The 72,089-nt window shown below is 47.8% G+C and overlaps 1 protein-coding gene across 1 annotated transcript; it reads right to left on the bottom strand.

Annotated features, from left to right (window-relative positions):
* Positions 1-40,876: 40,876 nt before the first annotated feature.
* Positions 40,877-58,806, bottom strand: LOC125943561 (uncharacterized). Its single transcript, XM_049662966.1, has 3 exons — positions 58,801-58,806; positions 58,048-58,306; positions 40,877-41,127 (listed from the first exon to the last, which is right to left on the bottom strand). The coding sequence occupies exons 1-3, from the start codon at positions 58,804-58,806 to the stop codon at positions 40,886-40,888; spliced, it is 507 nt and encodes a 168-aa protein (XP_049518923.1). The 3' UTR covers positions 40,877-40,885.
* Positions 58,807-72,089: the final 13,283 nt, after the last annotated feature.

The raw sequence follows: 72,089 nt of genomic DNA, 5'->3' as shown, positions 1-72,089 counted from the left end.
CAGTCAGTGTCCACCATTTCGAATTGCTGTGCTTTAGAAATTCACATAAAGCAGTGCTCTTAAATTACAGTTTTTAGCTTGCACCATTTCCAATGCTATTAATGGCAGTTCGCCTTTAAAAATTTTTAGCCCCGTTGTAGAATAATGGGAACTGCTTTTTGCAAAGCACTTTTTAAACAGTATTTAACATGCACACCACTTACGTCCTAAAACTGACATTGTGCATCTGGAACAACTCCGAAGTACCTTACATTGAGGATATTGCGACATGGAGAAAACCCGAAAAACAAAATAAAACCCGAGAGAGTTCTTTTCAAAGTGAAGAAATTGGCACATACCTGCAACATTTATTGAGAGAACTTCGTAACATCGAAACAAAATAGGCTCTTTCTAGGACTGTTTATTACGTTTTGTGCAAAAGCACCTAGAGGTTAAAACAATATCCAGTGCTTTGATGCCGTGTCGATGTCGAATTTCATTGATAGGACGTAAGCTGCAGAATAATCGCAAAGGTGCTTTGCTTCACTTTGAGGGCGTCGCGCTACTTGTCATTAGTAGTAGTGGTGGAATACGACATCTCATTCTCACAGGTTCCGATCTTGTCGGGATGGATTTCACGCATCGATCCTCGCCGCGTAAGCTCCTGCACCGGCGTAAATAGGTGTCAATTATATCGGTCGGTAGGGCACGAGGGCACTTTGGTGGTTGGGACGGAAAGTCTCGCTCTAGAAAACGTGAGGGCGTCGAAGCGCGAAGCCCAGCCACGACGCGCAACAAGAGACGCGAAGGGCGCTGGTGATGAGAGCGCTTGCTAGGCTTGACACCGCGGCGGCGTCCCCACAGCCGGCAGCCAATAGCATAAACAGCCCGAATATCGCATGCGAACACAGCCGGAGAAAAAAAAAAGTCAGGCCTAGCACTAGCCGCAGAACACGTGCGTACAGCCGTTGAAAACAAAACACTTGGAGCGAGCGAGAAAAAAGAAAAAAAAAACAGTCCGAACATCCACGTGCGCACGCTGGAGGAAAAAAAAAAAAGACAGGCGTGACACTTGTGCGCGCTTTGTCTCCGTAGCTTTCCCTTCATTGCCACAAAAAGTTGTCCGCGAGTATAGCAGCAGAACACGTCCGTACAGCGGTTAAAAACAACACACTTGGAGAAAACAGTCCAATCAGTCCGAACGCAACACGTTGGAACAGCCATGGCCTCTCGATCGAGCGGCCGCGGCACAGCCGTGGCTAGAGTGACCACAGATGGAGTGACCGCCGTGGCGCTGGGGAAGAAGAGCCAGGCGATAAAGCACTGAGAACGAGAGTCGTCGCTTGACGCCGTTGCTAGGAGTGACATCACAGCGTCCCGCAGGCGTGTAAGCCAATAGCGTGGCTCTGCGGTTGCCATGCGTTGTACCTACTGGATATTCTAAATATGCATCCCGGGCCATTGCCTCCGTGAGTTCACTACGAAAGTCAGCAACGTCTTTCTTGAATTTCTGAAAGCCTTCATTATTGAGGGTGAGAGAACCTCGGAGTCCAAAACGTTCGGCACGAATACCAGCATTGGAACCCTCGCTTTTTGCCATCCCCATTGTCATGGCATTCACAAAAGCACCCAGTTTCCCTTCCAGATCCGACAGAACTTTCCCAACTTCCTCAACGCTGCCCGGTTGTTTCTCCCCGTGGGCCTTCGCCACGTCACCAAAGCCATCTGCCATAATTCACAGTTATCCGCCCAGTTAACCTGATCTGTTTACACAAAACCACGATCCTTCAAGAGAACATACCACACGTACATTGCATGTTCAACACTTGGCAGCAACAGCGACGACAATGCATGCGTGAACTCAGTACAAAAGTGATACAACACCATCCTGCAAAATACCATGAAGCTTCTGTAAAGGCGAAAGCCTTTTCGAAGGAAAGAGCAGGCTTCGTCGTCGGGGACGGACAAGCCTTGATACAAAGAGACAATACGTCAGCTCGTCTTCAGGGTTTCATTTCTTCTTTTCCTTTTCGTGTCCATGCACGCAATTTCGCGTGCCACGCGCCTTCCTCCAAACCTCGTTCTCGTCGGCTTCTATGCGCCGCACACTGTAGCAGACGACGCTGCCACTATACTTGAAACAGGCGTTTCAACACTCCCGGCGCGAGATTTGCTAGGGGTGCATTTCTAAAGGGTACAAACGCTGCACTGGTCGCGAGATTACCTGGCCGTTCGACAATTTCAAGCGACAGGCACGAACTACCCCATCAGCACCAGGAAAAGTATCCACTACTTTTCCCAGCTTCCAGCGAACTCTTGGCACATTTTCATCTTTTATAATAACCACGTCATTTGTCCTGATTTGTGTTGGAGCCGTCGCGGGTCTATTATGGGCGTTTCTGAGTAAAATCAAATACTCTTTATACCACCGCTTCCAGAAGCGTTCTTGAATTTCTTGCCGTTGAATCCACGTTTCAAGCAGCTCAGTATGTGTCGTGGGTTCAGCCACGAGTGCTTTTAAATTTGGAAGGACAGTGAGCATCCGACCATGCAAAAAATGAGCGGGAGTTAACACTTCTGGTTCATCCGGTGTACCATACAGATAAGTTAACGGGCGACTGTTTATGGTGGCTTCGACTTCCGTTAAGACAGTGGCTAATTGCTCGTAATTGATGAACGATGTGCCAAGAGCCTTTCGAAGACTGTCCTTAACAGATCGAACCATGCGCTCCCAGAACCCACCCCACCAAGGAGCACGTTCTGGCGAAAACTTCCATGAGATGCTATGTAAGCAAAAATAGTCTCCAACTGCACTGCCTCGTAAGAGTTCATATAACGCACGAAGCTCTCGCGAAGCACGCTTAAGGCATAACGCATTGTCAGAAGAAACAACACGGGGGTAGCCACGGCGAGAGGTGAATCGGCGAAAAGCTTCTAGAAAGCATTCAGTGTTAGTACGTGTAACAAGCTCTAGATGAATGGCTCGTACTACAGCACACGTAAAGATCACAACATGGGCTTTCACAACAGGGTCAGCTCTCACATATATCGGCCCCGCAAAATCCACTCCTACTTTGTCAAAAGGCTGAGCCATTTGCACGCGCTCTACAGGCAATGGTGCCATTGGGACACAGGCGGGTTTCGCGCGGAAACGAGCACACCATGAGCACTTCGCGATCACTTTCTTCACGCACTGCCTGGCGGCCACAATCCTGAATCTCTCCCGTAGCTCTGCCACTGTAACTGCTATTCCAGCGTGGAAGAGACGCTTGTGGGCACTGTGAGCGATCAGCTGCGTCACTCGGTGATCGCCAGGAAGCAGAAGAGGGTTCTTGACGCTAGGCTGAGTAACTGCGTTCTGTAGTCGTGTTCTTATGCGTACAAGTCCGTCGTCCTCCCCAAGAAATGAATGGAGATCTTTTATCCGCGATGATGTTTCGATGGCGCGCCCAGCTTTCAGTGATGCTATTTCCGTTGAGAAAGCTTGGGTTTGGGTGTATGAGAGCCAGTAAACTTCCGCTTTGGCAATTTCTTCAGTCAGTAACACATGTTCGTTTTGACGTGTTCGTCGTCTGCAACCATCGGCAAACCTTAGCATCCAGGCGGTCACTCTAAGGACGCGAGTCCAGGAGCTATATCTGCTCACGTCGAAGAATGCAGGGTGGGGCTCTGTTGACGCATGTAACATGACGGTATCGGGTGCACATTCTTCTATCACAAGTTGTGGGTAGGTCTCTACAGTTGTTGTCGGATGAAATGCGGTCTGCGTCGCTAGCCAAGTTGGGGCCCTCTCCACCAGAGGTCGTTGGTACAGAGCGAACGCGCTGACGTTCCCCTGGAAATCAAGTCGGCAGGGTAGACCCTTCCAGAGCAGTGGTTCCACAGTGGAGGAACTGTTAGGTCTTGCATTTCAGAGGCTCGATTACGGATGAACGGCTTCCACGTCGTGAACGATCCAATCTTATGTATGCGAAGCGATAACATCTTCAACAGGTCTTTGTTGACGTTGGGGCCTTTCTCTGGATGATCATTCAAGGATGTCGCTCCGGCCGCACGTGGTGACGCATCAAAAACGACCCGTACTTTGTAGTCGTGGAAGACTCCTTGATGACTTCGTTATGAGGCATGTAATATGTCTTGTCATCGACTGTGTCGTGCAAAGGTACGGGTTCTGCATGACTATCTTTGGAATACTGCGTGAACGCCGTATCGTACTGAAGTAGAAGGTCTTCGTTGTTGAACAGTCGGCGCAGAAGGCATTGTAACGTTTTCATCCCTACCATCCGGTTGTCTTTAGGTTCGACATCAAGCGCCTTCCAAGGAAGGCTTACTTCGTAGCGATCGTCGCGCTGCTTGACATTGTTAAATCCTTTCCAAATAGTATTATCATGTTCAGACGAATCTGGCTGATCAGTTATACCCAAACTCTCAAGCTGCCAGAATTTTTGCAGTGATGTTGATAGATCGTCGAACATGCAACACGAAGTACGGAGCACACACACATTCGTCTGCGTCCGTCGATTGAGACATCTGTCGTTGCTAATTGGGCCTTGCAATACCCATCCAAGTGCCGATCTCCTAGCAACCAGTTCATTGTGGGCCTCATCCCATGTCACTTCTTCTCTTAATATTTTCCAACTCTGGTCTGCCCCGATTAGCAAACTAATTCCTGGTTCCTGTAGTGTTCCAGGATAATAAACCGCGTCAGCGAGGGGCCTACAACGACTGTTTATTATCTTCACAAAGTCGTTGTCATGCAGAATCTCCACAATATCCTCGCAAATGTGCGGGATTTCAATAGCCTCAATTTCCACAAGGGTCCCGTCAAACTGACTCTTCAGTGCAAGCTTAGCTATCTTCGTCGAGCAGTGCGGCTGGGATTTTGATGGCCAAAGACGCGTATGCTTAAGTCGACTTCATCTATGACTTCGAGCTTCAGTTTGCGTGATAATTCTTGGCTAACAAAAGTACGTTGGCTGCCGCTGTCAAGAATGCCTCGTACATAGCAGCAAAGATGGCGGCCCCGCATCCATGCTCTAAACGTCTGAAGTAGAATAGCAGTGTCGAATCTGCAATGGTTCTTGCTGCCTACTTGTGTAGCATGCATCGACGCGCTGCTGAGAGATTGCTTTGGTTCAGGTGTAACCGCCTGTGATCTGTTCTTATAACACATAGATGAGGCATGTCTGCCAGCGCAGTGTGTGCAACTAACCTTGCGGCGGCAATCCTGGGCCAGATGCCCCTTGGTAGTGCACCGGAAACAGCTGCCGCTTGCCGTGAGCAGACGCCTTTTCTCGTTGTGGTCCAAGGAGGAGTCACACTCTGATGTTGCATGACGTTTCTCGCAAAAGACGCACGTTTCAGTGGCACTGTTCTTAAGCACTGCTGCCGATGACGCTCGTGTCTGTCGGCGACCGGATCCGGGCAGCAGGTACTGTCTGCTGGATCCCTCTAATGGACCGTGAGCTGTTCTCTCCCTGCAGTCAACCTCGACGCGAAAATACTGCAGGAGATCTTCAAGGTCTTCCTCCGCTGTTGGCCTTAAGTTCCGATCGTCATTTGCCTTAAGGCTTCTGTGTCTATGGTAATTTACCATGACGTCTTGAGGGATGGCTTTCGTTAAAACTTCGCCGAGCATTGCTGCATACGAGGACGCAGGAACTCCGAGACCTCTCAGTCCTCTTATATTCACCTGTACTAAATCGTACAGGTTCCGCAATCCCGTGACATGGGTCGAAGAGCTCACCGGAGAGAGGGTACGCAGGTTCTCAAGGTACTTTGCCTCGATGATCTTGGCGTTCCCGAAACGTTCCTTGCGAATCTCAATGGCATCGGCGTAACTGTTCTCGGTGGTAAGGATCTCTGTGATAGCCTTGGCTGCCGGGCCGTCCAGAAGAGAGCGGAGGTACTGGAACTTCACGATGTCACTGAGACGGGAGTTCTCATGCACGTTGTGGCGGAACACGTCCCAAAACGACTGCCACTTCATCGTTGATCCATCAAATCTCAGGAGGTCCAATTTGGGCAGTCTTGGTCCAAGTGCGGCAGGGGCACTCACTTGGGGACCGTTCTCGCCAGAAGGCAGCGCGCTGGTATGTTGTATGGGTGGCGGCTCTACACGAACACCTGTACCAGTGGTCGGAGGATTAGACAGCTCCAAAATATGGTGTCGCAGCAGTCCCAGGGCGCCAGCGGCCTGGTCTTCATATTCCAGTACGGAATCGTAGTCGGCTGCGACCTCATCGTCAGACATCTCGGCATGAAGCTCACCGTTGATCTTCGTGAGCTCATTCGTGCTCTTCTCGAGACGCTGATTGATAGTCCGGAGCGTTGCCAGGTTGAACTCGTTGGTTTCAATGAGGTCACTAATCTCTTTCACAAGTCGCGTCTGCTGAGCTCTTCGAGCTGCACGCATCTTCTTCAAGCGCTCCATGGCCCATCCAAGTCGAAGTCCTGCTCCCGGGTTTTCGGCACCAAATGTAAAGGCGAAAGCTTTTTCGAAGGAAAGAGCAGGCTTCGTCGTCGGGGACGGACAAGCCTTGATACAAAGAGACAATACGTCAGCTCGTCTTCAGGGTTTCATTTCTTCTTTTCCTTTTCGTGTCCATGCACGCAATTTCGCGTGCCACGCGCCTTCCTCCAAACCTCGTTCTCGTCGGCTTCTATGCGCCGCACACTGTAGCAGACGACGCTGCCACTATACTTGAAACAGGCGTTTCAACAGCTTCGTCAGTCAGCGTGCATTCGCTTTCGCTGCTACTGCGAGAATGCTGGGCGTGATAGCCGCACACTCACTTCAAGCGATAACACTTCCTGTTGCTGTTGCTTTGGGTAGATGGCGATACTGACGAGTTTCGATATCGGCAACACACTTGAAGGCAATGCCATTCACGACGATTGAGTCGACGGAGAACAGCCTTGGCGCAGCGGAAGCCTCCCTTGGGAAAATCAAAACGAGTCACCAGCAACCGCCAACTGCAAAATACGATGAAGCCTCGTCAGTCAGCGTGCATTCGCCGTCGCTGCTACTGCCACAATGCGATCGTTTTTGACCTGAATAAGCCTCTCCGGCGATATCTCTGGGCCTACTCCAAGCAGTTTAATATGGTGGCCCGATAGAAATGCGGCCGCCATGGCCGGGATTTGATCCCGCGCCCTCTGGGTTAGTAACGCGACGCGACTACGGCGACTACGAACGAACTTGTTTCGGCGTGATCTCAGATGGGCTATTGTGATTGGGTCGTGTTTCTGCAAAATGTTGGATGATGTTTAAAGGGGCCCTGAACCACTTTTTATCGAAGTGAGCAAAGGCATTTGAAGTTACAATAGGCTATTTCAGAAATACTTTGCCGCGAAAAGTACCTGAATGCGGTCAGTAGAAGCGGAGTTATTGGCAATCAAACACGGCCTTCGCGGTGCTTCCGCTCCTTCTTCAATACCTTGCGCTGTGAAGGCTATGGCGGAGCGGGTCGTGCCCACAACGCTCCGCCTTCTAAACATCATCATGGCACGCAGTTAAAATTTGATTTTTGATGGCAACGTAGACGCCACTACTTCCGGTTTTGGCGCCTACAATGCGCGAAACGTTGCGAAACGTTATCCAAACACGGTTGTCCTCAGCGAGCCGCAGTGCACAGAGCCAGTTATTGTGCCTGAATTGTCTTTCCCTCTCAGCCGCTCCGTACAGGGTGGGGGCATTCTTTGAAGGGGTAATCGCCGCCTCGACCGGTTTTTCCCGACGGCCGCCGCCATTGCGTATCTCACTTCGGATGGGTGCGAGGAAGGAGCTGCGGCCGCTTGGTGGCTGCCTCTTTCAGTGAAATGAATGGCTGCTGCGTGCCCGTGTGCACGAACAATTCCAGAAATGGCTGGAAGCTTTACCATTTTCCGACAGAGCCCAAGAGAAAGCTGCAGTGGATCGTGAAGAATAGGCGGGACAAGAGGCACCCTAAGGAGTCGTGCGTATGCAGTGTGAGTATCATGACATACGTTCTTTTCCCGTGGAATTCGGTACCACATCAAAGGAAAAAAATCTATAGAGCCGGAAGCTGAAACAACAGCATCGTTCCTGGAGCTCGTATTCAGCTGGTACACCCTGATGTCTTCCCGCTACCCGTCAGTTGCTCTCAGCCTTCGAGACATGAAGAAGTATTACGGAGCAATCGAGTTGATGAACTCAGCACTGCAAGGAATGAAAATGGGAAGCACGGTACAGTGGAAGCCTTCACAGGCAGGTTTTCTGAAAACAACAGTTGTTCTTCGTCTGCAGGACATTCTCTTGCGCAGTGAAGGATATGACTTTTTCCTCACAAGCAGAATCTTACAAGACGGCCTTGAAAATTTATTTTCATTGGTGCGCATCAGGAAGGCCTGTTCCGAAAGCTTATGATTTGAAGTGCGCCCTGAAGCACGTTTGTGTGAGCCAATTTCTTCACACGCCAGGAACAACAAGCTACGAACTCGATAACATGCAGTACCTCGCCCACATGCTGTCAAAAGGTAAACAAGAGTGCGTAGAAGTGGAGGCCGATGTCATCGATGACTGAAATTTAATTCATCAAAGAACTTGAAACAAACGAATGCAGCATGATATGCTACCTGTGTGATTTCCTTTTAAAAGGGATGCTGCTAGCTGTTGCAGGATGCGAGCAGTGCAATACTGCCTTTTTAGGCTCAGGTGACAGCAAGCACGCCCATCTGACTCCTAAAGAATACAGATGTGAAGGCGGCAACCTAACATATCACAGTGAGAATGTTTTGCTGACGCATAAATCATGCGAAGCACCATAAGTTGGACTGAGAGCTTGCTTCACTTGAGGTCCCCTTTGAAGGCTGTGACTGATTATTTGAGGAAAATGGTGCGCCCTTGCGTAAAGACCTGTCACGAACACAGCAAGTCGGTAGAGAAGCTCTTGATCTCGATTTATGCAAGGCCGAGGCTTCACATACATTTTCGCCACGTTAGTGCGAACGGCGTCAACAAACATGGAAGCAAAACATCTGCCGGGGTGAGCCTCGGGTGATCGAAAAAATTGCACTGTTTTTTTTTTACTGTGTGCATTAGTTTTTTTTTTTCTTTCAAAACATTTTTTTTATTTTATTATATTCTTTTGTGTTCATAGAGATTGCCCTTATTCATGATAAAATACCACATCCGCAAATAAAAGAAGCATTGTAATCGTTGATATGATTAAGACTGATTTTTGCAAGTGGGTTATTCTCAGTGAAAATGATTGTCGGAGCAACACAAGACAGCGTCAGTGATACTTTAGTGCTGATTGGATCGGGCACTTTTATATAATAAAGGAAGTTCCAAAATGCAGGTGGTCAACGACAGTAGCAGCACGTTTATAACTATATTTCGCTTTCTGGCCTCGTAGAGATCTGTAAGAAGTTTTTTTTTATACAGCGAAGCTGGTTAAGCCATCCGTATTTTGCGGTTGGCATCAAGAAACTGCCGCGCCGTAGCCATGGCAACCAGGCTTCGCTGAGGTCCCGCCAGCTGCGCGCTACTGCGCATGCACCGTGACGTCATCCCGGCGTGTCTGCGCTCGCTGCCCGATGGAAATAAATAAAACAAAGTGAATGTTCTTGGGCAAGGCAGGAGTCGAACCTGGGCACCCACGGTCCGTAGGCGAGCGTCATAACAAATGCGCTATACACTTTTTTTTTCTTTATTGCTGGGCTTCGACACAGTACAACAAATGAACCCACAATAGGCAGTGCGCCAAATCGCTCAAGTGGCCAAATTGCCACCGCGGTCAGGCGTTGTGATTTTAAAATTCCCTGAGCACCACGAAAGGCTCCACCAGCCTTGACAGCCACTCAGGAACATCTGTTTGCGCTTTCAATATCTCCAGACACCTGTGCACACTTTTGCGGAAATACATGCGTGCTGGGCGCTATAACGTAAAATGATTCCAAACTGCTTTGATTCCAAATTCCTGACGTCAAATTTACGTAACCACCGACGCAAGCATCGGGCGGTGACCCACAGCGTTGTCTGAACAACCCAATCAAACACTCTCCTCGTTTATAGGAGGTCACCTTTGTTCGATTTCAAAACCAATAACATTTTCTACACTCAGCGGTTTTTCTTATCTAATTGGCTTACAAGAGACGAGGAGCACGCTCTAGTGGAGAGGGTTTCGATGGGGCCGAGCCAGCACATTGAAAATAGATAACTGCATGAAGAGGGTGGTGCTGGCTTCTCCAATTGGTTCGCTTCGCCTTACTTAGCTTGCGGTGGCTGGGCGAACATCGCGGCGGCGTGCAACGGAAGGATAATAATAGACAGTTTTAGTTACACGCACGTAGAGGTTTTGCGTACGTAGAGCTTCTACGTGTAAGCAGTGCGCATGCGCAGAACGTAGCGGCCGTGCGCTGGTCTCACGGACGTACATGAGATTCGAATTTTTGCGTGCGTTTCTTGCGCACGTAGACAGATTCGCGCGGGGGTTTCACGAGATCCACGAACAAGCGATAGCGTGCTGAGCACGCGCAGATGGCTTGCATGGAAACACGGCGACAGGATGACTGGTCATCTATTTCATTCCATGTCAACGATGACAGCAGATAACGCTTGCATAACACACTTCCGGGCATTGCGGAGACGATGACCGGCACGCATCAATGCACATCACTGGCTTGGCTGAAATACTCATCTTGAATTGAATTGGCTACCGCAGTGTTCATATTTCCCGATAGAAGTAGCTACGTGGTGCGTCGCGTACGTGTAGCTAAAAGCGTTTCAGATGGTGTGCACGTAAGGTACGTAGACTGTTCATGTTTGCGTACGTGAAGTCTCCACGTACGTGTAACTAAAACTGTCTAATGCCGCTAAAACGGATCCTTAGCAAGGAAGAGTTGGCAGAGCGATGTCGTATGCATGCCGAAAAGGCTCGATAACGTTTTACTGCCACGCAAAATAGTTTATCATGCGCAAATAAATACATGCTCACCGGCAGGTGCGAGCAGTGAGGGCCTCAGCGATCGGCGCACAGCCATCTTCTATTCCTGTCAGAACGGTGCAGTCTGTGGCTATTCAGAAAATTTTTCAGTTTTGTTCGGCATATTAATGCATTTTTTTCGCGTACACGTCACCTTGACGTGGTGAGTTCTCGCGGTATTATGAGGTCGCGTTACAGACAGGCGAAGTGTGCGTAGCCTGAAAACATTGGACTAATGGCAGAGGGCTAATGGTGAAAAGGCGTCGAATCAGGAATGATTATTTTTCTTTTGTGCGGTTTAATCAAGCATAATCAGTGTGTACAAGTTATATCAGATGGGGCGCTATCGCGGTTTTTGTGACGTCGCGTGACAGCCAGGCGAAGTTGGGAGTGGCCCGAAAATGTTTTGACAAATCGTGGAGGCTTATTGCAGAAATTGGAATCAAAACAGTTTGGAAACATTTTACGTTATAGTGCTCCTGTTCTTGCGTCTGGGTCACAAAAATAGCCAGCCATTCGAGAACGCCATATACTGTGGAGGCCCATCAGCATAATCTGGTCAAACTGAAAACCATCCTCATTATCTGTTGGCAGGTACCTGATGCCGTAAGAGTCTAGCGGTAATTCTTTTTAATGGTTATCTGTAGCACATCCCAAAAATATTCCCCTTCCCAGCAATGAAGAAAAACATGGTCTATTTTCTCAAGCTGCTTGCATATGATGCAGAGGGAACCCCAAGGTAGAAATAAATCCCTTTCATCCAGAAAGGACTTAACAGTTAAAGTTCCAGTGCGTAACATGAAAAAAAGGTTTTTGTTCCCGGCGACACCTACATTTTCTTAACTCTTTTTAAAACATTCCCACCTGGACCTCCAGAGTATACGGCCCTGTACAAGGGTACGAAAACACCGCGTCACAAACATCCTTGTACAATTTCTTTTCTTTTAACGCTACTCAATTTCTCCATCGAAAAACGTGTGCTTAGAATTTTAGACCTAAAACAATTTCTCTGAAGAAACCACGAACGCCACCAGAAATATATTGCGTCGTCACCACAAAATCAGGCAATGCTCCCCCGAGTCTTTGTTGACTCTCCGTACGCAGGAATCGGTCTCTAACATCTCGGAAAAATAAAAACCTGTTTACAATCTGTCACGCAAACAAATGTCCCAGTCCTAACCTACCAGCCTTCACCTGCTGAAAAAAGTTGGTGCGGATGCATCTCTCCCAACTGGACGCCCACACAAAGACAGCAAAAACACGGTGCAGCTTCTGCACGTTTACTCGGGAACAATAAAGCACTTGCATTACATACCACAACTTGCTGATCAAAAAAAGATTGCACACCGTAGCTCTTGCGAAGACTGATAGACGAGAACTTTTCCATCTGTCCGCTTTTTCTCGCGTCTCTTGTGCCTGCGCTCGCCAGTACGGATCAGTGTCTTTATAAAATTGCAGCGGCACCCCCAAGTACCTTGGTGGCGTCGTAACCCAAGCCACGTTGGCAAATGTGTCTGGGGTCGAAGGCCATTCTACGTGCCAAAATCCCATGCACTTACCCCAGTTCACCCCACTTCCGGTTACCTCACTGAAGCGCTTCACTCCTTCGGCTGATCTGTTAATACTTTCCCTGTCCCTGCAAAGAACCGCGACATCTGCTTAGGCGAAAAATTTAACCTCGGTCGCCTGTAGATTCAATCCATGGATTGCATCGTTCTGTATCATATTCAGACATAGCGCTTCTATATACATGTCAAACAATAGAGGGCTGAGGGGGCAACCCTGGCGCACCGAACGTCGTACATTTATGGCAGCCCCCAGCAATTTGTTAACAATTAGCCTCGTAGTGCAGTTGCGGTACGCCAAAGCCAATCCCTCTCAGATGAGCGAAACGATATTGATGTTGTCCAATATGCAAAACAAAATACAATGTGGCACACAATCAAAAGCCTTCTTTAAGTCCAACTGTAGTAACCCCACATGTGCATATGTGGCGTCACCGCATTCGAGTACACATCGCGCGTTGTGAATGTTGTAAACGATGGAACGGCCTTTGATCCCACACGTTTGGTGAGGGCCGACTATTTTGCCTATAACACTCTGTAGTCTCCCAGCAAGAACCTTCATATGAATTTTATAGTCCACGTTTGTCATGGCGATAGGTCTGTTTTAGGTCTGTTTATAGGTCTGTTTATCTGCTTTATCAGTTTTCGGAATAAGTACAGTATGTGACGTCCCAAAGGACATGGGCAATGCATTTACTTTATATGCCTCATTAAATACTGCAGTCAGTAATAGAGCTATTTCTTCCTTGAATGCTTTATAGAAGGCTGCACTCAAGCCATCAGGCCCAGGCGATTTCCCAGGGTTTAAATTATCTATTGCACGCTGTACTTCTTTCTCGCTAATGGCAGTTTCCAGTCTTAGTTTTCATTCCTCGTCTAGTCGTGGCATCGCCCTCAGAAAAAATTCCTTAAACCGGTCCTGGGGTGCTATGCAGGATGCGCCGAGTTCGGCGAAACTTGGGATCTTCACGAGCTCTGGCGACGCCCCAAGATTAAAGAACTAATGGTAACAATACAAAGCTCTTACGTCGGCACGCCTACAGTTTCATTGGTTTATCTAGATTCACTCTGAGTGGCTATCATTTCTTGGGCGTTGCCATATGGGTGGTCGACAAACTGGGGCTCATGTGATGATACGGTCGGTGCATGGTCGTGCCTTCTTTCACTTGTTTGTCGTTCCACCGAGTGCATTACAGGCACAAACAAGTTATAAAATAAATGCATTTATTACAGTAATATTAGTCACATTAACGTGGTTTATAAGCATCTGAGAGTTTAGAAAATGTACACTGAATGTGTATCATACTAATTTGTAGTTTAATACATTTCGCATTATACCACGAGGGGACGCTCGCCCTCCTTTTTTTTCCTCTGGCTTGGATTGGCGTGGCTCGCTACGTGCTTGCGCGAGCATTTCCGAGCACAGATTGGTGTGCGCTTGGTTTTCGCCACTAAGCTTTCAACAGATCGCTCATTGCTACTTCTCTTTCGTCTGGATTGAATTGGTGCGGCTCGCTGCGTGCATGCGCTCCCATTTACGAGCACAGATTGGTGTGCGCCTGGTTTTCACACTGGTCTTTCAACAGATCGCTCGTTGCTCGCGCAAAAGTAAGGCTGCGAGACAAAGTGAGCGTCGGCAAGCACAGAAGTGGTTTGCCGCACGCTTAGCGTGTAAGCACGCAGTAATGACGGAAATTAATGGGTCAGAAAGCTAAGCTTTATTTTATATTATTTTGTGACACACCTTCATACTGGCTAGCGCCATGCGATAGCTTCTAACAAACGCAAGAAGGAGTCTTCATAGTGGGTAGCCCGAGTGATCCGTGGCTCCTAAAAAACACAAGAAAGTGTCTTTGCAGCGCACGTGCACATTGACTGCCATCACATCCATCCCAGGTGGGACTCCAGCATCGCTGCAGTTACCCTGTACCCACCGCTGAGGAGGTGGCGTTTCACTTTTGGGCAATAAAATTCTATTGTTTGCGTGTGAACACCCGTGATGGAGACAACAAAATTCACGCTGTTGTTGACTGTCTCCCAATGTATATTGATGCATAGCCCCGTTAGCATCTACTAAATTTGCGATACAGTTGTATGCGGACAATTCGGTACTATGAATAATGGTCCCCGGTTGAACATTGGCTGCAATAATGGCGCCTAGTGTGGCCGCCTTTCGTCTGTCGACCTTGAAACGTCGCAGCACCCCTCTGGTCGCGCAAACCATGCCGAAGACCCATGGGCCACCGTCTTTAACACCGCCGTAATTTTGGCGGCTCGGTGAAACGTTGTTGCCCGTCATTAGGCGGCCTCACTTGTTATTTTGTTCGCCGCGAAGAAGGCACTCGTCAATTTGCGCTATCTTTCTGGGGCCACCGAGTGGAGGTCGCGCTATAGCAGCTCGTCCCTCGCGACCTCACGGAGGTATTTTCTGCAGCCGGCGATGACGTGCTCCGACAGAGGAAACAAGTCGCCTGTCATCTCCTTCAGCAGTCATATGTCTACGCTTTTGCTCACGCAGTACGTGAGCCAAATCATTTGCCGCCTTAGAGGTGGTTGTTCGGATGGCTGAGGCGGACCGCGTTGGCGAAGTAACATCCTTCGCCTCTCCGCCCGTGCAGTGGAGCGGTACCGTGTGACGGCGAAAACTGCTTTCGGCACCTGTTGCATCGGAAGGCAGCTCGGAGTCCATTCTGAGTCTTCCAATATAGTGTGACCACTTCGCCTGCACAGGTTGGTTGGCCCGGGTTGAACCGCAGGTGCTCGCAGGTGCCCCATTACTCCGATGACGACGCCGGACCTGGCCTGGGGCTGGGGCGTGGTTGACGAGCAGCGCTTGAAACAGGAGAGAGCCGAAGCGATCGCACGAACTTTTCCTCCGCAGCCTAGTCACACCACTCTGTGCTCAGAAAGCATAATTTGCCCGCCACGCTGTCTCCGCAGACAAAGGCCTTCGCCTAATTGGTGACACAGCCAGCGCACTGACGTTTCAGAAAGGCAAAAATGACGCTGAAACTCTACGTTGGTCATGTAGGTGAACGGGTCCAGACGGTCATATTGACGCTTACTGCCGCTGGATGCGATGACACAGGCTCCTGCTGCCGCCGCCATGTTCACGAGTTCAACTCGAGGGGGCTTTCGCGATATACGAGTTTGGCAGGAGTTCGCCTGTAAATCAAAACCATAGGTCACGTCCCACGCGAGGCATGTAACTCTTGTGCGCGCCCACCACGGTTGGGCCACGCCCAACTTATTTTTCGGCAACAGCGACGTGGTGCGGAACTGAGAGGCATTAACAATCTAGACCGGCAAAATAAAACACGCTCAACGCACTGTCATCGGTGATGTACTGAGCACCACAATAAAAACAAAGTGTCGACTTTCGCTGGCTTACGCATTTATCTGCTTGGACTGTGATGGCCCTACAACACGGTTCATGGCCTGCATTGTTGCGACGTAGCGCACAGCCAATAATTATCGGCACGTCACTGTAGTTGCTTGCAAGGCGTCGATGCGCCGTGGTGGATGACGATCCTGAGCAGTGCGTAGTGTTTTCCAACGACAAGGTATCGCAGCTGTCATTTGAGATGGCTGTTTGTCATCGATGATGTATCGGAGCTGCAGTGTCGCAAACACGGTCAGCGTTGAGAATCGCTCGCTTTTCTAGAACCAGTGCGATGGCATTTCTTCAGCACAAGCACAGCACACTAAACAATTACAACACCTTCCTGCGTTTAAAGTGTAATTTCCTAAGTGCACACAAGAGCGCTAACCCGCCAAAATGCAATTGCTGCGCTGTCGTTACGATATCCATCTGCGATCGCTGTTAGCTCAGCAGCAGAGGCAATCGGCAAGCATATAGGAGGGAACAACACACTGAAATTCTGCGTACATGCGCACGGAGGCACCTTCACTGGGCAAGCGGTGACAAGTGATGAATTTTGTCGCTGGGCAGCACGCTCTTCTTCGAAATGCATCGCGGAGACTTCGCGCACGAAGATAAACTGGTGCATTTTCACTGTGCTGCGTCACTGCGGACCCTAGATTACCGCACAGCAATTTTGCAGCGACAGCCGTTGCTCGCGTCCCTGTGCATATAGTCTCGTTTCACTTGGTAAAGCGGTGGCCTCAGTTCAAGCACCTGCGGTGAACAGCCATGCCGCAGCGCTGCGTTGCCGTTCCCCTAATAGACAGAGAATGGACAGATCATTGTCATGACTGACTTTATGTGTCATTATCGCATCGACGGGTGGCGTGGAGTAGAGGTAGAACACCCGACTTCAAATCTGAAGGTCGTAAGTTCGAATCCTGCTCCATTCCACTACATTTTCAGGCATGGAGTGGTGCCTGACACCGGCAAAGAAAAAAAAAGCACATATTGCCGAGAGCTAGTGGGGCTATACTAGTTCAGGTGCAACCAAACTAGGCAGGCCCACTAAGCTTCATCAAAGTCACTCCCTCACCAGAACAGGAATTGGCCTCCCTGGTGCAGTATTCGGCCACTACCTCCCTGATGACTCCGACAATTAACCCATGGCCCTCAGTTCCCAGTGGCTGCGGAGCACCTGACCAAGGCGGCGGTCAGACCTGCTACGCGGCAGAGGGTGCTAAGAATCTCTGGGTCAAGGCAGGCCGCCAATGGAAACTGAACCTGGCAACGTTCAACACGCGCACCCTCTCGAGTGAGGCTAGCTTAGCAGGACTATTTGAAGAATTATCAGGCATTTCCTGGGATATTATTGGCCTTAGTGAGGTTAGAAGAACTGGTGAGGCTTACACAGTACTGACTAACGGCCACGTCCTCTGCTACAGAGGTCTTCCAGATAAGAAAGAATCCGGGGTAGGATTTCTAGTGCATAGCAACGTAGCGGGCAACATTGATGAATTCTACAGCATTAATGAAAGGGTAGCAGTCGTCGTAATGAAGCTGAATAGGAGGTACAAAATGAAGGTAGTGCAAGCCTATGCCCCAACCTCTAGTCACGATGATGAAGAAATAGAACAGTTTTATGAAGATGTTGAACTAGCAATGAGAAAGGTGCAAACTCAGTATACTTTAGTCATGGGCGACTTCAATGCAAAAGTGGGGAAAAAGCAGGTTGGTGAGCAAGCCATTGGCAACTACGGCATCGATTCTAGGAATGCAAGAGGAGAGATGTTAGTAGAATTCGCGGAAAGGAATAGGCTCCGAATAATGAATACCTTCTTCAGGAAGCGCAGCAACAGGAAGTGGACCTGGAAAAGCCCTAATGGAGAAACAAGGAATGAAATAGATTTCATACTCTCTGCCGATCCAAGCATAGTGCAGGATGTAGAAGTGTTAGGTAAGGTTAAGTGCAGTGACCATAGGTTAGTGAGGTCTAGGATTTCTCTCAATTTGAAGAGAGAGAGAGTGAAATTAGTCAAGAGGAAACAGGCCAACCTAGAGGCAGTCAGGGTAAAAGCAGACCAATTCAGGCTGGTGCTCGCAAACAAATATGCAGCTTTAGAACAGGAAGATGAAGATAACATAGAGCTAATGAATGAAACCGTAACTAGGCTGATCTCAGAAGCAGCAATTGAAGTGGGAGGTAAGGCACCAAAGATACCTGTAGGGAAGCTCTCCCAAGAAACAAAGGACCTAATAAAGAAACGGCAAAACATGAAAGTGTCCAACTCAAGAGATCAGATAGAATTCGCTGAACTGTCAAAACTGATCAACAAGAAGAAAGTAAGGGATATTCGAAATTATAACGTGGGAAAAATTGAGGAAGCCGTAAAATATGGACGCAGCATGAAATCAGTAAGAAGAAAACTAGGCATAGGACAAGGCAAGATGTATGCACTGAAAGATAAGCATGGTAATATCATCAGCAATTTCGATGACATAGTAAAAGCAGCAGAAGAATTCTATACTGACCTGTACAGTAGCCAAAACAGCCAAGCTTCTTCCATTCGAAATAGTGATGAACCGGATACAGAAGCTCCTTCTATAACTAGCGATGAAGTTAGAAGGGCCTTGAAAGATATGACCAGGGGAAAAGCGCCTGGAGAAGATGGAATAACAGTAGATTTAATCAAAGATGGAGGAGATATCATGCTTGAAAAGCTTGCGGCCCTTTATACGCAATGCCTCACCACTTCAAGTGTACCAGAGAGCTGGAAGAACGCCAACATTATACTTATCCATAAGAAGGGAGACGTTAAAGAACTGAAGAATTACAGACCCATTAGCTTGCTTTCAGTATTGTATAAAATATTCACCAAGATAATTTCCAATAGAATCAGGACAACACTTGAATTCAGTCAACCAAGAGAACAGGCAGGCTTCAGGAAGGGGTATTCTACGATGGACCATATCCATGCCATCAATCAGGTAATCGAGAAATCTGCGGAGTACAATCAACCTCTCTATATGGCTTTCATAGATTATGAAAAGGCATTCGATTCAGTAGAGATATCAGCAGTCATAGAGGCATTGCGTAATCAAGGAGTGGAGGAGGCATACGTGAATATCTTGACAAATATCTACAAGGATTCCACAGCTACCTTGGTTCTCCACAAGAAAAGTAGAAAGATACCTATCAAGAAAGGGGTCAGGCAAGGAGACACAATCTCTCCAATGCTATTCACTGCATGCTTAGAAGAAGTATTCAAGCTCTTAGACTGGGAAGGATTAGGAGTGAGGATCGATGGCGAATATCTCAGCAACCTTCGGTTTGCAGATGACATTGTCCTATTGAGCAACAATGGAGAGGAATTACAACAAATGATTGAGGACCTTCATCGAGAAAGTGCAAGAATTGGGTTGAAGATGAATATGCAGAAGACAAAGATAATGTTCAATGGCCTGGCAAGGGAACAAGAATTCAGGATCGCCCGTCAGCCTCTAGAATCTGTAAAGGAATATGTTTATCTAGGTCAATTACTCACAGGGGACCCTGATCATGAGAAAGAAATTTACAGAAGAATAAAATTGGGTTGGAGTGCATACGGCAGGCATTGCCAAATCCTGACTGGGAGCTTACCACTGTCGTTGAAAAGAAAAGTGTACAATCATTGCATTCTACCGGTGCTAACATACGGGGCAGAAACTTGGAGGTTGACAAAGAAGCTCGAGAACAAGTTAAGGACCGCACAAAGAGCAATGGAACGAAAAATCTTAGGAGTAACGTTAAGAGACAGGAAGAGAGCGGTGTGGATCAGAGAACAAACGGGGGTAGACGATATTCTAGTTGACATTAAGCGGAAGAAATGGAGCTGGGCAGGCCATGTAATACGTAGGATGGATAACCGGTGGACCATTAGGGTTACAGAATGGATACCAAGAGAAGGGAAGCGCAGTCGAGGACGGCAGAAAGTCAGGTGGGATGATGAGGTTAGGAAATTCGCAGGCGCAAGTTGGAATACGCTAGCGCAAGACAGGGGTAATTGGAGATCGCAGGGAGAGGCCTTCGTCCTGCAGTGGACATAAATATAGGCTGATGATGATGATGATGATGATGATCGCATCGACTTTATTGAGAATAGCACTGCAGCGCCCCTTGCGACGGCTCACCGTATGAATTCCCTCGTGCGTGAGACCCTCTAAAATGTATCAGCTTGTAAGATTTCGCCTCACTATCGCCACTCGCGGCGAAAAAGTGCAAAATTTAATAATTCACTGGATCTCCGTTTGTCATCACAAATTTATAGCATTCAAAGGGAAAAACCGATAGTTTAAGGACTAAAATGTTTGTTATTTTATTCGTTGTATTTCAAAGTATTCGATTGAGAGAAAGTGTAGGTGCAAGAATGCACCGCATGTGCCCTGTTCGCATTCGACGGAGGATAGAAAGATAATGCCCGAAAGAGGAGGCACGCCCTTGACGCGCCCGAGAAAGGCGTGGCATACGGCTCACTGCAAGTGTGCAGATACACAGCGGGACAGTGACGGTATAGGCACCGTGCACTGCAGTTTGCGCGCGATCTATGCGTCACTACAAGTGAAGCTTTGGGACGGCCAGTGTCAAAACCAGCAAAACTGGAGAGAGGCTGTACACATTCGCCGTGATACTTTCGATCGCTTATCACGAAAGAAGACTGTCCGAGTTGTGAAAATATCAAAGTGCGCATGCTCTGCATATGATAGCAAGCGTTCGCAATCGATATGAGCAGCGGGAACAATTCTGAGCTTGATATCGTCAAAGCGCAGGACATACCTCTCAAACGAGCGACGATAAGGAAGCCGTTGTCGTTCGGACTGGCGTATCATTTTCATCGTCTCTCTAGCGACCGGCGTCGGCAATACTGGGGCGAAACATGAAATGTCGTAGCGCCATCTGAACAGTGAACGGTGCCCATTGCTAAATTGCGGTAGTACGTTGATAACAATACGCGGCGCTGGCGCGTTTTGTTGCGCAGTCCTCTGTGCTTGAAGCGCGGAAGCACTGCGCCGCGCAGGGTGGTGCGCTCATGTTGTCATACGCGGCTTTATCTCGACATTTCTTTTTGCCTGCTGCTATTGCACGTTCCTTGCTATCTCCGTTCACTGACTGCCATCGAGCAAACTCGGGTAAAACTCGTGCGAACGAAAAACTCGGCGCATCCTGCACAGCACCCCTGGGTGCTATGCAGGATGCGCCGAGTGAGGATGCGCCGAGGGCGTGCCTCATCTTTCGGGCATTATCTTTCTATCCTCCGTCGAATGCGAACAAAGCACTTGCGGTGCATTCTTGCACCTACACTTTCCCTCAATCGAATACATTAAAATACAACAAATAAAATAACGAACATTTTATTTCTTAAAGTATCGGTTTTTTGTTTTGAATGCTATGAATTTGTGATGACAAACGGAGATCCAGCGAATTATTAAATTTTGCAGTGGCGACAGTAAGCGAAAGCTTACAAGCGGACACATTCTAGAGGGTCGCACGCACAAGGGAGTTCATACAGTGAGCAGTCACCAGGGGCGCTGCACTGCTATGTTTGATTAGGGGCTCTATTCTGAGCCGCTATTCTGGACATTCCGCCATTTTCTTCTAGGCGTGACGTAGGCGCGACGCTTACAAAATGGCGCTCATGGCCCCGTTTTGCTTTCGTAACGTGACGCAAATTTGACGTTTCGCCTAAGAAACTATAATGTAGGCATTTAAACTAGCGTGGTTGATAAAGCAAAACAGTTTTCCTCCCCAGTAAAAATAAAGCAGCTAGCTCAAAGCGTACAATTATTCCATCAAAATCGTTTCTCGCTTCCGTCGTCTGCATGCGCGCAGGCTGTCGTCTGCTTCATTAGCTAGGATGCGTGTCCTCGGGAAACGGAATGAGTCATCGTATATTGGCGCCCACGCGCTTGCTTTCTACCTTGAGACAACATACGCGACCTGCCAGTGAGGATCGGCGCACGCTCTAGGCCGCGTTATCGCTATCTCCTGAACCGTAAGTCACTCAGCCCGACTCGGCAAGCTGAGAAGCGGCCGAATATCATCGATAGCGTTGCGCGCGCCTCAGGTATCCGCTTGAGCGACGCAAGCGCCGGCACTGCCATCTCTTGTGCACTTCGCTGCTTACTCGAACCGCGAGAGGAAACTTCAAGGCGCCGCCTTGCGTACATTTCTTTTTATAAATTAAAAAGTCACCGTTGTCATAGCTTTTAATGACGCGAAAAGTCATTAACATTAATTACAATACAAACGCAATAGTGAAAAGTGCAAAATCTCGCAGAAAGTTTGCTAGTTTCAAACAATATTATTTCAAATAAACGTGTTTTTAATAAAAATGATGGTGCAAAACACAAATGCTAACACCACCCGAGAGCGATGCAAATGCTATGAGCACGCGTTGTGAACAAAAGATTTTTATGACCCGAAATGACAGGGAAAATGCGGCGATACGCATGCCTCTCCACTGTCATTGCATATGGCCGCTCATTACCATAATTCGCGTGGCTCGTCGCACCACAAATTATGGCGGAAAATCTCTGCAATGGCGGCCGAGCGCAACGTCACGCAACGTCAAATTGACGTTTACGAAACAGCCCTTCCTGTGACGCTCTTCACAGGATATTCCTTCAGCCAATCAGCAAGCTGACATGCCGGCTATCTTGGAACGCCACCACATATTCGCGAAATTACAGATGCATTGCACGAGCTTCTGCACGCTACCGTCCACTTTCTTTTCAAAGCGTTAAAGTCGCAATAGAGGTGCCAAGGACCACAAAAAAGTATTAGTCGATAAAGTTTGCAGCTCCACGTCATGTTTCATCATTCTGACGAAAACGCAAAATTGCATTTAGCAAAACTTCCGTTTCCCGGCACAAATTTCAAAACACGTGACCTCTGGACAGCCAATAAGACAGCCAAGATGGCGGATAATGGCGGCCGTGCAGCCGCCATGCGTGTCCAGAATAGAGCCTCTGGACTGGTGTGTTTTGCTCTTTGTACTCTATTTGGCAAATATTTTGAAGCAGCGGCTTGTCAGTTTCTGACTCAGTGAAGTTCGTCGGTGCGGCCACTATCTGATTATTTTCTACCTAATCGATCGCGGGCGTGCTCAGTTCCCATAGATTTGTTCTTGCTGCGCACAAGGCTTGAAACGTAGCTGTTCTGCACGTTTCAATACCTTGTAGCAAATGCGTATTATCGCGAGTAACTCGCTTACTCTTGTGGACCGTCACGAAACATTCAGCTTCGACCGTTCGTGCGCTATCGATGTAGTACCGTCACTTATTGTGCGTATATAGTGCGCATATATTCAAGTGTGCGTCCATTCACTTATTCTTGATAAGTTTTCCTGCCATTTGGGATAGATGTGCGCGAAACTGACTATGACAGGAAGCGGCGCTACACCCTTTCTCATTGTTTAACGAGTGGCACTCACTCTTGCCGACGTTATAGGGCTGAAGCCCTTCCTTTGAAGGTTAGGGATACAATGCTGGCGGATGAGCAAATTTCTGTATCCTCGAGGAAAGCCGTACATATGGAAGTGCCGGTAACACATTCGGACAGTTGCAGCAGCGGTCCGCGAACTTGGCCACAAAGATTCATTCCATTCCTTAATTAACATGACAGTCACTATTTTTGCAGCCAACTACGGCACACGTCTTGAATCCACATGATTTAATCTAGCATGATTGCAGCACAGTGCGATAGCGCAAACTCAGTTGCATTTCCGACAGCTGATGGCACAGAAGCAAGGTAGAAGCGGCAATGGTTTCGTATTCGTGCGCGGTCGCTGAGGAGACGTATGGCGCGCCGCCGTAAGCGCCATCTCGTTTCTCTAAAACAAACTGCTTCGCGAAAAAGGTCAATAGGCGCATGAAAGTAACTTTCAATACAGCTTATTGGCTGAAAGCCGCAAAATAACACACGCGATATTTTGAACGTCACGCGCGCGTTGGAACACTTTCAGTAGCTGCCGCGGGGGTAGGAGCGGCCGGATCAGTGTTTCACATTCCTACCACCATTAGCGCTGCACGGCGTTTGGCCGTATTCGGTTGTAGCGCCTTCTGTTCACTGAACGGAGCCTGTGCTGCACGGCGTTTTGCCGTATTCGGTTGTAGCGCCCTCTGTTCACTGAACGGAGCCTGATCCGTTCAGTGAACAGAGGAGCCTGCACTGCACGGCGTTTTGCCGTATTCGGTTGTAGCGCCCTCTGTTCACTGAACGGAGCCTGCTCCATTCAGTGAACAGAGGAGCCTGCGCCGCACGGCGTTTTGCCGTATTCGGTTGTAGCGCCCTCTGTTCACTGAACGGACCCTCAGTGAACAGAGGAGCCTGCACTGCACGGCGTTTTGCCGTATTCGGTTGTTGCGCCCTCTGTTCACTGAACGGAGACGGCATTTTGCCGTATTCCGTTGTAGTGCCCTCTGTTCACTGAACGGAGCCTGCTCCGTTGCTCCGTTCAGTGAACAGAGGGCGCTACAACCGAATACGGTGATGATGATGATGATTTATAGGCATCCCCTTTGAAACGGGGCGGCGACAAATAGTCACCTAGCCTGCTTGATTTAATCAGGTATACTATACATGTTCTTTAGAATTTTTGTATGCCTCTCATTATTTTCTTTTTCAAAAATTTACCTTGTACCGCTGCCTATGATTTTAAGAGATCAGGTCGTATCCATCTTTTCCCTGCTTTTTTTCCACCAGTACTCTAATCGTCTCTTGCTGATCTCTACGGCTGATCTGTTTATGTTTCCTTCCACTTTAAACCCAAGCGCTTCTGGGAGTTGCACGTTACCTACGGTTCTCGGTGAATGGATCCCGTCACATTCCATTAGGATGTGCTGAGTGGTCTCTGGATCTTTACTGCAGCATACACATGTCTGATCTAGTTCCGAATATTTGTTCCGATATGTTTTCGTCCTTAGGCAACCGGCTCGAGCCTCAAATAGCAATAACCCTTTGTGTTATCGTACAGATTTTCCCTTTTAATTTCTTTCTTCTCATTCTTGTAAATCTCCATTGTCCTTTTCGTTTCCATTCTTTGCATCCAATACACGGTCTCTATTTCTCTCACTTTCTTTCTGATGACCCCTGGTTGTCTATTTACAGTTTAGATTATCCTGTACTTGGTTGCCAAGTTCCTTGACCTCTTCCTCCATTCTGTGTCCACGCTTTTCATGTAGAGATACTTGTGCAGTTTAGCCGCCCATTTATTTTCATCCATGTTCCTGAGCCTTTCTTCAAAACTAATTCTGCTTTGTGATTCTCTGACTTCAAACGAGGCCCAACCCATGTCACCATGCACTGCCTCATTTGTCGTATTACCGGGTGCTCCCAAAGCCAACCGGCCTACTGATCTTTGGTTAACTTCGAAACCCGCCAATATATCCGATTTTAAGCATATAATGGCATTTGCGAATGTTAGCGCTGGCACCATTACTCCTTTCCAGATTCCACGCACCACCTCATACTTATTGTGGCCCCACAGTGCTCTGTGTTTCATTATTGCTGCATTCCGCTTCCCCTTTATTTTCAGATTATCTTGGTGGTTGCTTGAGTAATTATTTCCTTCGTTTATGTGTACGCCGAGGTACTTATATTGCTTCACTATGGGTATTACTTGCTGCTGAATTGACACCACGAAGTTACTCGTGTGTTCATTAAAGATCATAATCCCTGATTTCTCTGTGCTAAACTTAAGGCCTAGATTTGTCGCTGCGTTCCCGCAGATATTCGCAAGTATCTGTAAATCTTTTTTATTGTCCATTAGTAGCACAATGTCGTCTGCGTACATCAGTCCAGGGACCTTCTGTTGCACCATTTGTCCATTACGCATGTAGGATAAATCAAAACCTAATTCGCTGTTTTCCAGTCGTCTTTCTATGCCCTTGACGTAAAGCATGAACAACAATGGTGACAGAGGGCATCCTTGCTTCAATCCTTGGTGAATTCCCACAATTTCATTTCCTTTTCGGCCTTCCCATGCCACTTGTACTTGGTTGTCTCGATATATCTCCCTCAGCAGCTCCACGAAATCGCCATCTATGCCTTCGTATTGAAGAATATCCCACAACAATTCCCTGTCTACGTTGTTATAAGCTCCTTTAATATCTAGAAATGCTATCCATAAAGGTCTTTTCTGAGCTACTGAAATCTCTATGCACTGAGTTAGTACGAACATATTGTCCTCTAAGCGTCTGCCTGGCCTGAACCCATTCTGTAGTTCCCCCAATACACCGTTTTCCTCCACCCACTTCGACAGTTCTAATTTTATGGCTTGCATTGCCATTCTATATATAACCGACGTTACTGTAACTGGCCTGTACGAGCTCGTCTTATCCTTATCTCCTTTGCTTTTGTAGATGAGATTCATCTTGCTTTCAGGCCATCCAACGGGAATATTCTCTGTTCTAATCACTTGCTCTATGGCATTACTCAGCAGTGCCTTGCTTTTTGGACCGAGGTTTTTGATTAGCTGTATTGGGATTTCATCGGGTCCTGCTGCCGTGTTGTTAGGGACATTTTCTGCTGCCTTTTTCCAATAAAAGCTTTCTATGCTAAATTTTGATCTCTCAGGCCTCTCTGTTGTTGCTGGATCTGTTGTCTGAACTACGCTTTTTCTCGTGCCGAAGTTATGCCTGATAACGTCTGTGATGTACCGCAGCGCATCATCGCCTTCATAGATGTTACCGTCTTCATCCCTTATAACCGTTTGCGAGTTTCTAGTTGGAGCTCGGAGTGCTTTTATATGGTTCCAGAATCTTTTTGGGGCGCCTTTGTCTCTTTTGTGAATTGGCGCTGCACGGCAAAACGCCGTGCAGCGCCAATGGTGGCAGGAATGTGAAACACTGAGCCGGCCGCTCCGACCCCCGCGGCAGCTACTGAACGTGTTCCAACGCGCGCGTGACGTTCAAAATATCGCGTGTGTTGTTTTGCGGCTTTAAGCCGATAAGCTGTATTGAAAATTACTTCCATGCGCCTATACTCGACAAAGGAGAGAAGCTGTATGCGGCGGGCCACGTTTACGACGTGAAGGAGACCGACGGCACCGACTTGAGGGCGAAGTGTCACTCGCAGCAAGGGAAACAAGTGTACGACGTTTCCTTGCTATCGTGCTTTTTGCGCCGTTCACGAAGTGTTTGGAGCAGATCCTGCTCGTCTGCTTCGGCATCCACGGCGAGCCGTTGTTCTCGCTGAAGAAAACAAGAGGAGCATGGTTGGGAATACTACGCAGTTCATACTGACGATACAGTGCCCAAATGCATGCGGCCGCAAGCAAGAGCGCCCATGCAGTAACCGAATGACTTCTTCACGAGACCGTAAGCGAGGCAAACATGCCACAAAGCGCTGACGAGAGCGAGCAGTCTCACGACAGGCGCCACTTGGTGAAGGCATTTGAAGTTTAGATGTTACACGCACCACCACTACTCCCAAAATCAACGCAAACAGAGTTTACTTACTTCGCTGAAAGTACCACAGAAAAATGCAATTTAACAGTTAATTACCGGACTACACGCATGCAAGCAAATCAACAAAGATTCGCATGCAGCCTACAAGAGCATATGAGGCTCAAATTCGCGCGTAAAATTTCGCGGTACGCAAGCTTGCCGTGCAAAACGTGCTCCATAGTCTTCCAACCGCGCTAAGCACACAAATACAGTTGCAGAACCTCAAGCAGCTAGACCTGGCTAGACCTTAAAGCATATAGTTACAATGACACTAGGAAAACGCTGTTTTCAGAATTACTTAACTCTTCGAACAGCAACAATCCATCTTTTCCGTCGTTCTTGCTCCCACGGGCGGCCTAATCGGTACAATTTCACGTCAGGCTGGCCTTCGTGGCTGTGGCAGTCTTTTACGCAGCAGTTCCAGCACTTGTTCCTCTTCCTTTTCCGTACGCTTTCAGTGAATGGATTAGAATTAGTCGAGCTGAAGGATGACATTGTCTCAACGCCAGAAAAGACCGAACAGCACCATCGACGCCGCGCCTACGAATCGACCCCGCGCGCTTTGGCCGTCTCATTATTGTTGGCAGCGCTGCGACAGATTGCGCAGCAATCGCAGCAAACTTCACTGAGCGGTGCCTATACCGAGTGGCTGACAGGCCGCACGGCCACCGAGGAGTGTTATAAGTTGCGGTAACAGGAGACAGCATGCGACAGCTAAATTAATGTAATTGAGTCTGCAAACAATCTATGAGCACAGACATGCGTGTTATGACTAGTCTCTATTGCACGAAATGACTTTGGTTGCAAAAAACTCGTGTCATAGGCGCGCGCCAGTAGTGTGCTCCGCAGGGAGTGCGATACGTATTGGCGGACGCAGTAGCAGACAACGCGGTTGTCCCCACGCTGTGCGTAGCGGCGGAGAGGGAAAGACCATTCAGGCACCCTAGAGCCAGTGGACTCGTCGCGGCAGCCCGCGGCGGCCGCGGCATCTACGCTATTTAACAGACCGCTATTGCATGCAACTTAAGAGTGTACCATTGTCTAGTACACTCTAATGCAACTGCAGTGCGTATCCGCAGCGTTTGCTTTGTGCACGACAGGGCTTAAAGGGGCCATGAACCACGTTTTATTGAAGTGAAGAAAGGCGTTTGGGGCGCTATAACTTAAAATGATTCCAAACTTTTTTTGATTGCAAACGCCTGACGTCAAATTATGTAACCACCGAAGCAAGCATCGGGCGGTGACCCGCAGCGTTGTCTGAACAAGCCAATCAAACACTCTCCTCGTTTATAGGAGGTCACCTTTGTTCGCTTTCAAAACCAATAACATTGTCTACACTCAGCGGTTTTTCTTATCTAATCGGCTGACAAGAGGCGAGGAGCACGCTCTAGTAGAGGGAGTTTCGATGGGGCCGAGCCAGCACAGTGAAAATAGATAACCGCATGAAGAGGGTGGTGCAAGCTTCTCCGATCGGTCTGCTTCACCTTACTTAGCTTGCGGTGGCTAGTCGAAAATCGCGGCGGCGTGCAACGGAAGGATAAAAAGTCGCTAAAACGGATCCTCAGCAAGGAATAGTTGGCAGAGCGATGTCGTATGCCTGCCGAAAGGGCTCAAAAACGTTTTACTGCCACGCAAAAAGGTTTATCATGCGCAAATGCTCACCGGCAGGTGCGAGTAGCGAGGGCCGGAGCGATCGGCGCGCAGCCATCTTCTATTCCTGTCAGAACGGTGCAGTCTGTGGCTATTCAGAAACATTTTCAGTTTTGTTCGGCATATTAATGCTTTTTTTCGCCTACACGTCACATTGACGTGGTGAGTTTTCGCGGATTTGTGAGGTCGCGTGACAGACAGGCGAAGTGGGCGTAGCCAGAAAACATTGGGCCAATAGCAGTGGGCTAATGGTAAAAAGGCGTCGAATCAGGAATGATTATTTTTCTTTTGTGCGGTTTATTCATGCATAATCAGTGTGTACACATTATATCAGATGAGCTATCGCGGTTTTTGTGATGTCGCGTGACAAACAGGCGAAATTAGGAGTGGCCCGAAAATGTTCTGACCAATCGTGGAGGCTGGTTGCAGAAATTGGAATCAAAACAATTTGGAATCATTTTACGTTATTGCGCCCTTAGAGTGAAAATAGGCTATTTCAGAATTACTTTGTGGCAAAAAGTACTTTAGTGGGTTCGGCAGGAGAGGAGTTCCCCGCAGTGGTTGCTAAGTGGTTATGGTGTTGGTCTGCTGAGCCCGAGGTCGCGGGATCGAATCCCGGCCACGGCGGCCGCATTTCGATGTGTGCGAACTGCAGAAAACAACCATGTACTTCGATTTAAGTGCATGTGAAAGAAACCGAGGTTGTCGAAATTAATCCGGAGGCCCCCACTACGATGTGCCTCATAATCAGATTGTGGTTTTGGTACGTGAAACCCCATAATTGCATTTTTAAGAAGCGTAGTTATCGGCAATCAAACGCCGCCTCCTTTGTGCTCCCCCACCTTCTTCAATACCTTGCACTGCGAAGGCTACGGCGGAGTGGGGCGGGGCCATAACGCTCCGCCTCCGAGACGTCACCGTGGCGCGGAGTTCAAATTTAATTTTGGACTTCCGATTTTGGTGCCTACGAACTACTAAACGTAAGCCAAACTCCGTTGTCCTCAGCGAGCTGCAGTGCGCTTAGCCAGTGGACTCGTGACGCACCTCGCGGCGGCGATGGTGTAGCCGACCGCAGCGACCAATAGCAGCCGCGTATTGGAGTGTGCTTTATTACGAAATAAAGCACACAGAAAAGTGAAAAGTGCGAGGATCATGGGGTCTTTTGAAACAAGAATATTTGAGAGAAAGGTGACTTCGCGCTCCGCTTGTGAGCTCCACGGACCACGTATGACCGCAGAACTTGGCTGAGATGTTCACAACAGCGTATGCTACACGCGGACTATGTTATTTCACTAAGCCCGAGGGGTGGTTCAGGGCCTTTTTAAGTGCGTGCTCGCGCTCATATGCTGCAGTCTGACCGTGGTGCGGACCAGTTTTGTACTTCGCCAGGTTGTCGGACGGATAGTATTCACATCGAACTTTATCATTTTTAAAGCGCTGTCATTTAGTCTGCCTAGGCGTCTAACCAGGAGCGGCCAGGAGTGAGCGTGGTCTGACCTTAAGTTTCAAGTGCTTCGAGGCTAGTTAAACGCTCAAAACTAGTCGAAATTAGCGGGACCCGACCACTACGAGACGGATAAGCAGGGTGGCCAAAGTTTAATTCTTACGCGGGCGGCCGCGGCCGAGTGTGAGCAGACGATAGTCGAAAATTCGAAAGCACATTTTCGCTTACTTCAGCCTGTTTATGGAACTTAGTTAATTACTATATACAGTAACAATAAGAACAAGCCCACTTATCCAAACACCCTTCTTGATCGACGTCAGATATTGGCCAATAGCAGCCGCGTATGGGAATCCGCTTTATTACGAAATAAAGCGTCCACAAGAGAGTAAAAAGCCGGCTTCTGTTGAAAAGAGCGACTGAGAGAAAGGTGACTTCGCGCTTCGCTTGCGAGCTCCACGCGTGGCGCACGACTGCAAAACTCGTCTGACATGTTCACAGCAGCGTATGCTACCCGCGGATCATATTTTTCACCAAGCGCGAGGGGTGGTTCCGGACCCGTTGATTGCTTCTGGGCAACCGAAATAACCGTTTTATTTGTAGAATAACGAGTATACGAAGTGACTGTTTTCAAGCTTTTATGAAAGTTGTAAAAATCGCCTTTGGCAGATAGCATAACTCTTCCACTTGAGATGGATTATTCGAAGAGGCCGACACTACGAGCCCGACAAATCGAAACACACGTTATAATATTAGCGAAAATTCACAAATACCTTCTTATTTAAATACTTTACGGCCAATATTGCAATATACGAATTGTAGCCATTGAGCTTGCAGGACGTATCCACATGAAATGAATTTCCAGGATGACGTCCGTTCCGAGATATTATTTCGCTAAGTGCGGAATGAATTCCATGGGCGTTCCAGTTACCTACGTGCTTCAGTGCATAAAAGATGGTTTACTGAAGAAGCAAGGGGAATAACAGTGCACTTTTACCGCGAGTTTGATGGCGCATATCCGCAAACTGACGTCATTAAAGGGACACTAAAGAGAAACAGGAAGTTCAGCGGATCTTCAGGAATGCATGCAGTTTTTGTTGGGTGCAAAAATATGACTTATTAGCGAAGAAATTCGTCAACAAAGACCAAATATCTCTTCCTCAATTTCTCTCACCCCAGATTTGGCGCTGAAGCAGTGTCGTCACAGATTTCATTGCTCTCAGCGAATCAGAATGCGCCATGATACGTCACCGCTTGCGTAAACGGCCGAGGCGCTGGATGCATCATGGCTGCATGCATGGTCGCTGCGTTTGCGTTCGCCGCGATGGCTACCGTTGCTGCCGCTGAACCTTGCAACGAAGAGCTCGCCAGGGACGCAGGACTGCATTTCAGCGATATTCAGTGAAACGGAGCGCGAAATGATCCTCCGTGCTCGAGCGGTAGGTGTTTCCGCGTGCGATGGCGGTGAGCCGCCGGCCGCGCCGGCGGAAAGCAGGGCTTCGTTTTCGTCGACGGTAGGCGAAGCGTCCGTTCCGCCAGTCGACGATGTTCCCGGCAGAACAAGCGTAGAAAGTTGTGCACGTACTCGCTATGGTTATTTCGTGGCTTTATTTAATGAAATTCTGCACTCACCGAGCCGCCAGTTTGCTGCTGCAGGGGCACCGGTAGGGGGTTTAATGAAGGCCGCATTAAGGGAACAGCTGCTCGAGAAAGGACTGGCCTCCGGGGCACGCCAAGATACTTTCCGAGGGTAGGATTATACACATAATCCGAGGTCGAGAAATGCAGAGAGCACACCATCGGTTTCTCAGGCTCTTTTGCCGTTTTATCATCGGCAGAGCACTGAGCCATTGCGAACGCCGGGGAGCCGGGGCTCACCGCGCGACACCACATGAAAGGACACAATCGAGTCAACACTGCCGCTGCCCCTGAGCAAGCGCCTTGGGCCATTTATACAGCCCTCAATACTATAGTATACACACATGAGGCATTTTCTGGCTGTTTCCCGCGAAGTCAACGTTTTTCGAGCCACGCAACACGCAACCAAACACCGTAGAGCGGAACAGGCGCGCGCGACGCTGCATTTACCAGAAAGAAACTACGAAACTATCACGACCGGATGTATCGCCATGCCATTTTTTTCTTATTTATTTAATTTTGTGCTAAACTTGTACTTCCTCGCTTGAAACGGTTTAAAAAGTTGGCAAATGCTGTTTATGTACGTTAAAGGTGTATTTCATCTTGCGTTTTATTAACAGTGATAAATCGCTCTCGACCAATCGCGACCGGCCTGCATTTGCAATCTCCGACGTCACGAACATGCAGTGCGGGAAATTCGAAGGGGCGTCAGCATCTATCCTTCAGTTTTTCGCTATTTTCTCGCTTATTAAACACCTGTTTGCAGTAAGAATGGTATGGCTGTGATCGTGAAAGGATAATCTACCTTTTAAGTTCAACTTCCGGTTTCTCTTTAGTGTCCCTTTAAGGAAATTCATTGCAAGTGCATACGCCTTGCAAACTGACCCGCTAGAATTCGTAAATTGCGAAATGTGCCGTAAAGTAATTATTTCAGGAGATTATTAGTGAATTTTCGTTATTTTTATACGGATTACATTTTTTACTCGGTAACGTTCACTGTTATTCAATTAGTTTTTGAGTAACCCGTTCAATGTTATTTGTTACTTTATTAGGCGGATGTGGAACGTCGCTTTTTTTTGTCGCAAGCGTCACATGTACGTGGTCTTTTTATTTGGGGGAGTGGGAGGAAACTGGTCAATAAACCCACAGATACTACTTCAAGGCATCACAGCTGCCGCCTTCGAGGCTTCGCAATAATATGACATCCACCGCCAAGGCCGTAAGCTGTGGCGCTATCTAACTGCCAGGTTTAGTTCTAGAAGATAGACAAAAATACCACAGAAAGTGGATGGGAAACGGGCGCAATTAGTAGGAGCATCGCACGCGTAATGTGACGATGTGGGTTCATGCCCCATCTGTGGACAGTCGTTGCGTCATCGACTTTCATTACCGTTAATTTATATCTTCTTTTCCATTATAAGATCATGTAATTTCCCCTAAGCTGTATGTGGTGCCCGTGTTTGTTGGGTTCTTATGATTATATATATATATATATATATATATATATATATATATATATAGTATCTTATATTCTGATGATGATGTATGGTGTTTAATGGCGCAAGGGCCAGGTATGGCCAAAGAGCGCCAGGCCAGTGTATTATTGTATATTCTCATTATATATATATATATATATATATATATATATATAGTGAACGCGAAGAAAGGGAACCGAGGGGCCCGATTTGTAATAAGCATATCATAAGAAACCAACAAACAATGATACCAAGGACAACATAGGGGAAATTAATTGTACTTAATAATTGAATTAAAGAAATGATCAATTCATGGAAAATGAAAATGGATGAAAAAACAACTGTCCGCAGGTGGGGAACGAACGCACGTCTTCGCATTACGCGTGCGATGCTCTCACCATTGAGCTACCGCGGAGCCGTTTTCCCATCCACTTTCTTGGGTATTTATGTTTTACAGCTAGAACTAACCCTGGGAGTGTTAGCCAGCGCCACCACTCACCAACCTAGAGGCGGATGCATCCTTTCTGCCGCACGCGTCACGAGCACGTGATCTTTTTGGGTGATGGCAACTGGTCAATAAACCCACATATGCTACCTGAAGGCATCATTGTCGCCGGATTCGAGCCCTCGTTATGTAGTGAACGAGAAGAAAGGGAACCGAGGGGCCCTATTTTTAATAAGCATATCATAAGAAGCCAACAAACAATGATACCAATGATGATGATTGTTGGAGTTTAGTGGCGCAAGGGCCAGGTATGGCCAAAGAGCGCCATGACAGTATTAGTTCGTATCAAGACGATGGTAATGGCTTGTTAGTGGTAGGTGAATAGGGAATTATATGAACATTAGATGTGGCATGGCTGTAAAGGGGCCTAAAATCAGTCGCTGTAAAGTGCGTAAAATCTATAAGTAATAAGATTATGGCAATGAGTGATTATGAGTACTATGGACATGAACAATGCATTGCGAAAAAATGATACGAGTTACAAAAAATTTAAGATACAAGAATTGGCCAGAAGCACAAGTGCCTAAACAGAGCCCTTGAAACACAAGGGCCTGGAGGCATGTGCAGTTAAAAAACTATCGCAGCAACATCCTCTAGAGAGAGGATGCGCTACGAACTTATTGGACTAATAACATGTAACACAACATCTTTCAAGAAAGCAAGGACTGCGTTGGTGCTAAAAAGTGGTTCTTTACCGAGAAACATAGCGGGATGCAGGGGGACACAATAGCGATATGCGAGAGGAAAATGTTTCTTTCTTTCTCTTTCGGCTTCCCGACACTCCAAGAGGACGTGGAGGACGGTGAGCCTGTCGCCACATCTACCACATGTTGGAGGATCATTTCCATTCAATAGAAAATTGTGAGTACCATATGTGTGTCCTATTCTGAGACGACAGAATAGGACATCAGTTCGTCGTGTTTTAGTTGTACAGGGCCAGAACCCTACCTGTGGCTTAATCAAGTGGAGCTTATTAGTTGTTTCAGCGTCCCACAGACGCTGCCAGTGGCCTCGCAGTTTCCTTCGCAAAAAAGGCTTCAGATCTGTGGAGGAAATAGCAGCGGCAGGATTAATAGCTTGCGATGTAGTTGATGTGGCCAACTGGTCTGCTAGCACATTGCCCTCGATGCCTCTATGGCCAGGCACCCAGCATATTATTACATGTCTACGAGATTGGTAAATGTTACACAAGAGTGAGTAAAGCTCGATAACAACAGGATTCTTATGCTTTTGTAAAGATGTTAGCGCTTTTACAAGACTCAACGAGTCTGTGAATATTATTGCCTTTTGTAGTTTCAATTTCTCTATATGCTTCACCGCAGACAGTACTGCATAGGCTTCTGCGGTGAAAATGCTTGTTAGGGGGTTTAATACGTCGGATTTTGAAAAAGAGGGGCCAACCGCGGCGTAAGATACGGCAGCATGGGACTTGGATGCGTCGGTATAGAATTCCGAGCACGAGTACTTCGATTGAAGTTCGCGGAAATGCATTGCAATTTCGAGGTCGGGAGCATGCTTTGTGACCTCTACAAAGGATAGATCACATTCTATCACCTGCCACTCCCAGGGCGGTGACAGCTTAGCTGGAGGCATTAGGCGATGTTCTAGAAGTGGGACATCCATCTCTTCGCTAAGTTCTCTTACACGCAGTGAGAAAGGCCGCCTCATAGAGGGTCGATTATAGAAAAGCGTTGAACACTTCAAATCATTAAGGGTTGTAAAACAAGGATGTTCCCGATCGGAGTGCACTTTGAGAAAATAGGTGAAGCTGATGTATGTTCTCTGGAGGTGGAGTGACCACTCATTCGATTCCACGTATAAACTTTCGACGGGGCTTGTTCTGAATGCGCCAGTGGCCAGGCGGATACCTAGATGGTGGACAGGATCTAGCATTTTTAGCGCGCTAGGGGCGGCAGAGTGATATACTACGGCACCGTAGTCCAATCGTGACCGAATGAGGCTCTTGTGAAGATTCATTAAACACTTCCTGTCGGTGCCCCAGGATGTGTGAGATAAAATTTTCAGTAAGTTCATTGTTCTTAGACATTTCGCCTTGAGATGTTTTATGTGGTTGATGAAAGTAAGCTTACAGTCAAGTATGATGCCTAAAAATTTGTGATCTTTGTTTATAGGTATTTGTTGTCCATACATTTCGATAGTGGGATCTGCAACGAGACCTTTCTTCCTGGTGAAAAGAACACAAGAACTTTTGTGGGGGTTTATTTTGAACCCGTTTTCGTCTGCCCACTTTGACACTTTGTTCAACCCCTGCTGTACCTGTCTCTCGCACACTGCGAGGTTACAGGACTTGAATCCTATTTGTATATCGTCCACATAGATGGAATAAAAAATAGCGGGTGGTAACGAAGCACGAAGCGTGTTCATTTTAACGATAAAGAGTGTGCAGCTGAGCACGCCTCCCTGGGGTACACCAGTTTCCTGCACAAAAGGTCGTGATAGAACATTGCCAACTCGGACACGGAATGTGCGATTCAGCAGATAACTTTCAATCATATTTAACATATTACCACGTATACCAAAGTGGGAGAGGTCTCTCAGTATTCCAAACCGCCATGTGGTGTCATAGGCCTTTTCCATGTCTAGGAATACAGACAGAAAGAACTGTTTGTGAACAAAAGCTTCGCGTATCTGCGCCTCGATACGTATCAAATGGTCAGTGGTGGACCGACCCTCGCGAAAGCCGCACTGGTATGGGTCAAGCAGTTTGTTTGATTCAAGGAAATGTAATAGGCGACGGTTTATCATTTTTTCGAAGACTTTGCAGAGACAGCTTGTTAGCGCTATCGGCCGATAACTCGATACAGACGATGGATCCTTCCCCTGCTTCAGGATAGGGATCACTATGGCCTCTCTCCAGGCAGAGGGGAGCTCGCCGGAGATCCATATAGAGTTATACAGACAGAGAAGGGTTTTCTTCGTTTCAGAGGGCAGGTTCTTCAACATTTCATATAATATGCGGTCAGGGCCTGGGGCAGATTGGTTGCAACAAGCGAGTGATGCCTGAAGCTCTGCTAAAGAGAAAGGCAAGTTATAAGGCTCGTTCCCGGTGCTCTTTCGGTCTAGTTTTTGTTTTTCTATTGCTGCTTTGTGTTTTGTAAATTCTGGGGAATAGTGCAATGAACTGGACATATGTTCAAAGTGTGCACCCAGGTGGTTTGCTTGGTCTTCCAAGCTGTCGCCCTGTGTGTTTACCAAAGGGAGTGAATATGTTTGTCGTCCTCTCACCTTGTTAACCCTGTTCCAGACTTTGGCCTCATCTGTATACGAGTGTATACTTGATAAAAACTTCTGCCAGCTCTCTCTTCTGGCCTGTCGGCGCGTTCTCCTGCCTTCGGACTTTACCTTCTTAAAATTGATAAGATTCTCTGCAGTAGGAGAATCGCGTAGCAACCCCCACGCTTTGTTCTGTTTTCTACGAACGTTCCTACATTCGTCGTTCCACCATGGGACACGGCGTTTGCATGCCGCACCACTTATTTCGGATATGCATTTAGAAGCGGCATCAATTATGAAGGAAGTAAAATATTCCACAGCAGCATCAGTTCCTAACGAAGACATGTTGGCCCAGGAGATGCTACTAGTAAGATTTCGAAATTTCTCCCAATCCGCTGTGTCAATCTTCCACCGAGGGGCTTGTGGTGACGGCTCAGTTTTGGTTGTTCGCAGTAGTATTGGGAAGTGATCGCTCCCGTACGGATTTTTGGTCACTTCCCATTTAAGTTCAGATAATAGAGACGGGGAAGCTATGCTAAGATCAATAGAAGAAAAGGTTCTGTTTGCGACACAGTAAAATGTAGGTTCCTTCTTGTTCAGGAGACACGCGCCAGAGGAGAAAAGAAATTGTTCAACAAGACGACCTCGCGCATCGATACGAGCGTCGCCCCACAGACTACTGTGCGCATTGAAATCGCCAAGAACAAGATAGGGTTCTGGCAATTCATCTATAAGGGACTGAAATTCGTGTTTATGTAAGTGGTAATGGGGGGGTATGTAAAGTGAGCAGATGGTGATGAGCTTGTTTAGAAGAACAAGTCGAACTGCCACTGCTTCAAGGGGCGTTTGTAGCTGCAAACGTTGACATGCTATGCTTTTGTGAATTACAATGGCAACACCGCCTGATGATGCGATGGCATCATCGCGATCTTTACGAAACGTATCATACTGTCGGAGTAAAATTGTATGTTTCGATTTTAAGTGCGTTTCCTGTACACACAGCACTTTTGGATTGTGTTGGTAAATAAGTTCTTGGACATCGTCGAGGTTCCTAAGAAGGCCTCTGACGTTCCATTGAATGATTTGTGTATCCATAATGAAAGTAAATTGGTGCTGTGTGTACTAAACAAGGAAATGTTGCTTTAGATTACAGAGCCCTTTCCAGGCCCCGTAACTCGAGATTTGTCCTTTCTGAAGCGGTCGAGGGAGCCTCGCCGCTCCTTAGGCGCTTGGTGCGCCGTCGGGATGGGTGTAGTGTCCATTGCCTCTTGTGAGGCGCCGGACACGCGCTCTTGCGAGCGAGATGTTTCGCGAGAAAGTCTCGCCGCGAAGGAGGAGACATTTGCGCCCACCAGCCCAGAGGTCGATGGGGCTGCCTTTGGGCCTGAGCTGTGCCGGCTGTTGCCAGCGCTAGCTGTGGCCGGTGAGGGTGAGGCAGCCTTGACTGCACCCACCGTGGGAGCTGCTGGCGGGCCTGCGGGTTTACTACGCGTAGCGCAGGCTGCCACCGAGGACTGTGACGGTGCCGGCAACCCTGAGGTAACCGGACTTGTTTGCTGGTTGGGTGGAGTGGACTTAGCTCCTTCCACCCTGGGGGCAGGAGCCACAAGCGACAGCTCGCTGCGCGCGGGCTGGGCAGGTGGCAGTAGCCGCTGCGACGCTGCCCCTTGACGCGCCGCATCAGCATAAGTGGTAGTGTGGAATGGTGAGCACCTTTTGCGTGCTTCCCTGAACGATATGTTTTCACGGACTTTCAGTGTTAGAATTTCTTTCTCTTTTTTCCAGCTTGGACAAGACCGGGAGTAGGCTGGATGATCACCATCGCAATTTATGCAGTGAGGTGTAGCCTCGCAATTGTCTGAGGCATGGCCTTGTGCTCCACACTTGGCACAGGTGAGTCGACCACGGCAGCTCTGCGACCCATGGCCGAATCTTTGGCATTGGTAGCATCGCCTAGGATTTGGGATATATGGTCTTACTGCTATTTTTGTGTAGCCGGTTTCGATGCTTTGTGGCAAGACGCTTAATTCAAAGGTAAGTATCAGGTGTTTCGTGGGAATTTCTTTGTTGTCCCGTCTCATAACAATGCGCTGCACATTCGTGACATTCTGCTCCTTCCATCCTTCCAACAATTCGGTTTCAGATAAGTCGATGAGGTCTGCTTCTGACACTACCCCCCGTACTGTGTTCATGGACCGATGCGGTGAAACAGTAACTGGGACATCACCAAAGGTAACAAGTTTGCCGAGTCTATTGTATTGTTCTCTATCACGTAGTTCAAGGAGAAGGTCCCCACTTGGCATTTTGGTGACCTTGTAGCCAGGGCCTAGCGTGTTGGTCAAGCTTTTTGCAACTACAAATGGGGATATGGTTCTTGCTAGTATTTCAGTTCTTTCACTGTGGACTACTTGAAATCGTGGGAAAATGTCTTTAGGTCGGGTGAACAAGTTTATAATCTCATCGGTGCGTCCCCTCTTCTGAGGGAGACGATCAAGAAGCCTAGGAAAAGCGGGTGTTCCCATAGCAATTTGGTGTAGTTCGGCAGCAATGGCAGCCACCCACCTCGGAGTCCAACAAGGGGACGCTGCAGCACTTAACGTGTAAGGCTGCAGGCGCCAGCCGTACATTGCCGCTATAACCTTATATACAAACCCAAGAGAGGGCACCTACACAAGGTTAACCCAAGCCGCCTATGAAAATTGAGGAAGTAACTGAAGAGAAGAGGAGACAGGACAGTTAGGACAGAAAAATAGAGAAGAAAAAGATCGGAGAGGGGGACAGGAAAAGGCGACCACCGATTTCCCCCGGGTGGGTCAGTCCGGGGGTGCCGTCTATGTGAAGCAGAGGCCAAAGAGGTGTGTTGCCTCCGCCGGGGGGCCTTAAAGGTCCAAACACCCGGCATCGGCTCAACCCCCAGGATCCTCCTTTCCCCAGACACGGCTAAGCCGCGCACGGCTACACGCGGGAGGGTCCAACCCTCGTGTGCTCGGGTCCGTGGTGTCGCAACACACCAAACGCCTGCTGACGCAGACGCCCCTGCGGGCAATGATACCAAGGACAACCATGTTGTCCTTGGTATCATTGTTTGTTGGCTTCTTATGATACGCTTATATATATATATATATATATATATATATATATATATATATATATCGTCTTCCTATACATTTGTGGCAAACAATGGTCTGCAATAAGAAGCGTGCCTATGCCAATGTTCTCTTGTGGATTCCATATCCTACTTATGAACACGTTAACATATCAACTTTTTGATCAGACGCTCTCAATGAATCGCTTCTAATCCTACATTAATTATCTTGGTCCTTGGGCAACATTTCACAATACTCGGCAAGTTTTATACCGGCTATGTCTGATGCGATGAAGGTAGTACATATCTCCGATTTTATACCTTCTGTAGGCTACAATCAAGACCAGAAGACGCCTATTTTATGTCATTTCTCCAAACTTATCACCTTCATTCAGGTACACAAAAAGCTACAATTCATCACGTGTAAAATAAAGTCACACAAGCAAAGAAGGCGTAGTATAAACATTATTAACACAAGTAAAGTTGAACACATGAGGCAATTAAATTTATTTAAGCTTATGCGAGCCTTCTCATGGCCATGAGCAACTCGAAGCGGCGATTGGCGCGAGTGCTCCCCAGCATGAGCCGCGTTTCCTGCTTGCGCTCCAGCATAGCTTGACTGGCCTTGGCCACCAGTGGGAACCCCTTTGACTTGCGGAGAATGGTTTTGAAAGTAGACGATGAGCGTCTGCCTCGGTCGGGAGCCTCCACCTCGGACCTCACTTTCTTGGGAGCCCATGGCTTCCTTGTACGGGTGGCTACACAAAATAGAGAGCCGAACGCGTAATGTCAAGGCATCGAGTGTGGCACGTGCGACGGGAACTCGCAATTTTGAAAGAGTCACGATGTCAGTGGTGGCCTACAAACAACTGTTCTATACTGCCTCTCGTGGCCTTCGAGACGAGGGGCAAGCAGAGCAAGGACTAAAAGCGTATAATCTCTGACAGCGACGCATGTTTCGCAGCCTGGCAGTTGCACAGAAGGCTCCGAGTAGCGTGCACCGCGCTGACTGGCCGCTGCTCAAATGAGAAAGCGGAGAGGACCCAAGTGGCAGTGTTCTCGCTAGCAAGAGATCGAGGGCGGTGTTTATGCTCACCACGGACCCTTGGAAGCGGCATACAACAACGGCTTATTACAGAGGAAAGCGAGATACCACGCCTTGTGATTTCACAAGATTCAATCGTGACTGTAGGATCTGCAGGAAATACAACGGAACTGTTAAGTGATGCACCCATGAGGGACACGCCTCACTGAAGTGGTTGTGTTCGCTCTCAGAGTACACGAAAGAATGAGAGCTCAAACGCTCACTGAGGGCTGCCAGTGAGAATTTACCTTTAATGTAGCCAGCCCACTGAAAATGCAGTGGGACTTCCTTTCTTTAACGATTTAGAACCTCCCACCATCTCACTGGAATTTGCAATGAGCATAACATGTGTGTACGGAGATTATACTGCGATTGGTATTCAGTTGTGCTGCTACATTGACAAACGAGCATGAAAAAAAACTGTTTCGTAATTCAATTCGCTCCGAAGTCTCGCTGCTTGACGGACGCCCATACGGACTGCCATTTATGTATATAAATGTATATCAGCCATTCGTTCACGTGGTCATATTGCACAACTTTACCCAATTAGTTAAATTGCCTACCCGCACTCAACACAATGCAGAGTTTGTCTTGGACCTTTTTCTTGTAACTAATGACCTGTTGCGGCGGAATCCACGTGTCGATATTTTTCATGGCATATCCGATCACAAAATTGTATCCTTGTCTTTAGAAGTGCAGTTCCCTTCAGTACCCCAAAAAGAAAAAGAAAGCATAATGCCGTTGTTTACACGTGCTAGTGACGTCGACATATTGGATATGCTTGAAAGCTCGTTTCGTCACTTCAGCTTTCTTTACCAATCAGCTGATGCCTCCGTCGAACAACTCTGGCATTCATTTAAGGAAATAGTTTTTCGATGCATTTCGCAGTTTGTACCAAAAAACAACAGAAATAACAAGATTGCGCGCAGTAGCAACTCCTGGTTGACGAAAGACATCGTCCGTATGGGGCGAGAGCTAAGCATAAGCGCTATCCAACAACTGCTAACGCAGAAACAATTACCGAGTTACGCGTTATCTTAGTAAACGGCATCAAATAGGCAAAACACTACTTTCAGAACTTGCGACTGAAAAACTTTCTTCTATCGTCCCCTGGAAAGTTCTGACGATACCTATCGCCGTAAAAGAAGTCAGTGCCACGGCTATCAGTCGGTGACGCAGTACTCGATGATAAAATTGAAATCGCTCAAACGCTTAATACATATTTCTGCTCTTTGTTTACGCAGGATGATACTAACACACTACACATTTCGCATTTCGATGAAATAATACCTATAGATTATAATCTGTTTAGAGGTCAAGACGACAATTTAGACGTCAAGAAATCGCCTGGTATTGATGAGATACCGAATGCGTTTCTAGTACGATAGGCCGAATGGTGCGCGAAATATCTAAGCCTATGAATTCGCAAGTCTATGAATCATGCGGAGCTTCTGGACGATTGGAGAGTCGCAAAAATTACTCCCATACCTAATGCAGTCGACCACTCATCGCCTTCTTCTTGCAGATTTATATCAATTCTATGCACTTCAGTGAAATTGCTTGAACGTATTATATTTAGGCACATACCTTCTTTTGCTGAAAATAATTATTTGTTTGACCACTGGCAACATGGTTTTCGTATAGGAGTATCTACAATAACCGAACTAGTCGTAACAGTTCATGATCTTGCGGTAGCATTAGACAGGCGTAATCAGTTGGACCTAATATTTCTGTATTTTGAGAAGGCCTTCGACCGGGTATCCCACTCCAAGCCCACACTAAACTGAAGCTAATCTAAAAAATGATCGCCTTCTGGCATGGATAGCGGCCTACATCTCGTTTAGGCTTCAAGGTATTCTCATTCATGGCATACCTTCTCCTTGTGCTCCGGTAGTGCCTGGTGTTCGGCAAGGTCCATTTTCGGACCTGTTTTCTTTTTGCTCTTAATTACATTTTTTAAATTATTGACATTATTCAGTTCCGTATCAATATGACGCAGTCGTTTGCAAACAGCTGTATTTTAACCCGTGCGTTCTGAATAATGTCATTTTTTTATTAATGACATTATTCAGAACATAGGCGTTAAATCCGGCTGTTTGCAAACGACTGCGTCATATTGATACGGAACTGCTGGGGGTGATGATACGGAACAGCCACCATAGTGTGCATCTACTGAAGCGAGGGAAGATGGCGTGTCCTCGCTTGTTATAGCGTCGCCATGTTGGCCTGCGTTAACCTTCTCTGTAAATAAATTGCATATAGCCTTGGGCATCAGCTACACATAACTATATACCAGGAAATATGTAGCCCTAACGATCAGGTGTTACTGAGGGAAGCTTTAAGTACAATTTAGGACTGGCGTTTCACATGGGAGGTAATAAATATTTGAAAAACCGTAGCAATGATCATAACCCGCAAAAAATGCAACCACTTGAATTCACCTATTGCATTAATAACCAACCTCTAAATGTAGTGACACGGCCGGACTCGACTCTCCTGCGCGCTCCCTTACGGCCTTTGCAACGCGACGGGAGTCAATGTATTTTTTTCTGACGAGTAGCTCGATGGCTCGCCGCAAGAGGTCGCTACCACCTCACCGTGTAACCGTGTCCGTGGGAGCGAAGGGTCGCGCGGGTAGCCACCGTAGCGCGGGCACAGAACACCCATACAAACTTGCGCGAGCTTTGTTTTGCTGCTGCCATTTTCTTCAATACCTGCTGTCAATTTGCTTCTTTATTCTGTGCTGGTGTCCCGACTGGTGAGATTCTTGTGCGCACAACGTTCATCAGACTTGTCCGCTGATGCCCACCATCGACATGAGTGTGGTCTGCTTGGTCTGCTTTTGTGGGCGCAATTATTTCACCACTTCTGTTCTTGACGGCGGCGTCTGAAGCAGCAAGCCTATGTCGCCGATCCCTCGTGTGCTACCTACTGTGTGACAGCTTTTGCAGCCAGTGGCGTACCAACTATTTCTCGAGTGGAGGGGGGGGGGGGCAAACCGCAATCGATCTGACTCTCTCCCTCTCTCTCCCTCCATTATATATATATATATATATATATATATATCGAATTACTATTGTACTGAGCGAAAATGCCTGGAAATGCTTGTCAGTTATTTTTATGTTAAACTAACATAGACCTCTTTATCAATCACACATGGATAACCATGGGGGCCTGAAAACGTATTTCAATTTGCATTTACTTCTTGACACACTATAAAATTTATGGTACAGGGACAAAAGGCAGTGGGTGCCCAGAGGTCCCTGATCCTGCCCAGGAGAAGCAGTGCAGCGCACGTAATTAATTATGACGCTTTACGTGCCAAAATCACGATCAGATTATGAGAAACGCCGTAGTGGGGGACTCCGGAATAATTTGGACTACCTCGGGTTTTTTAACGCGCACCTAAATCTAAGTACGCGGGTGTTTTCGCATTTCGCCATTCTATTTCGCCCATGCTATGCCCCTAGTTTTCCCCAGATATAAACAAGATGCTTTGTTTAGCTCACCGGGGACACCGGAGAAACAAACTACGCATCTAGTATGATGCACGAAAACATGGAAAGAACGATGATTTAGCAATTATCTGCAACACTTGCATTTAAAACAGGACAGTGAAAGTTTCGCCACGCATTGCACTTGAAGTTATCCCTATTTTCACGGAAATTTCAAGTCCATATCTTGTGCAGTTGTCTTGGGAGTCTGGGAAACATTTCGACGAGCGGCAGTATGGTACTCTGGAACACTTCAATCAGTAACTTTCTGCAAAGGCTGCAATGAACCTAAACAGAATAAAGATAAATCACTCGCCGCCCAGAACATTGCTTCCTACTTCGAGTAGACATAAGCACCGTGCCCCGCATAGTTTACCGAGGATATCGAGGGAAGACAACTAAATACTGTGTATACCGCAGAAAAATTGGGAGAAAGCGAGTATTCATTAACTGTTTTTAGAGCACGTAAGCAACCTTTTTGGGTACACGTCACCAAAAAGTGGGTTACATTTTTTTCAAAATATGAAATACCTGCTGTTCTTGCTACTGTACAGAAACAAGTAATAGTGTAGCTCTTATTTGAAAACGGCCTGAAAATGAAACCGATAAAATCAGAAGTCACACAGGGCTTTGGAAAAAATTCAGTTCAGTGTTCTATTGGTATTGAAATAGCTCTGCGCGTTCGACAAAGGTCATTTTCACGAAGGTATATATAAGTCGTGATTACACAATAAAATTCGATAGTTATGCCTTTAATTGGTTTGATTAGATTTTTGATGGTGATAAGATACTTAGACTGCAACGCTATGTAGAATATCTCTGGACGGAGATGCAATAGTTCCAGCATTTGATAATGCAGCGATTTCATGCCGTTGCACACCAATTGTTGGGCGCGGCTGACTGTAATACTTTATCCGGACCTCTCCCTTCGCCCGCAGCCTAAATATAACTAGGGCTTCGTGTTTTCGGTTTTATCCGAAAAAATTCGATAAACATTCGCCGGTAAAATTTTTGACAATTCGGCTTTATCCGATAAACTCCGATTTGCTTGGCCATGGGTATCACCATCAATTCGCTGAAAACCGTATGTCCGTCGAGGTGGTTCTCTTTTTATGAAGTTCTAGAAGATATTTTAGAATACTGGCGCGCCATTTTGTCTTTCTTGAGAAGCGACGAAGCCAAGGGGACGAAGTGTGAGAAGCTCAGGAGTCTTGTTTCGTCGCCTGAAGCTGTGCACGACTTTCTCCTTAAGATGAGGTTTCTGAAGACCAATGCGTGTGCCGTGATCTCAATCATTAAAGAACTTGACGCAGATAGTACCCTGATGCACCAAGTTTATCCCATAGTGGGGGTTCGTTTGCACGCACTCGTCAGTCAATGGCGGGATCCAACTGAGTTCTTCGCATCAGATGTCACAAGTATGTTGGACCTAGTTGACGAGAATCAACGCTTGACGACTGTCGCAGACTTTAACGGATATTACGCTGCTGTCGCCGAAAAGTGGAGACAGACATCTGAGAGGAACCTGTGCGATCAACTCCAGTACACCAAAGAATCGTTTTGGTACTGTGTTCAAATTGTGAACCCAAATGTGAAGCATGAGCTTCCCAGCGGGTTCGAAACCTATGCGCCTATTTTTCAATTAGTGCTTCTTGAAACTGATGACTTGAGCCAGCTCCTGAGTGATTTTGCAAACTATTAGTGCTATAAAATACGTAACATTGTTATACCGCTGTCGTTTTGGAGACTTCACAATGTCGAGTGGCCAGTGCTTTCTCGCTGCGCGCTGCGTCTTCTGGCGCTTCCTGTTTCTAACGCTAACGTTGAAAGGGCATTTTCAAAGCTGAGAGTCGTCAATAGAAAGGAGCGTGCTTCAATCACTGACAGCAATCTCGCAAAGTATGCTTGCGTGTTTTACAATAAGCTTTAAGCTAAGGTTGTTATACGCAAAATTAAAGGTGTTCTGTGTTCAAGTATTTCGCTTGTGCGTATACGTTTTTCTCCATTCAAACGTTCTAGGAAAAATCAAATGTGCTTCGTATGTTTTGATATTTTAGTATTCAGATATGAATTGATCTAAGATTTTCGGGTTTTGAGAATAATGCAAAACTTCGAATTTCGGAGAATTGGGGATTTACGGAAAATAAACTCCGATAAACGCTGAATTTCCGCCAGAAATATAAACTCCGATAAACACCCGCCGATTTTCAAGAAAAATAAAGACCGAAAACAAGGAGCCCTAAATATAACAAGCCTAATTTGTTTTCAAATACGGTTAGGTGGTCCCCAAAAAAGTAGGCATGATGCAAGTAGCGCAAGTGTACATTTTTTAGGGCGGGAACTGTCCAGCGTCAGGCCTCTCCGCAATGCAAGCGTGTATGAAGAATCCTGCGCGTCGTCCGCTAGAGCGTCATGAGGAGGCATAAGAGACAATCCTCCCTGCCCAAGCAAGGGATACTTAGTAAAGAAAAGCATTCCTTACGTGGCCACTGTATTAAAAAAACAAATTTAGCCTCAGCTGTAGTTTTGTTGAACTTTCCGGCATGCATCCGAAAGTGCCCGCTCTCAGAAGTGTGTGTGTGGGGGGGGGGGGGGGGGGGGGGGCAAATGGCCTACTTTGCCCCGCCTCCACTTGTGACAGTGGGGGGGCAAGTGCCCCCCCCCCCCCGGTAGATACGCCTATGTTTGCAGCTGAATGTGTGAGCTTTCTGCATGGGATCGTTGCAAGCGCGAAAGCGTCGTTTTTTCCTCCTGCCTAAAACGCGATGACTGTAGCCATGGTGTACTGTTGTGTGCCACTTTGCAAATCTCAACAGGGGAAGACGCCGGGTGTTTCCTTTCACCAATTTCCTAGCGACGCGGAACTGTGTTCCAAGTGGCAAAAAAAAAACATTTGCCGTGAGAATCCCGTCATCAACGACAAGTCCTCATCAACTGTAAACTGTAGTGTGTAGCAAACACTTCAGTTAGACTGATTATGTTCCCGGATGCCGAATACGGAAGTTGCTTGTGGGAGCTGTACCGACCATCTTCAAACTCTATCCGTTCTACATGGTGCCAGCTGCAAAGAGACCGCTTAAGGAGCCTACATGTCATGACCCCTCAGCTCCTGGGAATTCATCAAAGCGAAAAGCAGAGTCGCTGTTGCCTGCTCATGAAGATTTTGGGGCCAGGGAGGAGGTAACCGAGGAGAGACAAAGTGCTTCAACACAAACCCCCAGTAACATACTTACCGAGCTAGTCACTATCTGGTCACGATAAAAGGCTTCGGGCTCAAATTGCCTACCAGCGCTCGAAGTGCGGGGGGCTACTGAGAAAAGATGAAAGAGTACCACGACGACTAACACTATATTGCCGTCAAAAAGATCGTTGCCGATTCTGAGAAACTTGAGAAAAAGGCTCTTTCTTTCCGTCACCAGATCCAAGTCTATGGCAGTAAATGAGCTTGTTATTCAGAAGAAGTTGTCAGAGAGTGTGTGATTTGGGGCTTCCTTTCGCCAAAAGGTTATGATCACGCTCAAAAATCTGGCCTCTTGACAATGCCGGCGAAGTGAATACGCTTCACCCAAATCGCATGTTTTCGGCACTTTTGGTCAACATTGTGGCTTTCTTTGAAACGGCTGCGAAGCACTTTCCGCGAACAGAAGTGCATGAAGTGCTGCAACTTCTCGTTGCGCTCTACCTTGAACAATCGCGCATCTTGAACTGCCCAGATATTGGCAATGGTTACACAAGGCGCACAGCTGGTGTGATTGCTGACAAATTTGTCCGACTACTTCTAGTAAATCACAAAGATTAACAAACAAATGAAAAACCGGTTGCTTTTGTACATAAGCCATCCAGAAAATATTTTAGGCTTTATTGTACATGATGTGAAGGTTGGCACCAAAATGTACAAGAGTGCACTGTATTGATCAGGAAATAAATAGTTTGTACCTGTAAAATTTTTACCTTTGTTGTAGCCTCGCAGTATCTGTACCTCTCTTATAAATTGAAGTGCATGTACTGAGATAATAATTTTCCCTAAGTAACGACATGTGTATTCAATATTTGTGGGTGTTGGTTTAACCTTCCCCTTTAATCTGTCGAGCGTCGTCTGCTACAGGCTTGTGGCTTCAAGCAGAGGCTGTAAGCCGTTTCATCCACATCGTATGAGGCTGTGGTGTTGACTAATGGCTCTGAAAATAAAGATTAGGCTTTAAAATTCGAGATAACTTGCGTCTGACAGCCGGAGTTGCACAGATGTTGCTGGTGCCGTAGCGCATCTGTGAACGCGTTTTGCGGAGGCGGCATTGATGATGATGATGATGATGATTTATTGGCATCCCCTTTGAAACGGGGCGGCGACAAATAGTCACCTAGCCTGCTTGATTTAATCAGGTATACTATACATGTTCTTTATCTTGCATTTTTGTATACCTATCATTATTTTTCTTTTTCAAAAATTTACCTTGTACCGCTGCCTATGATTTTAAGAGATCAGGTCGCATCCATCTTTTCCCTACTTTTTTTCCACCAGTACTCTAATCGTCTCTTGCTGATCTCTACGGCTGATCTGTTTATGTTTCCTTCCACTTTAAACCCAAGCGCTTCTGGGAGTTGCACGTTACCTACGGTTCTCGCTGGGTGGATCCCGTCGCATTCCATTAGGATGTGCTGAGTGGTCTCTGGATCTTTACTGCAGCATACACATGTCTCATCTAATTCCGAATATTTGTTCCGATATGTTTTCGTCCTTAGGCAACCGGCTCGAGCCTCAAATAGCAAGGCACTGCCCTTTGTGTTATCGTACAGATTTTCCCTTCTAATTTCTTTCTTCTCATTCTTGTAAATCTCCATTGTCCTTTTCGTTTCCATTCTTTGCATCCAATTCACGGTCTCTATTTCTCTCACTTTCTTTCTGATGACCCCTGGTTGTCTATTTACAGTTTCGATTATCCTGTACTTGGTTGCCAACTTCCTTGACCTCTTCCTCCATTCTGTGTCCACGCTTTTCATGTAGAGATACTTGTGCACTTTAGCCGCCCATTTATTTTCATCCATGTTCCTGAGCCTTTCTTCAAAACTAATTTTGCTTTGTGCTTCTCTGACTTCAAAAGAGGCCCAACCCATGTCTCCATGCACTGCCTCATTTGTCGTATTACCGTGTGCTCCCAAAGCCAACCGGCCTACTGATCTTTGGTTAACTTCCAAACCCGCCAATATATCCGATTTTAAGCATATAATGGCATTTGCGAATGTTAGCGCTGGCACCATTACTCCTTTCCAGATTCCACGCACCACCTCATACTTATTGTGGCCCCACAGTGCTCTGTGTTTCATTAATGCTGCATTCCGCTTCCCCTTTATTTTCAGATTATCTTGGTGGTTGCTTGAGTAATTCTTTCATTCGTTTATGTGTACGCCGAGGTACTTATATTGCTTCACTATGGGTATTACTTGCTGTTGAATTGACACCACGAAGTTACTCGTGTGCTCATTAAAGATCATAATCCCTGATTTCTCTGTGCTAAACTTAAGGCCTAGATTTGTCGCTGCGTTCCCACAGATATTCGCAAGTATCTGTAAATCTTTTTTATTGTCCGCTAGTAGCACAATGTCGTCTGCGTACATCAGTCCAGGGATCTTCTGTTGCACCATTTGTCCATTACGCATGTAGGATAAATCAAAACCTAATTCGCTGTTTTCCAGTCGTCTTTCTATGCCCTTGACGTAAAGCGTGAACAACAATGGTGACAGAGGGCATCCTTGCTTCAATCCTTGGTGAATTCCCACCATTTCATTTCCTTTTCGGCCTTCCCATGCCACTTGTACTTGGTTGTCCCGATATATCTCCCTCAGCAGCTCCACGAAATCGTCATCTATGCCTTCGTATTGAAGAATATCCCACAACAATTCCCTGTCTACGTTGTCATAAGCTCCTTTAATATCTAGAAATGCTATCCATAAAGGTCTTTTCTGAGCTACTGAAATCTCTATGCACTGAGTTAGTACAAACATATTGTCTTCTAAGCGTCTGCCTGGCCTGAACCCATTCTGTAGTTCCCCCAACGGTGAGCTAACAGCGCCACCACAGAGTTGCGGCGGCAGGCGGCAGCATCCATCATTGCAAAGGCCGTAAGGGAGCGCGGAGGGTGGAGTCGAGTCCGGCCGTGGTAGTGCATAGCTATAAGTATTTAGGAGCGATGGTAGCCTCCCATTTGCGGTGGAATGAGCCTGTAACTTTCATTGTAAAAAAGAAGCGGTCAAGCAATTGGGATACCTTCGGCGCACGCTGGTTCAATCGACAATTGAAATCAAGCTTTTGGCGTACAAGACGTTTATGAGGCCAATACTGGAGTACGCGGTGGCAGCCTGACATCCCCGGACAAAAGCTAATAAACTAAATCTAGAAAGTATACAAAGAAAATCTATTAGGCTCATCTATAACTGCTATAGCTGGAAAATATCCCCATATAACCTCCTACAAAAAACTGAACTAGAAGAACTGCAAGCGCGGCGATATCATGAAAGGTTAAAACGCTTTTATTCGCTATATCACAATACGGTCAACGTTGATCAATCCGCATTTATATCACCCTCGAAAAGGTGACCGAGCTCAAATGCAGAACAAACAGGTTCACTAACTCTTTTTTTTCCTTGGACGATTTCCATTTGGAATGCCTTGTATGGTGACGTGGTCGAACGTCCAAGTCTTGATTAATTTCTGCAAGCGATTAGAACTCATGTGCCGTAGGCGGGACCACACTTCAAGCACGTTACTTCATCTGGCCGCTTGTGGTTGCTTTTTCTTATTTTTTTCTTTCCGCTTCTGCGTGTCCGAGTAAATGCGCATGATTCGTGCACTCCTGCTGTTCTTTTGTATCGATTGTTAGCTTTTAAATAATATGAATGTCATTGCTTCATAGGCTTCTGAATCATTTGCTCCCTTTTTATGTACTGCGATTGTCATTACGTGGTAAATTATCCTCTGATTATTTCCATAATGTTATTTCCTTGCGCTCTCCGTGTACGCATTGACGCGTGTGTGTCATCCTCTTTTTTTTAAGTGCAAGTGCTTTATTCTTTCTTCACATGAACATGATTACAGAGATATCTGAACCGATAGCCAGGGAAGGCTAATTTCCAGTCTAGTGTCAAAATATAACAGACAGGTCAGGTGCAGAATTTAACAGCAGAATTCCGGAACATGTCTTGATTTATAACCGACAAGAAACATTAAGAAATATTCCTATTTAGTTGATGCAAGTAAGTTACAGATTCCGTTTGGCAAGAAAAAAGAATTTGCTACACTGCTTGAAATTACGTGCGGTTTTCACCTCTACGGGTAAAATATTCCAGATTTTTGTGCCACTGAATTCAATTACCTTTTACATATACATTAAACACTTTGGTAAATTGAGGTTACCTTTCAAAGCATGTCTAGAACTGCGAGTTGGAAAAGAAAATACGTTTCGAAGAATAGGAAAGTTAGTGCACAAAATATTAACTGAAATTCAGATCTTATGATTACATAGTGCCTTAACCAATAACACATGTGTTTGGAAAATATTATTAAATGTATCACTATTGTAGGTTGAATTGCTAATTATTTTCGGAGCCCTTTTCTTTTGTTATTTTTGTGTCATCCTCTGCTTTTGTGTACTGAGCTTATATTGTATCCCTGCTCCCACTCCTGCCTAAGGCCTCAAAAGTAGGCCTGCGGTACGCAATAAATAAATAAACAAATAAATAAATAAATATGTCACGTGTCAGACATCTAAGGATTCCACACTTTGAAGGTATGGGTGAAGTTTGTTTTCGTGATGTTAAAGCAGTCGTTTAAAGTCACGGTATGGCATTCACGTACGTCCTACTGGGAGACTAAGGCACCTCGAACGTAATGCGTGGTAGCAGGAATCCCGTGACAGCGAACGTGCTTATGCAACACGACAAGAGCGAAGACTTCATTACATGATCACTTAATTGCAAGCAAACAGTAGGTAATCAACGCCCATCCTGCATGTGTGTGCATTCCTTTTTGTAGTTGTGTGGTTTCGGAGAACGTTTCGGAGACCGTTTCCAATTGACCGTCGTGAAAAGCTTCTCTGAGCAATCATTTACTGAACAGGGGTACGCTAGCCTAATGGCTCGGTTGAGAGCTCTCATTGACGTATGACCGGTATGACCCGCTGCTATTACGCTATCGCTTTTTCCAAGAAGTACGAGCGGGGAAGGGGTCACAACGTAGGTCAATCGCTTTGGCTTGCACGTGCTCCCTGGTTATTAGCAATTTTGCGCCCATTGTGGTGGGCGCTGTGGCTTTGCGCGGGAGTACGCGTGCTATGCATTTGCCACCCTCCCCCCTTGGTGCGTTTTTTATATGTTGTTTAGAGGGACAGGGAGAAACACACCGTAAAAGGCGGTAAAGGAAAGGGCGCTTGGACGAAGCGCAATGCTGGAAATGCCGGCGCACTCCTCACAAGACGATCCTACTACAGAATTAGTGATTGGTGCGCCGGCGGACCACTCTCCAAGCCACTCGGTGGCGATTGGGCTGTAAATGTTTGGGGTGGGGCACCGAAGGGTAGAAAACATGGCCCCGTTGCCCCGACCAAGCGTTCTGGACACAACTTACGGTGCTATGCACCATCTATTCTGCCGATATCGGGTCGCCCTATGTGTGTCAGTTCCATCTTGCATCTCAGTGTGTATTTCTTGTAATTGTTCAAATAGTTCTCGTAAATACAAAGTGTATTCAAGCTTCCTCTGGGCCTGCTTCAAATCCATCCGAAGCCTCCAGCGAACCCGTCGCCGCAATTCTTAGCGGCAGTAATCTCCACTTGCGTAAACCGTCTGTGGCGGTGCGTCTCGGACGCCCAAGGCGAGGAGCGATACAACAAGAACCTTTCAAACATTACTGGCGCTAGTATGCCCTACGGCATGATATAAATGAAAAGATGTAGGCCTGTTTCCTGGATGATGTCTAGGAGCGGCCGGTGCAAAGGCCCGTGCATCGAGCGCGTCACGTCAGGTGGTCTACCTGGGTGGTAACCTAGGTGACGCAGGCGGCGGGTGTGGGTATTGTGAAGGCCCAGACAGCTTCCCAGAAAGTGGTCCTGCGTTGCCTCTGTGGATGGGGCAGTGCAGAAAGGGTAGACTAATGGGCAAGGCTGTACAACAGACATCCAAAGTGGCCCGGATGACAGGATCAAGGCGGAGCCTCCTGAGCGCAACCTCCTCTCGGCGAGTCAAGCCGCCGGGAAGGTCTGATCCACGCGGAGCGATGAGTGCACGCGTTGAACGCCGCAGTGATTCTTTGTGCAGGAGTAAGCTGTCCTTTGGGGACAGACGTATTAGAAGCAGCTGGTTTTGGACTTCCGCTGAATGACAGGCGGCATCTGCGTCCAGTTTGGCAGGTACAGACCGATGGGTTAGCAATACCCGGACAGTACAAGTGCACGAGTCGATAAGACTGGGCACGTCTGAGGCGATATCTAAGCATCCGGTCACTTTTCGTAGCTTTTTGATAGCCTGCGTGGAGCCTGTGTATATAAGCAATCTAGTCGGTGACCAGCAATTGAGCTGAGGTATCATGGCTGATAAACCATCCCGTATAGCTGCGAGCTCCATCAATTGGGATGTAAACGGTACTTCTGTAATATAGAATGTATCTTGCTCGTCAGGTAGCATGAGGCAAACGAGGCCGGTGTGCAAAACGCAGTCACCGGTGGCTGTGAGGGCGGGCTCTCGTGCTGCCTGAAGGTTCAGTTGTCGCAGACGAGTCAGCGGTCGGTTGTCGCTGACCGGTACCTTAAGCCACGGCGGAATTTCTGGCAAGGGTGCCACAGACTGTGGCAGTACTGGCTTATACCAGTAGGTTTAATACGCTGCAGCAGATACAGTTTGATTCTTTAAGCGGCGAGCCGTTCAACGCTGATGTACGATTTCATCGATCGCGTTTAGCTGCGCTTCCGCCTGGACGATTCGGATAGGGGTGAGCCGATGAGGGCATGTGATCGCCCGCGTGACGTCTCGGTTCGAATTTCAAGCGGGTGCTAATCTCTCAGTGTGAGGCGTTGAAACTGAACTTGATAGACAAGCCGTGGTTGCAGGACAGACCGCACGAAAACGCTGGTCATTCGAGAACAGGCACCCCCTGTCTTTCGAGAAATGGAGCAGATAAGATGCAGGGTATTAGCGCTCTTCCGACGTGCAGAGCGAACCCATGCAATCGCAGAGCCAGGTGCGTCCAGATCCACTTCGAGAACATGGATCGTTGATATAGTGCTGTGTGCTTGGCCAGTTAGATTGAAACAAATGGGTGTCTGCAGAAGGCGACGGTGAGCTCGTCTATTGGTGATGAACATGAATGATCCCAACGGCGATTACACGTTTCCAGGGTATACAAAAGGATAAAATGCGCGTCTGTGAACGTGCCTAACACAATACTGCCTCTCTCACTAGAGAAAGGGTAGCCCGACGACTGATGAGGCGCATTGAAGTCTACACCGACCAGCTCTGGGCATCCAGCGTGAGTTCGACGAAGATGAGGTAGCCACCTTAGACGCAATCAACGAGCGTTGCCATTGTACGGGAGCACGAAACATGACACCAGGATAACATGCGTGCGCGGGAGGCGAGCCAACACTGCCACCACTTCTTGCCGCTCCTTACACCACGACATCAGGAACTTGCGTCTGAGGATGAGAAGTCGCAACGTATACTGCAGTCTTGCCTGGGGGCCACAGCGATTTGGTGCAGCGCCGATCAGGGGTGGTTGGAGAAGAATACCCAGTAAATCAGGGGACGCGCGTAAGCGAGTTCGTCTCCTGTAGCAGCAGACACCAAGCGGAGAGCAACTCCATAGCAAGGCGATGGCGAAGCTTGCGGCGGCGGTGGGCTGTGATAGCGTTCAGATTGAATGGAGTCTTTCGACGCTATATCATGATCGTCCGTTTGGCAGAGCTCACATTTGTAAGTGGGCGTTGCGGGCGACACCATAGAGGCGTCTGCGAGATGTCGACTCGACGCTCGCATGTGACGGAGACGGAAACGCCGATAGCAGTGTACTACCCCGGGCTCATACACATGGAACTGCAGGATGCACCCATAGTAGGTTATATGGCTCGGTTGAGCTCGAGGGCCTTGCAGGGTGACCACGCACGTGCGTCTGGGACTCATGTAGCGAGCTGTCAAGACCTTGTGTGTGGAATAGTGCAAAGCGTCAACAAGGCTCTTCCGTGACTCCCCGGGGTCAACAGTAGAAAGCACTTACCGACGCAAGTCTGAATCAGAAGTACGCTCGCACTTGTACGGTAGAATCAGCTATGAGGGTCAGAGCTTGCAGGTGAGTGAGCCGCTCTACATCCGCTAGCGAACGCGCCGATGTGCTGTTGCTGTTGCCGGATATGCTGTTACTACGGATATGCTGTTGCTGGGATGGTTGATTGAGAAGCTTTAAAACGAAGTGGTTTTGAGGCAAGCGTCGAAGGCTGATTGAAGGCGGTGATTTTAAAGTGTTGGTATGTCGAAGCATTCACGTGGTTTCACCACTACTTTGTACTACGTCGACTCGGAGCAGGGTGGTACAGGAGCTACCGAGGAGGGGCATACCTGCTTGCTGGCCGGTGTTTCCGAAGCATACGAGCCAGCTATATCCATTTGTGAATCAGTCGTGCGCTTCGCAAGGCCATTCGGATTGGAGGCAGGTGGTCGTGTTTCTCGGTAAACTCCTCTTTGGTTTAACCTATTCTCTTTGGCTCCGCTGCAGGCGCCGGTACTGTTACATGTGAAAAACGCAGGTGCGTTGCCGCTGTCAGACGCAACCGGTGAGCTGGTGGGGCTGCCTCGGCGAGGGTCCCGAGCACAACTCTGAGGTGAGCAGCGCCAATTGACGGTGGTCAGTCCAGGTCGTCGATGATGTCCAGAAGACGAGAGCCGAGGGGAAATCGCGCGGGGTTGGCCAAGGCTTCTGTCAGACCGATCCTTTGCCTGTGGGGCCAGACAGCTAGTCCTGGCAATGTTCAGCCAGGGATGGTGCCGTGATCGTAACGCAGGCGAGGCGGCAACGACCGGTGCCGCGATGGCTTAGAAGCCGCTGCTATCAGCCGAGATTCACGGAGCGATCGAAACACGTCCGCTTTTATCGGCAGCTGGCGAGAAAGTACCAAACCCTTTTCGCGATCGTTGTATGGTTGCTTTTCGCTTCAAAAAAAGCCGCAAGAGAACTGCTGCGGTGGATGCCGCAAACATGTTGCTTGATCTCAATTATAGGGGATGGGCACGGAGGAATAAACTCAATCGCATCCTGCGCGGTGGCTTAGTGCCTATTAAGCTCTGCTGCTGAGCACGATGGCGCCGTTAGATTCCTGGTTTTGATGGGGCGAAATGTGAGTAATAACGCTCATGTGCTATGATTTACGTGCAAGTTACTTAACCACAGGGGCCGAAATTAGTCCAGAGTCTTATAGGGCGTCCTTAAGTCGCTTTGCAGCTTTAAACCCAATGAATCTTCGTGAACACTATATGAAGTACAACTGCGTCTTACGTTTTTTGCACGATGGTATAGCGTGGGGTCAGGTCCTATAATGTTCGGTGCATGCAACGGTTCTCAGAAATCCTAAAGAAAAAATCTTTAAAAAGAATGACAACCATTACTCACAATACGAGGGACCTAGGCTCATGAACATGCCTCAGTGAGATTTCATCATAGTTGGCTTTCAAATCACAGTGGTTGAGGGTGAAGCGCATTTGAATTAAACCAAGGCGTGCACTTTCGAACAATGTACCGCCGCGGTTATACTTAGAGTACCGTTAGAGCATCGCTAGCAACATGCGCAATGGGTATATGGTTACCGATGTAGTGCGCCGTTCTCCTGAGCCATTCTCAACCTCGACGATGACTGCGGCTCTGGTAAGTTTATCACTCACGTCGCAAATATGAATCGGCGATGGTGTACAGTTATTCTTCACGCGCCATTACCAGCGCGCTTACCTCTTCTGCGCGCATCCCCAGGAAATTGCGTAAACGGAGCTCCGGCTCTTATGATTTGTAAGTTGTCCCGGTACATGTCGGGAAGAACGCGTTATGAATGGTGCAGATTAATTTTAAGACTCACCTACTTCCGCAGCTCGTCCGCCGCCGCTGTGGCATCTCTGCCAGCAGCGACGACCAGACGTCGCTCGGCGGCCGACGACCCTCTCTAGCCCCGTCCTCAAGCAGTCGGCCTGCATTTCAGCGAGCCAACCAGGCTCGAGGAGCAGGGCCGCGTGAGGTGTCCCGCCGTGAACAGTCCCGGTGGTCACTGGTGGCCGCTGCTGGCCGCAGCAGAAGGCCACCGCCAGCGCAAGCACGGCAATGGCTCCTATTACCAGTGCCTACGAGAGATTAGGTAGAGGTCCGGGATTTTATCTTACCCTCTGTTACCTGCTACGCACAGCGCTGTCAAAATCCGATGAGAGCGAAATATTCGGCCTGTGCAGGAGGGAACGCTCATGAGAGACCTCGGCCGTCTCCCCTGCACTGAACAAAGTGTAGTACGAGTGATGTGCCTTGTCTATATATGAGCCAGGTAGGTTATCACACTGGTCGCGTCTCAGTTGCTTGGTATACATAAGATACATTCTCGCGTTTTCGCAGACCACTATCAACCCCACACAAAACATCGCGTTTCCGACAAACCTTCCTTCCCTTTAATAAATTGTGTTTTCACCATATTGTATTCTGCTAAGTGTCAATACATGAAATAGCAGTGCAAAAAAGGAACTAAAATCCGTTCAGTTCATTTGAGAATGCCACTTTCACAGCGCTGTACACTACATTCACGAAGAAGGGATACAAAAGTGTGTTAATATGCACGCTCTCCACTTACGTGCATTGTTCTTCATGTTCTCTTCCAATCGTCTACTGTCACATTCGGGGTTATTTTCTATAGATAGAAAGCACGGCCACAGGAATAAATATTGCTGAAAAAAACTGAAAGCTTTCTTAGCGTTCTACGGTGATCATTTTTAACTTTTGCGGAATTAAAAAAAATTCTGTTGCAGTTCACATAATTGTAGCCGTTGAGCTCGATTGCTCAGGGAGGCGGAGATTACTTGCACGAGAAAAGAAAAAAAAAACATATTCGAAAGATTGAAAATAATTTAGTGATTAACTACTTACATAATTACTTTACGGCACACATTGCAATATCAGAATTCTAGCCGGTAAGTAGTCAGGCGCATTCACTTGGAATGAATTTCTAGAATAGCACGAGTTTGGAGATATGCGCCATCAAACGCACTGTAAATATGCACTGTTGGTCTACTTACATTTTAAACAAAATGCTGTTCCATGCATTGGAGCACAAACGTATCTGGAACGTCCATGTATTTCAGATCACACATTTGGAAATAATTCGAAACTGGTGTCACGCAGAAAATTGAATTTAAGTGGATGCTTCTTGCAAGCTCACGGGCTACAATTCGTAAATTGCAATATGTGCCGTAAAGTAGTCATTTGAGAAACTAATTAGTCAGTTTCGTTAATTAGTTGAACCTTGGTCTTGATTTTTCTTGCTAGTAATGTCCAGCGTTTTGAATAATCGAGCACAACGACAAGAATTATGCTATCTGCCACTGTCAATGTCCAAAAATTCCGTAAAACTTTATATTGATCATCCTGGAGGTTGGCCTTTGTCGTTCAGTGTCGGTCTTTTCGCCATGCGGGTCATATCGCTGACATGAAAGCTGATCAGAAAACAAATCCGTTCAACGTGTTAAACCCTTTGCAAAACACGCAAAAGATAGCGCAGTGGGGACTCTTAATTATAATCTTTGTTTTGCGCCACGTTATCGCGCGAACATGCGAGAAATACGAGCCGCTTACATAAATGGGACACTGGCGCATTTCGTTTCGCAATACGTCGCGTTGACGTCTCGCGGTGGTTGTGACGCCCGATGACAGCCTGGCATCGGTAAATGGGCGGCGAGGTGCGAATCCTGCCTGTCTTCCTCTCCCCACGGTTTCCGGTATCTGCTAGTGTCACCTCCTCCCTCTCAATGTATGGCGCACTTAGGCGACGTGCCGTCGTAGTGCATCATTCGCGGCTACATAAAAGTAATGCAAAACAGGATATCGTTCCGTGCGCCAATGTCATTGGGTTAAAGTGAACGGCTAATTGGGTGCTTTATTATAACGTTAAGAGAATTTTTCAATATCGGCGGCGGCATTTAGCACAAATCTACTCAATAAGTTGAAATACTCCTAGAAGTATCTCTTGCTTACACTGGAAGTCAATACGCATAATTAACTAACACAATATGACTAGTTAACTTTAATAGCAGTCACTTTAGCGTACTTAGTGCAAAATATATATTCTATCCAGTGATACACCAGGAACGAATACTGAAACTAGCACCAGTTTTGAGATAAGCGCAGTAAAACGTGCCGTAAAAATTCACTGTTATTGAACTTGTTATTTGAACAAAACGCCTTTTTATGCATTGAAGCTGAAAACTTACTGGAACACCAGTGCATTTCGTTGCAAACCTTGGTGCAGTATGTCTAAAAACTGGTGTCATCCACAGAATAGGTTCCAAGTGGATATGACTTAAAATGCCACCGGCTACAATTCATATTTTTAGAAGCTAATTAGAAAATATTTATTATTTCTCAAACATTCATTAATATTTTTTCAGCAAATACTGTTTGCCTATGAGAGTATACTAACTCGAAAAGTAGACCTGCGCGACATGTCACGCGTGATTTTCTAAAATTCCATTAAGAATAAAGTTAAGCACCCAGTATGTAGAAGTTGCTTTGACGATCACCTCATTACAATGATAAGTTATTTTGACGGCGCTATACGCATATGAGTGAAATTCTCTAAATTTATCTGATAGCATTGCTCCAAACAGAACACCTTCCCGTGGTTTCCTTGCGGTCCCAGTTCTCGCCTGAAAAACGTGGTTTCGACATGGTAACTCGCCGCGTGGCTTGATGCTGAGCGTGAACTGCACTTTTTTTCGAGGATACCTCCAAAAGGTGACAAATTTTTGCACGTGTACAATAAATAAAATATCGGGGTCTTACGTGCCAAAACCACGATTTCATTACGAGGCACACAGCAGTGAGGGACTCCGGATTAATATTGACCACCTGGGGTTCTTTAACGTGCACCCAATTCCCGGTACACGGGCGTTCTTGCATTTCACCCTCGTCGCAATGCAGTCGCCGTGGCCGGGATTCTATCCCGCGCCCTCGTGCTTAGTAGCGACGCGCCATGGCTACTACGGCAGCACGGCGGTTCACGTGTACATACCAAATGAGAAGAAAGGAGCTCCCTCACGGGGCACCCGACAGTTCGACAACGAGCTCAAAGTGTCGATTCGGAGCTTCAGACAACGTCCGGCTTTGATTGAATGTTCGGTGTACGTGGCTCTCTTTGTCTACGAGGTGAACATGAGCTCAAAGAGATGGCTGAGCGATTCTTCCCTTTTTTTTCGGTTAGAAATATGGAAAGCGTAAGGCATGATTTATATCACTTTGTTTAAAAGCGCAATGATTGTATGCAAGTATCATTGTCGGCGTATCAAGTCCGGGAATCCGGGACATCAACTACTCCGGCGAAGCCGACCCTGGGGCCATGCTGTCGGCGTAACTCTTTGGGAAGTATTTTTTTTAAATCAATTGCTAAGCAATGCCTCATTTTTCGGGAATTGCACTTTAGGTACTTAATCCTGACAACGGTGTCATGCTATATTTGGCGTCTCATTTATTTCAATGGCTGAATTTTTTTACAAGGACGATTTTGTAGACCCGTTTAAAATGCATGGGGGGATTTATTTAAATGCTGATTGCAGCGCAGCGAGAACTCATCCGGTAATTGTACTGTGGTGGCTTATACTCTAGCTCTCCCTCCATAAGTAGGTCAAATTTAATTTTACTCCGCTCGCAGAATTTTTTTCTGGGGTGCTTTTGTTCAGCTACTATGCGGCGAAGCAGCACTACAGGGGCAAAAGATTCGTCCGTCGTTGTATTGAAGTGAAAGAGCTCGTCGATCACGATAAAAATCATACACTCGAATGTGCAGCTATGATGCCCAATCGTGTCCAGATGTACAAGCAAAGATGACACTGCCCAAATTTGCAACAAGTAGCGGACTGATTGGCTTTATGGAAAAACCTCCATGCATTAAGCCCGGCTATGCGCGCTACATATTGTCAATTTTCAGCGCATGTTAAAATGTTTTGTTTGGTATTCATAAAGATAAACCTTACGTTATAGCCTAAACTATGAATACCCATGAGCAATTACACTCAATTAATGACGAATTAAACAAGTCATTACACAATAACCTAATTAATAGAACTATATTAACTAGTGAGCATTAGGTACTGACATGCTATGCTTAGTTCCCTGACTTTTACATAGCTGCAATGTAATAGATATCAAATGAAATGTCATAGAACAAATAATTAAACAATGGGGCACTGCTGGGAACATGTATGATGAAGTCAGCAGCGATAATGAATAAGTTATTTTACTGGTACAGCAGTTGTTTTGATTCGTGCACATCGTCATTGGGGCCATTCGCACTTTAATATAATCAGCATCCTGCTTAACATTAGCAACTGATAACGCAAAATCTACCTTTCATAAAGCATTGCCTCATGGATATCAAATGAAAATTCATTCAGACAGTGACTCAGTCATGATAACTAGAAGTGGCAGGACTGAGTTACTAGTGATCACGGATCACTTTACTTAATGTAAAAGCGGTAGCCTTTACTCATATACGTCGTCATTGATATCAATCCAAAAGTAATTAAATTAGTATTTATTTGGTTAGCACCGCTGACCGATTCCGAGGAGTTATCAGTGATCACTCGTGATACGCTCAGTTCAATGTTCTCGCATTTTATACAGTATAGCTTAATGGATATCAGTTGAAAAGTCATATAAACACTGATTCAATTGTAAAAACTACGAGATGGCAGAACCAAGTCACTTGCGATCACAAATCACTTTGTTTAGTATGACAGTGGTAGCCTTGATTCGGGCACGTCGTCATTGGCATAAATAAATGCACTTTCAGGCAGCACAGCTGATTCGAAGATTTGAGCAATGTTCTGCCATTTTGTTTCAGGTGTTGCCGTGAAGGGACTACTAGTTCTAATAACAACGCCACCTAGATGTTACCCGCCGTGGTAGCTCAGTGGCTATGGTATTGGGCTGCTGAGCACGAGGTAGCGGGATCCAATCACGGCCACGCCGGCCGCATTTCGATGGGGGCGAAATACGAACACACTCGTGTACTTTGATTTAGGTGCACGTTAAAGAACCCCAGGTGGTCCAATTTATTCCGGAGTCCCACACTACGGTGCGCCTTATAATCAGATTGTGGTTTTGGCACGTAAAACCCCATAATTGCATTTTTAAGAAGCGGAGTTATCGGCTTTTTTTACCTAGCTCTTGCTAATCATAGTGGTTAAGGGGAAAGAAAAAGGCACTCTTAGCGCACGCAGAAGCAGAATCACCAGACCGCAACCATTCAGAACTCATCGCCAAGTAGCTACGAGTTAATATTGTAATCCAATTTAATCCACCTTAATTCAAATGATTTCCTTCTAATCTACTTTACTTCATCTTAATTCACTTTACTACACGTTGTCACTTTACTCTAACGTGTTCCAACTTAAATTCATTTCACTGTAATTCATCTTAATTCACAATAACTACCCATAAAAACTACTAATTAACGTTGTCATACCATTTACTATCGTCTGTATTACTAATGATTTCATTCAAGACGCTGATGACGTCACATTGATTATTGGTAGCCAATCGTTGCGGACGACGCCGGCTTTTCTGCCTCATGGCGCATGTAATGCTTTCGCACTAACAGAGAGTTATAGCTCAGCGGGTTTATGGGCCAGCGGGCCCAGCAACCGAGCGGAGACGCTACTGCGCATGTGCGGTACGCTGGCGCGGCCAGCGTGTTTACGGAGCCGGCCCTTCGCTCTGCTGGTGTCCTCTCCCAAGCAGATTGCGCGCAGCGGACCAGCGTTTTTGGGAAACAAACATGGCGACCACCCGCGCAAACAGGCGCATGTCGTTGGCGTCGTATTCAAACGCGGCGCTGGCTCGCCTGCAGGCGAAAGAGCCTCGGATGTGTTTCACCTTTGAAGAGGACATCTGTATACATAGGTTGCACGGACGTCATCGCGGACGCCATATTGGGGTACCTGCAGGCCGAGAAGGGGCGTAAGCAAGGAACCTGACAGCATGACAGCAACAAAAAGCGAGTTTTGCGTCGAACGTCAGAGCGATAACGATGATAAACCGGTGAAACAGCAACAAAAAGCGCGTCTTGCGTCGAACGTCTGAGCGATAACAATGATAAACCGGTGAAAAACAATCGCCGTGAAAAAGCAAAACAGTTTGCGCGTGATAATACGTTGCACTGACGTCATCGTAGTCGCCATCTTAGGGTACCAGCGCAGTGAGATATGGCTGCGTGACGTCACATGAATACTATCTATACTGCGGGAAGTTTCAGCAACGAGGCCGTATGGCGACAATTTGAAGTGGATCACCGCGATCGAGAACCCGAAGCGAGCGCTTGGCCGCGAGCTGACGCTAATTGCAACCTTGTTCGACAGGTGGCGCAGCAAAGCGCTCAGTTCAACCGAGCGAGGTAGGTGGCGGTGGAAAAACATTTAATCAGAAAAGTACAGAGAGTTGCACTACAGAAGCACCTGGGTTGTCTCCCTATTCCAGAAGTCCACTGGATTGCCGCTCGGGCGCGGACCACCAAGGAGCGTTGAGCGTCCAGGGTACATCAGCCAAGCAGAAGTCCTCCCAAGCCTCTCTTGTGGGTAGGGGGAAGGCGGATGAAAAACGAAGGGATATGGAGGGGCCCACTGTCATTAAGTGATAGGTGTCGGCCAGGACCCCACAATGCGCACAGTAGCCGTGTATGCCCGGCATAAAATGCTGGGCGGCCGAAGGTGTTAGTCTGCAAGCGTCTCAGAAGTATCTCATCCGCTTTAGAGAGGCCCCGTGCAGGGTCTGGGTAAAGGCGGCGCGAGGTGCGATAATGCTCTGGAATTGCGCGGTACTGCGTAAGAGCTGAGGTGCCTTGGGTAGACGCAGAGTCGGAGGTGGTAATGGCCCGGGAGGAGAGACGCAGGCAGCCGCTTCGTTACCGGGGAGACCCGCGTGGCCAGGAGATCAGACGATACGGATGGAGTGAGGCTCAAAGCACTATGAGCCCGCCCGAAGAAGGTGGGCGGCCAGAGGGCCTATGGTACCATGGAAGTATGAGGTCCGTGATGATGACCCTTGAGGTGGGATGAGAGGCGGCCAAAGCGACGGCCACCTCTTGGGCCTGTGTTGCGTCCGGCGAGCGGATAGAGAGGCCATCAATGTGGTGACCCTCGGAGATCACTGCGGCCGTAAAGTGTCCGGAGGGAGTTGGTGCCGAGACATCTTCATAGAAGACGCCAGGACGATCGCAGTACCAAGTGTGAAGAGAGTGTGCTCGGGCTAGGCGTCTGCCTGTGTGTTGAGTGGGATTCATGTTGCGAGGAAGAGGTTCAACCCAAAGTTTGTGCCGCATTAACTCCGGGACGGAGGCAGGGGAAGTGGGGTAGAGATCTGGTTCAGTGAGAGCCTATCCAGAAGGCGGCGCCCGGGAGTCGTCTGGGACAGGCGGTTGATTCGGTTGACGAGATGGGCCTCCCGCAACTCGTCATACGAGTTGTGCACTGCCAAGGCCGCAAAGCGGCGATTGGAGGTAGCAATGGGAAGGTCTAGCGCTCGCTTGTGAACCGAGCGGAGCAGTGTGTCCAGCTGGTTCTCGTGGTGACGACGCCAGCGAACGTAGGGTGTGGCGTAGAGAAGTCAGCTGGTCACAAACGTTTGATCCAAGCGGAGGGAGTGCCGGCTACGGAGCCTGCCACGATTGGTGGAGACCCGCCGAATCATAAGGCAAACCTGCTCGCTAGTGCGTCGAAGACAGGCACTGGTAGAACCAGGGTTGAGAGTAGAGGAGATGTGGGGACTTAAGAGCGAAGTTCAGAGACGACTTGTATCGGGCCAGAAGGGAAATATATTTGAGGTGGCGGTAGAGATGAGACCGAGAGAAGAGATGATTTGGTAGGGGAACATTCCAGGCCAGATGATGAGGCGTAGGTGTCCAAAATAAACGCCGCGCGCTGCATCCGGTCTTCAATTTGTGCGGGGGACCCGAAGTTGGTCCAGATGGTAATGTGACCTACCTGGGCGAGGAGCGAAGGAAGTTGGAGCATGACTAGGTTGAAGAGGAGCGGTGAGAGGACCGCTCCCTGTGGTGTGCCCGGATGCCTTGTGGGTGCGGACCGTGTTCTGCAGTGTCAATGCGGATGAAGGCGGTGCGATGCGAGAGGAATGCACAGATGTACCCGAAAGCCCTAGAGCCACAATTCGTGGCGCTAAGGTTGTTAAGGCTACTACTATGTTTGACATTGTCGAAGGCGCCTCGGATATCGAGGGTCAGAACGGCTTTGTCATTCCGGCGCATAGTATTAGGTAGAATGGTGTCGTGCTGGAGTTATACAAAGACGTCTTGTGCCCACAGGTGTGGGCGAAACCCAAACACCGAGTCAGCAGACACCTTTCCTTTCTAGGTAAGCGGAGAAGCAGTCGCTGACCATGGTCTCCATGAGTTTGCCCGCAGAGGATGTGAGAGATATGGGGCGCAATGCCTCAATGCGGACGGGCTTACCGGGTTTGGGAATGATAGAGAGATAGATAAACTTTAATCCAAAGATAGTTTTGTCTTGCCCCAATGGGGCATTGCTAATGGTCGGGGCCCCTAGTCCAGGGCTCCGCTGGCTCTTGCCATCTTCTCTGCTTTCTGGATCAGCTTGAGCTGGTCGTCGAGGGCCGAGCTGGACAGCAGTGCCTCCCATTGCTCCCTCGTGGTGTTCGTGTCATGGTGTTCTATGTTGTGTAGCGTGCACTCCCACGTAATGTGGTATAGGGTTGGTGTGGCCCCACACCACGGGCATTCGTCCCTGTAGGCTGTGAGGTGCATGCGATGTAATATGTGTAGGTTCGTGTAAGTGCCTGTCTGGAGCCTACGCCAGGCAGCGGCATCCTCCGTCTTTAGTATTTGATGGGGTGGGGGATATCGCAAGCGACTCCCTCTGTGGTAGTTGAGGATTGCTGAATACTCGGGGTCAACTGGGTCATGGTCATCTGCAGTCGGCGTGATGAGTGCTCGGTTATGTCAAATTCTCGAGCTGCTCTGTCGGCATACAGGTTACCCGTGATGGCAGCATGACCCGGTATCCAAATGATGGTTATGATGGTGTTGTCGTCAGTGTCCTCCTTGGGTATTTGGGCTAGGACTTGTGCCGCAGGCCTTGCGATTCTTCCCTGTAGGAAGTTGCGGCAGGCCTGCTGGGAGTCCGTGAGGATCGTCAGTGGTTTGCTTGCGTGTTGGCCTTCGCGGATGGCTAACGCGATGGCCAGCTCTTCCGCTTCCGTGATCGTGCAGGGGCGGGTCGATGCATTGGAGGTGACGTGGCCTCGGCGGTCGCAGACCACTGCCACTGCGCCCTTTTTCTTCGTTCCGTACATAGCGGCGTCCGTAAAACGGGCCGTGGTATCGAACTTGAATGTTTTCTCTATGTATTGGGCCCTCGCTTTCCTCCTTCCGGAGTGTAGGTTAGGGTCTATGTTGCGTGGTATTGGGGCAATGTGATACCTGTCCTGGACGTGACGAGGTATCGTGCAGGTTTCTTGGGTTCGTATTGTTGTGGCTTTGAATCCCAAGGTTTGTAGGACCTGCCGGCCCGTGTGAGTCCGCGCAAGTCTCCGTTGTTGTGAGACGTGATGGGCTTCTGTGAGTTCGCTGAGGGTGTTGTGTAACCCCAGCGCCAATAATTTCTCAGTCGATGTACTCATCGGCAGGCGGAGAGCGGTCTTGAAAGCCATCCTCAAGAGCGTGTCGGCCTGTTTCGTCTCGGATTGTGTGAGATGGTAGTAGGGCAGGCTGTATGTAATTGTGCTCACCACCAGGCTTTTGACCAGTCGGAGGGTGTCCCCTTCCTTCATGCCTCTATTCTTCGATGTTACACGGGGTATCATGCGTGATATCGCCTTGACACTGGTTTTGAGGAGCGTAAGGGTGTGTGTAGCACGCTGGTTAGACTGCAGCCACATTCCCAGCACCCTGAGCAATGACATTTCTGCTATGAGGCTCCCGTTGAGGTGTACCTCGATTTTTCGTGTTGGGTCTGTGGGGACTGTGTGGTTACCCCGGCCTCGCCAGACTCGTATCAGTTGGGATTTCTCGAGCGAGCATTGTAGTCCCCGTTGGCTGACGTATTCTTGGATGAGGTCAGCTGCAGTTTGCAGCTGTTCTTCTTTTTCAATAAGGGACCCTGTTGTGGTCCAGAGTGTTATGTCGTCTGCCTAGAAGGCGTGGCGGAGGCCTTCTTCTCCTGCAGTTTTCTTGCGAGGCCGATCATGGCGACATTGAAGAGCGTGGGTGAGATGACTGCTCCTTGTGGTGTGCCCTTGTTGGGAGGGTGGTATACTGCAGTCTCGATCTCCCTAATCTTTAGCTCTGCCGTGCGGTGGCTTAGGAAGCTCTGAACGTACTTGTACGTTCGCTCACCGCAGTTGGTGTTGGCGAGCGCTTCTAGGATTCCTTGGTGGCTGACGTTGTCGAAAGCTCCTTTGATGTCGATTGCTAGGAGGGCATGTTCGCCGCTGCGGGGAACGTTGCTGAGGACTTCTTCCTTGATTTGGAGTAAAACGTCTTGTGTGTACAAGCCTGGGCGGAAACCAAACATGGTGTCTGGCAGGTGCTTGTTGTCTTCTAAGTGTCTCTGTAGTCTCTTGTGTATGATTTTCTCGTACACCTTGCCGAGTCAGGATGTGAGCGAGATGGGTCAGAGATTTTCAATTGCCAATTTCTTCCCCGGTTTGGGGATCATGATTATGCGTGCGTGTTTCCATATCTCCGGCACCGTACCTTGTTCCCAGTGTTGGTTGAGAAAGGCCATGGACGCGGAGATGGCCTTGTCGCTAAGGTTTCTGATCATGGCGTTCGTGATATGGTCCGTGCCCGCCGCTGTGTTACGGGTGGTGGCTGCGATGGCCGCTCTCACCTCGTTTTTTGTGATAGGTTCGTCCAAAAGTGGGTTGGGTTGTCCCATGTATGGTGTTGTACATGGTTGCGTGGGAGCTGGATCTCCATAGCACTTGTTCTTGATGGCGTCGATGAGGTCTTGTTGGCTGCCTGGGTAGGTGTGTAGTAGCCGCTCCAGGGCCTTGTGCCCCTCTACTTTGGTTTTGGTGGGGTCCAGGATGGCTTTTATTATGTGCCACGTCTTGGCGGTACCCAGGGTGCCACCGAAGGAGTCGCAGAATCTATACCAGTTCGCCGAGGCGAGTTGCATGGCATATTCTTCTGCTTCCGCTGTTATTTGTGCTATGCGTGTCTTCAGTTTCCTGGTGTACTGCTGTGTTTTCCAACGGCGGGTGAGGTCTCGTTTGGCGTCCCACAGGTGTAGTAGGTGGGGATCCACCTCTGGGGTCTCCCGTTTTGACAATTTCCTGTGTGTGGTGTTGTTTCTGTCGACGGAGGTTGTCGCAACAGTCTTCCAGGTTCGTGATTGTGTCTGTGTCCTGTTTTTGGGCTTCCCTGATTTTTCGCCAGTCAGTGATTTTGGCTGTGCCGATCTGCCTGCGTCCGGTTTGTAGCGTTATGTTCAGTATGTAGAATGTGACCACCGAAGTTGTCCATTGCGCGGGGATGGGTTCTCCCTCTCATATTGTGTTGATCAAATGTAGGAGCGAGATGTATGCTGAGTCGGGAAGGTCGGCCAGGAGAGTGACCGTAATGCCATACCGGCCTGGGGCAGTACCTCGCTTCATTTTGGCCAGCGCCACCCGAAGGTCGCGAAGCATGAAGGTGGCGTCGAGTTCGGGGTTGGGGAGCCCGGAGTAGGCGTACTCCGGGCCCTCGGGGTCTGACGGTACGACAGAGATAGCGGTCGCAGAGGTCGTTCGCGATTTTGCTCGTCGGGCCCTGGTATGCATAGTAGGCGCGCCAAAGTTGGCGTTGGGTTTCCCCGCGGGTGGTCGAAGGATCCCGTAGGCTCCTAAAGAGTCGCCTCGTACTATTGGAGCTCATCTGACCTTCAGGTTTTATGCAGATATCGACCCAATTTGTGTCTGCAAGCTGTGCAGTAAGCGCCTCCGCGGTAAGCGCGCCTCCATACGGGAGCGAAGCTAACGATTTAACTTGGATCGTCGCCATCGGCGGTTAAGCCGGAGGCGTGCCTCCCAAGGGTGGAGGAGGTGGGGACCTACTGCGGGGGCTGAGGTGGAGGTGCAAATGGTGTATGATTATGAATATGTGTATGAGTATGGATATGGATCGCGGAAAGAATGAGTTATTACAGACCTTGTTCCGACCGTGAAAGTCCCATAGTTTTTCTTGGAGGGGTGAGAGCACGTTTTACAGCGTAGCTGTTATGGGCTCATTCCAATAGCCGTTTCTGGCCGCGATGATGCCGTTGCCGCCCAATAACCGCTATCGCCGGAAATGCGAAAAAAAAAGCCCAGGCCCACCGCGTGGGAGTCGGATATACGTTACCACTGAGCCACACAAGCGCTTGCTATCAGGCAGAAGAAAGATTCCCTTTATACGCGCCCTATAGGCCGGCGCGCAGGCGTAGACGACCCGAGCCCCCTCCATTATGGTGGCGCCATCTAGTTAACGTGCCAGACCGCCGCGTGCGACGAGATGCGATTCAGACGCGATGCGATTCAGACGATGCGCGCAATAAACGCTATCCCAATGTTAGATGTGCGCCACGTATTCTGGGTACCTCTTCGGTACACGTTATGGCGTCTCCTCGCAAGGTACGAACCGCTGCTGAAGAAGCGAATCGTAGAGCTACGTGCGCGGCTACAACCAGGCATTATCGGGCTCAGCAGACTGCCGTGCAGAGAGCATTACAAGCCGCAGATCGCCGTCGACGCCGACGCCGGGCGGACAGCTCAGTTCGTTCTGGTCAAAATCGAGGCGAAGACACTTTGCCGCGAAGACCTTGTTGTGCATGGTGCCGAAATTGGAGCTACTCTTGCGCCACTCAACCAGCTTACGCTGTGACTGTGCGGCGCGTGCCACGCAGGCCTGTGACTTTTTTTTGTTTAGTGACGAACAGTATAAACTTGTCCTTTCATTTCTATTTTACCGTGAAAGAGTAGATACAGGTGCTCTAACCGATATGCATGGCACGCCTGGATTGCAAGTAATCAAATTCAGCTTTTTTAGCAAGGTACTAGCCCACACGTGTGAACTGTATGTGCCGTACATAAACCTGGCCGATTTTTATAACGCTTTCTACCTGCCGATATTTTCGTTCGTGTGCAGATCCCACACCACTGACGAGTATTCCAATATTGGTTGCATAAACGCTTTATATGTCATTAGCTTAATTACTTATGCTGCTTGTCGTAAAATTAGTCTTCAATACTTAACATTGTTTACGGCATTTTGATAATGTAAGAAATATGCTCGTTCCATCGCCGAAGTAAAGATGACGCCTAAGCACTTGTAACTCTTTATATCAGGCAAAAAACAAAACAAAAAACATATATATATATATATATATATATATATATATATATATAAACCATAGAGTAAATTGTAACGGCAAGCGCTTGCTGGTGATTCTCATAAGCACTCCTGATAAATGTCATTTGTGCATCACGAGAAACGAAGACCAGAAATGACAGACACAAGCGACAGGCACAATATAAGAACTGTGGTTTCCTGGGTTATTCTTCATTTGCCAGCGCTCGCATAATTTTTCTATATGATTAAGAGCTTGAGTTAACATGACCTGGTCGTGAAGGTTAAAAGTCTCGTTATACACTATGCAGTCATCTGCCAAGAGTTTAATATTTGGGGATTTCTGATCAATAATGTCACTTACAAATACCAAAATGAACAGCAGGACCGAGCTTTGTGGAACACCCGACGTTACAGTACAGTTGTTTCGGTGGAGCAAACTATATGCCTCTCATCCGGCTATTGAATTTCTCTTAACGGCGGAAGCGTAGGATCACTGCGCCCATGCTCCACATCACGTCTCGATCGTTCGC

The sequence above is a fragment of the Dermacentor silvarum genome, chromosome 1 (assembly GCF_013339745.2).
Source record: "Dermacentor silvarum isolate Dsil-2018 chromosome 1, BIME_Dsil_1.4, whole genome shotgun sequence".
NCBI lineage: Eukaryota > Metazoa > Arthropoda > Arachnida > Ixodida > Ixodidae > Dermacentor > Dermacentor silvarum.
This window is presented reverse-complemented; position numbering and strand designations above follow the sequence as displayed.

What these genes read in the sequence shown, in the direction of transcription:
- LOC125943561 (XM_049662966.1), bottom strand. An exon ending in CGGACGAGCTGCGGAAGTAG is followed by an intron (nt 41,128 to 58,047) that starts GTGAGTCTTAAA and finishes TATTTTGTGTAG; the next exon opens with CCACCCGTACAAGGAAGCCA.